The following is a 72,089-nucleotide window of genomic DNA, read 5'->3' as shown; positions in this document are numbered from 1 at the left end:
TGACTAGAGCGGCATTTAAAATGTCATTGAATCAGCAACGAGACGTGCAACAGCCTTCAGCTGTTTGCGCAGGAGCAGAGGCCACGGATAACAATTCTGAGACTGTTGTGGCTAGCGGTAGCAATATAAATAATCCCGCTGGTTCAGAAAACATTCATAGAACAGCTGATCAGACTGTTGTTGACACATTAGTTGTTATTATGCAACAGTTGTCTCTATTAGCCGAAGGCCAAGCAGAGGTAAAACGAGACTTAACCGTTATACAAAATGAATTCAAAAATCAACTAGCCGAAAATCAAACAGAATTACAAAATCAGTTAAGAGCAACCTTTACCGAATTAGATCAGAGATTAAATACCCAGACACAGGAAATAAAAGAACAGGCAGAAAGGACCGAACAGAATCTTATTGCTCGAATTGAGCAGGTCCGCCGACAATGCCAAGAAAACAATAGCAAATTAAAAGCGGAACTAACCGAATATGTATCAGTCAAAATTGACACGATACAAAAACAAGTAGTACTGTTTCCTCAAGTAATACAAGCTCAAAAGGACATACAGTGTTCCGTATCTATGATACCAGAATTAACAGAATCCCAAGATAATCTAAAGAAGCAATTTGACGAAGTGAAGGAAAAACAGGAGACAGTGGAACATAGAATGAATGTACTTGCGGGAAAGTTTTCAGAAATGACATTAGAGCGGCAAAATTCTCCTTCGGAAACGATAGAAGAAACTGTGAAAGTAGCATTACAGTCAATTTCAGAGAGTTCCGATGATAATTTTTTTAACAAAGGGTTAAAGGAAGTTCGAGAACAACTTGGCAAAGAATTCTCGCGTTGGAAAGAAAATATCGAAAGATCACTAAATCTCTCGCAGCAGGATTTAGAAACAGCGAGAAGTAGGAAACAAAACTCTCAATCTGCGCGTGACATTCCGTCCACGTCAAGATCCGATGTAGATAGAACTGGAACATCACAAGTTAGATTGGATATAACGGAGAGCCACAGGGAAAAGTACGAACAGGATGATTTTTGGAATCGTAGTACCGTTGAGGAGAAGATGATTAAACAGAGACAATTTCAAATCTTTAACCCTGACAAAAAGAATGTTCATCCTGTAGTCTTTATTCGAAGTTTCAGAGGTCTATTTCCACGATCTTGGACAGAATGGCAAAAGATTAGTTTTGTATCTGGACATATACAAGGAACAGGAGCATTGTGGGCATCCGAACAAACATGTTCTTGTAAATGTTACAAAGAATTTGAGCAGGCTTTTCTAGCAAAATATTGGTCTGCTGGAATACAAGAAAGACTTAGGCAGGAAGTATTATATCCTGAGCCTTTCTCATTTTCTAGAGGATCTCTAAAGAGATATTTTGAGAAATACATTAATAAATATTTGTATTGGGATGTACCGATTCCTTTGCCGGATATACTTAGACTACTCAAGTCCAGACTACCCACCAGTATAAGGAATCAGCTGTTATATATAAATGAGAAGGGTATAGACTCATTTATGACTACGCTTGATCATATTGATATAATTGAGGAGGACAATAAAAGGGCAAGAGAAATGTCATATCAAAGAAGAGCAATAGAAGCGAATCCGAGCTGCAACTCGAGTGGGAATGGTAGTAATGGTAGCAGTAACAATAATCATAACAAACTACACTCTCCGAGGAGACTTAGAAATGGACAAAATGCAAACAATAATTATTACCATAATGGAAACTTTAGTAATGGTGCAGCGAGGGGCTATTTTAGGAACAGTAGGAATTTTAATCGATATGATCCGATGTATGGCAACACAGGACAGTTCTACCAACACCAGCAGAACAACAACAATAATTACACAAATCAAGCAAGACAATATAGACCGAATTCACAACAACAACCGATAATCACTGAAGTAGCTGAAGAGATAAATACCAATCGGACCAATAATCAGTCAAACTAAACACGACCGCATCGTGCCCCAGAGGAGCGGTCAGGGGATCTGTTAGGGGCGAAACAGTAAAATTACAATTGTTAAGATATAATGATGGTGAGCTGTTGACTGAAGAGTTAACAAAGGATTTAATAACGTGTCATAATGACAGATCGAGTGTTCCGGTATCGGAAGTATGTGTTGAAATAGAGGAAGTTCCAACGAATGTGATATTGGACACCGCCGCTTCCGCCAATGTCATCTCAGGCGCTCTTTTTCGGAGAATTATTAGGAAGAAGAAGGTTCCAATTTTGCCAGTACAGAACTGCAAAATCATCGGAGCTGTTGGAGCACGCTCTCCCAAGTCAAAATACAAACACAATTAGAGATGAAAATGGGAAATGTAGCAATAAAATGCACGTTCCTTGTAGTGGAGAAGTTATTAGTGGACTGTATTCTTGATATTGGGAGTATGCAGGAGTACGATTGTCAGATAGATTTTTTGGAAGGAATAGTTAAATTTAGATTAAATGGAGAAGAGATAGCACTGGATTTAAATAGAAAGGAAACGGTGCATGAGAAATATTGTCGCGGTGCCATAATTCAATTAATTGACACTACAAACGGTCGTTGGAAGGAGCTTTCAAAGGATTTGATACAACAGGAGGACTTTAACCAAACAACAATGATAAAATCTAGTGAATAAAATCAGCTTACCGGAGAACAAAGGCAGCAGCTTCATTATTTGTTAGAGGCATATGAAGAGATTTTTGATGAGAAACCAGGAATTATTAAAGCGTATATTTGTCACCTACAAGTGAAGCCACATCAGACTTACTGTTACACGCACTACCCGATCCCCTGGCGTTTAAAACAATCTGTTCAAAGGGAGATAAATAGAATGTTAGAATGGAACTTGATTGAGCCATCAACTCGTCCATATTGTTCTCCGCTCTTGGTCGTTCCAAAATCTGGAGGCAACGGACGAAAAGTATGAAGACCAGAATTTAAAATGGGAAGAAAAGATTCGACTCGCACTTGTCAATTTAACTAAAAAGGCAATACAACGGAAATTGACATATGAAAAACGGATTCACCGGATTCAGACGTTTCATCTTGGAGAGGCGACACATCCATTCCTCGAAACTGATGAAGAACATAAAGAAATGGAATTTTATTTATACCGGACCATATGTTATTGTAAATATACCAAATCCTGGATCATACTTGTTGGCATATCCCGAATCGAAAAGGATAAAGGGATTATTCCCGCATAATGATATTAAGAAATTTAGTGAAGGATCGTAGATCTGTGATACCAAATATGGAGAAGAATTTAGTGTGGAACTTGACTATGAGTCGAATGTGTATATAAATATCAAGAAGTTTATGTTGTCTAGAGGTTAAGAGACAGTGAGACTACTCCTGTGCTAGGTTAAGAGACAGTGAGATTACTCTTGTGATAGGTTAAGAGACAGTGAGATTACTCCTGTGATAGGTTAAGAGACAGTAAGATTGCTCCTGTGCTAGGTTAAGAGACAGTGAGACTACTCCTGTGCTAGGTTAAGAGACAGTGAGATTACTCCTGTGATAGGTTAAGAGACAGTGAGATTACTCCTGTGATAGGTTAAGAGACAGTGAGATTACTCCTGTGATAGTTTAGCACAAAATTTTTAAGATAGGTAGAAGAATTTGTTAATTACTAGTGTTTGTAAGTGTGGACTATGAGCAGAAGCCACAGTGATATACAATGAAAGTGCATCTACATTTCCTCAAGACACGGCACTTATGTGAGAATTGCGTGTGAAACTTGAACAGTGTGGGATATGTAGGTAAATACGCTGTGTGTATGATGTGCGCTGTTCGCGCAAGAAAACAAATGAACTGTGAAATGAAGCAACAGTCGATAATGTCACTGTTGCAAACAATTGAAGAAACTCTCTGGTTGCGCGAGAGAAAATTATTATAATTTTTAGATTTTTCATTATGCCTTCTTTACCAGGAGAATTAATTTAAGAATTTTAATTAACATTTTAAGAATAGCAGTTTGTGTGTTTCATATTATGGACATAATTGTTGAAATATATTTCCATAAATGTTCATGAGAGGATGAAGAAGATTCTACGAGTGGATGATTTGTTAAATGAACATACGTCATCATTAATGATATTTATTTGCAAGTGGATCTATAAATCAATTAATTATAAGAATAATGAAAATTTTTCAAATGATTCCTTTTGTGGAGTCAGTGTCATATGCCTGTTTTTAAAATTTTTCATCAGGTGTAAACTTAAATTTTATCCATAATTTCGTGATTGAAAGCAAACCTCGGGCAGATTCAATGCTCTACTTCCACCTGCACTATAACAAAACGAAGATTAGATTAAAAATTTTTTTTGAGAGGAATACATTCGATATGAGCTATAACAAAATTTAAATGCCCACGGTCTATATGGCAATGTTTTGGACAATCAGCAGTTGTAATGCAAAACAACTTTGGTATTGAGGACTATAAAAAAAAAATCGCGATTGTCAGGACTGATGGATGTTCCAGTCTAGTACAGATGGAAGAATGTAGGGATCCACTCCGATTTTGAGTTCAACGATGAAATATGGACTTCGTTGCCTTAATCCACTCTCCTCCAGGGATTTATTCAGTCAGAACCTTTTCTTATTCCACTTTAAACCTGTTTCATGTTCACGTACCTGACCATCTGTTCCTGAGATCATCTTCCTGTTTCTACGGCACGTTACCAGCTTCTATCCTGTACCATAAGCCATCGCCTGTCCTCCGTGCCGCGTCCACCAAACGCTGTACGTCGCCTACCCGGTGTCCGTACCCAGTGTTCCTGTTCGATCGACTTCACAACGAGATCGCCGGCTACATCGTCGAAAGAAGAATTTTGAAAATTTTTTTTGAGAAATATTGTAAAAATTTTTTTGGCTATGAGGCACTTTTCCTTCGATCTAATCTATAGAGCTTCTATATATTTCAAAATTACTGGATTTAGGCTTTCCTATCTTCTTTAATACCTGAGCTGGGGTCTATTCTTCCGAGTTTTCCAGGGTTTCCCTGTGAAGGCCAGTTCCCAAATGGGTAGACCTTTTTCGTAATTACACCAATCTACATCTTCCCTGGTTATGTGCTCGGGATGCGGGTATACCCCGGTACATGTAAAAGCTACAGCTTAGGTATTCTCGTAACTTATTGTCTTAACATGTTACCCATACTCTCTATAGTAAAATTCTGCTAATTCAAAATATTCCTCTTTTGAATAAACAACCCAACAAATTTTTTCTGTTAGCTCGCAAAGTGTATTATCATTAACTTTGCTCGCTGCGAGGGGCAATTGTAATATCTCCTTATATTCGATGAATTATTCAGATACAATTCTACCCTTGAATGACGTTTACTAATTTTCTATCTTCATACTCGCAGAATCCATGCGAAAAGTAGTTCATACAATAGCTATGCCATGAGCGCATAAGTATTCTTTGTAGTACTCTCTCTGGTGGTTGTTAGAAAAAAAAGAAAGGGTTTCCGAGTTTGTCTGCGTGCCGATTAGCCTGAGCTTGGTTTGGAAGAACTGTAATCTGATTATTGAGATTTATTACAGAAGATAACTGATATGAACTGTACGATTAAATGGAAATATATATAGATGGCTCCTTCAAGTAAATGGTGTGTATTTTAAATTTGAGAATTAATGATATTTATCGATATATTGCGTAGTTGTTAATCAGAAGGGACTTCCGAAAGACTGGATATGAACCTGCACTTAATAATCCAAGAGCTCCATTGCTTCTTCGGAAGGTTAAACTTCATCAAAGCCAAATATCCGCTTGATCTGAGGTTTCCCGACTGACTATACAACGCTCCCAAAATTACGAGGCATTTTATTTGTGCAGATTAGCAGACTGCCGCAAAGCACGAGCCTGCAGAGAAGAAGAATCATCGCCTGATTTCATTCTAACAAGTAAAATTTCAGAATCATTTTGAGTGACTGAGCTATGACTGTATTTCCTATCATGAATGATTGATTGCTCGAACGAATTGAGAGCTACATAATCACGTAGAGAGGAGGAAAAAAATTACAGTGTGATTCAACGTACACATCTGGCACGGTTCTTCCTCAATACGACAAGATATTTTAAACACAATTTACAATGAAGTAATTAAAAAAACCAGAAATACTATAATTGCACATAGAAACCAGAATTACAGTCTAATACGTGAACACAAGCCAGATGCTTTGTTGACTCAACCTGTAACCAAGAAGCATTGTTATTTAGGAAATTTGAAATAAAATATTTTTTTGTTACCTTCATATATATTGACGAAAAATACACTGTGATCATTGCAACATCCCCAATCGAACAACATCTGCTGTCTCACCCAACAGAACAACTGCACACGACATACCCTCAACTAGTACTGCTATCAACATCCTCTCAATAACCACTGCCCACGGCAACCTCAGAACTACTACTTCCCCAGTGGAGGCGGCTCAGTAATACTCTTTGGCGCAATCTCTGGCGCTGGGACTCAGTGTAGCCACCTTTCATATGCCCCTTCCACACGGGCTAGAATTTGATGGTACTTTTGCCAGCATTGGTGGTGAAATACCAACAAATTCGTCCAAAAAATACAGACAAAAATTGAGGATAATATTAATAAGTAAATATCACATCACTAAACAAATTTTGGCTTTGCACTGAACCTTCAATAACCTAATGTAAAATACAGTAGGGATTACCAATGCTTGCATACATGTGATTTACATAATAGTTTACACATAATTCAATCAATGGCACCAGAAATGACGAATAGGTGTAGGCAAGAGTCTCATAACATTTCATAAACAGTAAATACACAAAAAATCAGTTAAACAAACATTCACATAAAATCCTTTCAACAGTTCAATAAGCAAGTAGGACTCCTCAGAGTAGTTGACAGTTCCAACAGTAGCACCCAGCAATGGTCAACAGGTGCAAATAGCAGTCTCATAACATTTCATCAGCAGTAATCAAACAGCTTCAACAGTGGCACCCAGCAATGTTGAACAGGTGCAGACACCAACAAGCGACATTATCTCAGTAGAAGCAGTTCCATCAGTGGCACCCAGCTATGTTAAACAGGTGCGGACACCAACAAGTCACATTATTTAAGTAGAAGCAGTTCCATCAGTGGCACCCAGCAACGTTGAACAGGTGCAGAGAGCAACAGTCCATAATATTCACTATCACTAATCAGACAGTTCATCAAAGTTTATCAGCAGAAATTAAACATTTACAAGTGGCACCCAACAATGCTGTACAAGTGCAGGTAAAAGTCTATAATATTCACTATCACTAATCAGACAGTTCATCAGAGTTTATCAGCAGAAATTAAACATCTCCAAGTGGCACCCATCGTGTTGAACAAGTGCAGGTAACAGTCCATAATACTCGCTATCACTAATCAGACAGTTCATCAGAGTTTATCAGCAGAAATTAAACATTTCCAAGTGGCACCCAACAATGTTGTACAAGTGCAGGTAAAAGTCTATAATATTCACTATCACTAATCAGACAGTTCATCAGAGTTCATTAGCAGAAATTAAACATTTCCAAGTGGCACCCATCATGTTGAACAAGTGCATGTAACAGTCCATAATCAGACACTTAATCAGAGTTTATCAGCAGAAATTGAACATTTCCAGTGGCACCCATCAATGAGGATTGGTGCAAGCACAAACAACAGTTTGAATGCACACACAATTGCTTTTACAAAATTATTATCAATGCTCTTACACTAAACATACAAATTATAATAAACACACAAATGATATCAGATAATTGTCATATTAACTATTACAAATACACAAATATCAGTAAACCTATAATATTTATGGGTGTCAGTGCAAGCCACAGCAAACAAGTAAAATAATATTTAGAATGTAGGTCGGTACCAATAATTTGGGATTAGGAAAGGAAACACACAAAACACACTCACTCATCTTCCTAATTGAATAGTGTTAACTGTGTAAACGCAATTCCGTAAAAAATTTGATGTTCAATATGTGTATCAAGTAGTAGTGGGAGCAGTGTATAACAGTCAATAATAGTTAGTCAACGTCATAGTCATCATGTCAAGACCAATGTTTGCCAAGCCAAATCAAATGTACGGTTGCTGAACAACTATCAGTGTGTCAAGATATGCAAATACTTCCTCTCTCCAAAAAAAAGTATATAATACTTATTGATTTAAAAAAGTGTGTGTGTAGACAATCTTCCTTCCAGTTGAGTGTTATGGTCTGCCATCTTCATCCTCCTTGTTCCATATAAACCAACAAAAAAAAAAAAATTCTCCTCACTTACTTTACCTCTTATCCACCAAAACTCCAATAATCATCACCATCACATAATCTTAACACTTCAATAATACCTCTTACGTCGATACATATAAACCACTTCAATAATACCTCTTATGTCGATACATATAAACCTTATCATCAGTATCATTTACCTTACCTCTTGTCCACCAAAACTCCAATAATCATCAACTTCACACAATCTCAATACCCCAATAATACCTCTTCAATACGTCGATACATATGAACCTTAGCACCAATATCATTTCACTTCCACAACAACTCTTTCCTCTGTCAGTCTCGTCAAACAAGTACAGATAAAATCCTAGTGCAAACTTCAATACATCATCCCATACAATCCGAAGACACAATGTCCACACACAACTTCAGTGTAATCCATGTGACCCAAGTCTTTTACTCATTATGAATTATAAAATACATTTTGGTTACCTTGTCCATCATTAAATAAAAGAAATGCATACATGACCGCTAACAGCCTTTAGTTTGAATAACTCTCAGTAAGTAAGTACGAGTATGGAGTGTGAATGATCGTAATATTTCACAGTGTGTACACCACTTTAAGAATCATGGCAAAACAGAAGCAAACATGTGGAGTATTTCTTGTGTCAAGTGTTACTTGCTATTTCAATTGCTCATGAAGAATGCAGTGTAATAACTGTCAATGGTCTAATCCTAGTGTTGGTATGTCATGTCGTTAGCTTCCTTCCTATTAGCATAAATTTATACAGCTTCCATAAAACCTCCAGCTCACGTGACTTCAATGAAGTTTCATGTACCAATGTAGTTCGTAGAATTACAGTAGTTCATTTTCATATCTTAAAATATAAGGCACTGAGCGTAAGCAAAACATGCAATAGCGAGTAAATATACCAGTAGAGAACAGAATGTCAACAAGTGGATGCAGGGCAATCCCTACAACGAGGCTCTGCCAAGCAAACAATCTATGGTTAATACCATAGTGTAACCTAAACTCTATGTTCGTACACAGTATATCAGCATTTCTATATACCAAATTAAAGAGTAGTTATGACAACAAAACAGAAATGTGTAAATATGCAATCCATACGCAAAGCAGCAAATATATATCTTACATTATAAACAGGTCATTAGTATCATATCAGCATAAGCAAATAAATGTTCATATGTAATCTTAAGAAGTAAACATGAAGGCGCAAGCAGATAAATCACAAAGTATAACTTACACACATAACCATATCAGCATGACTAATCAGGTGACAATTATAATTTAAATAAATAAGCACAGCAGGCACATAATAAGAAAAAACGTGACATCAGTGAAAAAGCAGTGTAGCCAAGCGATGCATAATACACATAAGTAACAACCCTGTTCATTAATCAATCATTGTCAAAATCAGTAAACACAAAGTATAAATCACGCAATCGCGAGCAGCAAATCACGTCTGAAGTACGTACCTAAGTGGAAATATATTACCTGAAAAATAAACTCAATTAATAGTTACCATTTTAGTTTACTAATTTCTTCTTCGAAATTACATTCTTCCTGAAATTTTCTCGATAGCAAATCCTCTTAACGTCGGACACACACAGAATTTACCTGAAGTTCTTAAATATGTTAAACAACTGTATCCTGAAAAGTACTGAACGTTAATAACATAATTTATCAAGTCACTATAGCTCTATACTGAATTTCATCAGAGAAATTAGACTGTGTATTTGTTTACGGCTGTCAGTGCATTCGCACTGAGTGCTCGATCAGCTGTAGGTACGCGTGACGTAGGAAGTAATTGTTTGCGGTCAACGACTGCCTTGTGCGGCGCGCAGACTTGACTGTTGCTTTGAGTATGTGCCGCCGCCGGAACACGGCGCGGTATCCTTGTACTCTCCGTGTGTTTACGTATAACTCAAAAGTATGTCATTCCACAAAAATTTTAACGTTCGATATATGATGTATTCCCTTAGAGCGCCGAGATTTAAGAGTTTCTACTTCGACAGTGTTATCATGAATAATTTTGCGAATACTATATGGACCGTTATAAAGCAGAAAAAAATTTGCGATACAAGCCTTTTCCTTTGTGAGACAAACGATGGGACTTAATTAACACCTTTTGACCAACTGACAAGGTTTTTAAACGACCAGGACGTTTAGCTGATTTCTCTCTTCTAGCAGCCGCAGACGCAATATTTTGCAGAGCCAGGTTCACAACTTCAGAATGCCGCAGTTTCCGTGTAGGCGGAAAAGGAACTATTTCAGAAATGCGATTTGTCGGTGCTTTATTTTTTAATATCAATATAGGCGGTAAAGAAGTTGAATCATTAGGGAGTTCATTCAGAATGTTTTGAAAAATATGAAGATACTGATCCCATGTTCTGTGATTCTGATGACAATAAAGTCGCACAATTTATTGATTCCCTTCATCCATCTCTCTCAAGCGTTAGATTGAGGGTGAAAAAGTGAAATGAAAATTAGTTTAATCTTACGACGCTGTAGAGTACAAAGCCAAATTTTAGAGCGAAACTGTTATCCATTATCTGGTATAACCTTATCAACATGAGCCACTTCTTTAAGAAAATGTTTGATGAAATCGTTAGATACTGAACGAGCTGTTGCTTTGCGTAAAGGTGTAAAACACACATATTTTGATGTCAATTCCACTGCTACTAAAATATACGCAAAACCATTAGTAGAACGAACCACTGGACCGAACAAATCGACTGCAGCCATGTCCTTTAATTTCGCTGGAATGATAGGAAACAACGGTGCTCTGTGAGAAATAGTTGGCGGCTTAGCCTTTTGACATAATTTGCATTTGCATTTTCTGGGACCAAAGTGTGCATAACTGAAATGTGTATACCAAATCAATTTATTAACCCACTCATCAGGAATGCAAACTAACCAAACAGAGTTGTCGACCGATTTTCGTTTAAAAAGAATATCATTGCGAACTAAATAATATTGCCTTATCGCTATGCTTTCCTTTCTCCTCCACTTCTCCTTAATGTCCTTCCAGACGGGATCCTTATTTTGCTCCTTAGCGATGTCCTGGAGCGAAGACGAAGTAAAATTTTCAAACGCAACCCCTTGAATATACATCAAACAACAATTGTTTTCCTTGCAGTCCTCCTCAGCACTTTGTTTCAAACCCATAGGTGCACGTGATAAAGCATCAGCAATAATATTTGAAGAACCCTGTATGTAAACAATACTAAAATCAAATTCCTGTAGATACAGCGCCCATCGTGACAATCTTCCATGTGTTAATTTTGTTGACATAAGAAATTCCAGAGCTCGATGATCGGTGTAATCTTTAGTATGTCTGCCATACAAAAATATGCGAAATTTTGTAAAAGCCCATACAACAGCCAAAGCTTCAAGTTCTGTAATCGAATAATTCTTTTCTGATTTAGAGAGTACACGACTTACAAATGCAATAGTTTTCTGTACTACAACGCCGTTTTCTTCTATCTCTTGAAATAAGTGTGCACCTAGGCCTTTGTATGATGAGTCCGTCGCCAAACAAAAATTTTTAGATAAATCCGGATGTGAAAGAAGTGGAGCAGCAACTAAAGCATCACGAAGTTGTTCAAATTCTGATTGAGCTTCCTCATCCCAACACCAATTAGAATTCTTTCCAGATCGTTCACATAAACGAGGTGTGGCCAAATCGTCCAATCTAACAAAGCGTCTAAGAAAATTACAGACACCAAGGAAACTACAAACATCACGTTTTGTAGTAGGAACAGCATAATTACGAATAGCGTCTAATTTCTCTGGATCACGAAGAATACCTTCTGTAGAAATAATATGACCAAGAAATTTCACCTGAGAACGACCAAATTCAGATTTATCCAAGTTCACTGTAATGCCAACTCTTGCAGAAATACGTAATAATGAATCGAAAATTTTGTTGTGCTCACTCCAAGAACGTTTAGCAATAAGAATATCGTCAGCATATGAAGTAATATTGTCAAGAAGATAAACAGGTAAAATTTCGTTTAAACTACGAATGAATGCTGCTGAAGATACAGTAAGTCCAAACGGTAATTTCCGAAATTGATAACAGTTACCAAAGGCTAAAAAGGCAGTGTATTTTCTACAATCAGGGTTAAGTTCTATTTGCCAAATCTTGCGCGCATATCAATCGTGGATAAAACTAAATTCCATGGAAATGTTGAAGAAGTTCATTCTAGATTTTGTGGACGGTCAGTTTCAGGAATGATGATATTATTTATCTGTCTGGATTGCAGAACCAAATGAATTGACCATTCCTTTTTAAGAACGACTTGTAATGGGCTGGTATAATGACTGACTGCTGGCTCAATAATGCCTTGATCTAACATGTATTGAAGTTCACTCTTAACCTTGTCTCTGTAAGCCAAAGGAATAGCGTACGTTATCCACCGAAGTGGTGTGTGTTCTTTTACTTTAAATAAATATTGTAAGCCTTGTATAGTTCGTGTGAGATGACTAAACACTGTAGCATGTGAAGTCAAAATTTGGTGCAGTTCTTCTCTTGCAACGTGATCTGGCACTTCAGCTTTCTTAACCTTTTCATTAATTAATTCTTCGCTATTAATTATATCATCCATCGCGTCTCTGTATCTATTGTCGTTGTCATGAATGAACACATTGTCGTCATAATGCTCAGCGAAAACATCAGAAGTAAGAAACTTTAAACATTTTGTGTCTGATTCAGATTTTGTTAAACACTCGAAAAATTTCAAACATTTCGGCATTCCGGCAACAGTCAAATTCACATTTCTTTCTTTAAAGTTTAAAATTGCCTTATGTGTGTTAAGAAACTCCATACCTAATATAATTTGTGTACTGAGTAATGGAACAATAATAAAATTAGCAGAAAATTCGTATCCTTGACAAATGAAATTTAAGTTGGTCTGTTGTTTGACTTCCATACTTTTTCCAGAAATAGCTCCTCGAATTGTAGTTTTAGAAACAGGTAACACAGGACAAGTAATAGTTCTTCCACATATACGAAAAACTGATTCACTAATAACATTCAATGGGCTCCCAGAATCTAAAACCGCAGTGAACTTATTCTTACCCACACATACTTCAATAACAGGATGTAAAAATGCGTCTACATTATTTTCCTTTTCGTCTAGCAAAATGTCTCTCACGTCTTCCAGGCGTATGTAGTGTAAAGTCGTAGTGTCATTACTTTCTGAACCGTCTATATTGCTGCCAGAAGCCGAAGCCACAAGTCATTGTCTATTGTTTGCGTCACGTCTTTGATTATTCGCGTTATTTCGCGGATCAATTTCCACGATTTGCACTTGTCTCTCGGAATTTCTGTCACGCTAAGGATGCCAATTAGGTCCCTCCTGTCTGTTAGATGTAAATTCTTGGTTGTGTCTGTTATTAAAATTTCTATTTTCCTGTCTGTCTGCATGACTGCTTATTGTGTAATTTCGACTGTCACTTCTGAAATTATTGTTAGATCTACTACCCTGGTTATTCCTGTAGTAAGAATTTCTATTATTTTATGAATAATTTCTGTCTTGATACCGATTACAGTTTCCGTATGATTGATCATTCTGGTAGGAATTTCCGTTATTATAATTGTCTGTGTAATTTCTGTTAGAACGTCTGTTATTGTCATAAGGCTGGTATCTATTGTCCTGTCTGTTTCGTCTGTCATTCTCAAAATTACCCATATAACGCCCGTTCCGATCATTATCCCTTCTCTCTGAAAATCTATTGTGATTACCGTACTGAAAAAATTACAAGAAGTCCCGTCGTCGTTGTCACACTCAAGTTCTTGTAGCAAAGTCTTAAAAGTCTCAATGTCGTCTTTAGATCTTCCGGCTACAGCGATCTGTCTTATCGATTGAGGCAGCTTAGTTAAACAAATGCGAATTAATTCGGTCGGCCTATAAGGGTTGGAAAGGAACTGATTCTTTCGAATCATGTCTTCAAAGTACTCTGCTGGCGTGCGGAACTCAGACTGTTTAAAATTACGATGCATAATAAGACAATGTTTGACTCTGTCTTGCGTGTTTTCGGACCAATATGCCGATAGAAATGCATGATAAAAATCATTTAAATTATTACAAACTCTAATAAGTGCGCGCATGCGCGTCGCCGGTTCGTTTTCTAAATATCCACACATAAATTCCAGTTTGTGACTTAGTGGCCAATTAGGTGGAAGTGCGTACATAAATTGATCTAACCATGAACATGGATGTATGTCATTCTTCTCCCCTCTCTCCTCACTCATTGATGAGTGCATAGACAGCTCATGCTTACATTCTTAAATGGTGTGATTGTTGCTGGAAATTCTGAGTCCAATGAGTCCTGCTCTACCTTAGTACCCTGTAGTAAGTCAAAGACATACCTCTTCATGGCTGCCTGACGTGATGTGCGTTCTCGATGGCCCTCCTAAAGCAAGTGTAACCCTCAGTATCCCTGCAGCATGTGTGTTCTGTTCAACCTCTCTACTGCAAGTATTTTCTGACTTTACTCCCTGTATCTTAGCTGGTAGCGCCAGTATAGGGATCTTGCCAGCCAATTGCAGCATATATTACAAGTTCTGTCCAATACTAATTTTATATACATGTTTAACAAACTCCTATCCTTACTGATTTTTTCACAGTTAACCAGTAATAGTGTGGTGGACGAAGAAAGGAAGGGATCTCTCCTACCACATTCCAGATTTCCCACTCCAACCAATAGAAATCCTTGCATGTAGATATGCATGTGAAACGACGCGTTCTAGCCAAAAAATTACTGTGAACAAAAAGCAGGCTCTTAGATTGAAACCAATATTCCTGCATTGCACAGCCATGACCAACGCCAGACCCATGAATTGGAGTTCTGAGTTCATTACCTGTCATCCAGATCATATCTCACCAAACGACTTACTTCTAGCGTCTCACACAATGAAGTTTTTATGGAATGCAGGTTACCCTCCTACACATCCGTATTGTGGACATCGGAAGCTGTGACTCCCGTGTTCTACACTTTATTTGGGGCTTCTTTCAGCGTAGAACAAGTTTATGACGGTACAGCCCTTCTAAGCTAATTTCCCTGTCACGAGACAGCAAATGAATGCTGCCAAGACAGCACCATAAGGAAAGGAAAGAAGAAGAAGGAATAATTGTCAGTGCAATCATTGGCAGTATTGAGTGTCATCTACAGATTTCATGCAGCGTTAAAGAAACGACAATACTAATTACTGGGATGTGCATATAACATTATAAGATAGGTTGCATAACAGTTTGTGCACGAAATGCGGTGTAACAACTGCATAATAATAATCAATTAGAACAAAAGATTTTGTCTGTTACTCAACGAGTTGAAATCACGTCAGACATCAGATGAAGCAGTGAGCCTGCAGCTCTGCACAAATTGACTGCAGAAGGACAGGTATGACCACGGAAGTTGTGAATTTGAGAAATTTCTGAGGGAATGCTGGAATATAATGTAGAATCCAGAACCCGGGAGGACCTCAAAAGCTGCAGCTTTGGAGAGATTCTTACGTGATTGCAGTATCTCTTCCCTTTGATTCTGGCAGTTAAGGGTGTGTTTTCGACCACCAGCTTTCTGTATGCTCAGCCTTTCAACTTCAGGATCCTGTAGACATAGCTAATTTCTTTCCACGATGTTACTTTGATTGTACCGATTATTACCATCTCTCTGAGAGGCTGCCAGCAAATCTTGGTAAATCCAGAAGGTAGTCACATTCGTAGAGTAACTCTGAATAAACGAGACCAACTTCCATATAATATATGAAATGTTTGGCAAATTGTATGTAATATGTGAACCGTATCCGCAAATGGCGAATACGACTGTAAACGGCTATATGATTTACTAGTAACTTGCGAAAATTAGTTGCGGACCGTGACTCGAGCCCGGATTTCAGGCATCACGCGACGGGTGAGCACACCTCCAGAAAAAGACACAAACTTCCATATTCCGAACCGTCTACGTTCCATGGTGCTCGCTTATAGATCGTATGGTTCCTGCAGTGGGAGAGACATTGTTCTGCTCGTCAGATTGTCTTGCACTGGAGTAAAATACGGCAGGGCATTTCATATACAGCATAGTTCCGCTAATCCGAACCCCAGTAATCCGAACGTTCGGTTAATCCAAACACGAAAAATGTTAGTCTAAGTATGGAAAAGTGTGCGGTAAAATTCTGCACATACACACTATTTTAATTCACACAGTACAGTAAACATGAATTAGAAAAACTGGGAAGAAAACATTAGGTTTAAACAATACACGGCAATGAAAGGAAAGCTGTCAAACTTACTAAAATACAGCGGACGTTTTATGTCTACTTTTTAGATGACAAAAACTCAGTCATTGTTTTTTGGCGTGATGAAGACAGTCTGTTATATGACGCATAGTTGCTCCTTCGTCTCATAACCATCTAATCAGCAAGAGTAGCAGTGGGCTGTTGCTCCAAATAACGTAGCGCGAGGTCAAGGGCTTCTGCTGCGTCACGGAGTGGCACCAGCTCTCCTTTGTTGGTTTCAGGCTCATTGCCACTTCTGTCACAGCAGTCCACTTCTTCCTGGTCTTGGGTCACAGCAACAACTAAATCAGCGTCAGTAAGGTTCTCCACACATGCCACATCGGCTGCCATCCACTCAGCTACATCTCCTTAGAGCTTCTTCACACCCAGGTATTGTCTGAATCAGTTGTAGTAGATTTACCTCTTCATTTTCAACTAGGTTGTCCTGAAATTCAAGAGATGTCCACAGTTTTCTCGACGATTTTCTTAGAGTAATTTCTGAAATATTCTGCCATGCCTCAGCGGCCCAAAAAACAACATCCTTCACATTAGTTTTTTTATTTTTTCCACTAAAGGATGCTATTATCTTTTTGCAGTCCGCGCTGGTCCATCGACTAGAGATGTGGTGTAACATTCAGCAGCAAAAACTTCGCCACAATTTCTCCATCACCTAATTTGTCAGTGCTGGGGTGAGATGTGTTATCAGTCATAAGGATTGCACGGGGAGACAATTGATTTTCCTCGAAAACCGTCGAACACAGGGAATAAACTGGCCGCGACACCATTCTGTGAACAGCTTGCCATCCGTCCACACATTTTTCTGGTTGCGGTAATATATGGGCATGGACTTGATGTTGCCGTTTTTAAAAGCTCTGGGCGTAGCAGATTTGCCGATCAGCATTAAAGACAGCTTGTGATTACCAGCAGCGTTGCTGCATACTAAAAAAGTCACGCGATCTTCACACATTTTAAAACCAGGAGCATGGTCTTCTGCTTTTGATGCCAGGCTTTTTGTTGGGAATGCCCTAAAATTAAGGCCAGTCTCGTGAGCGCTATAAATTTGTCAGGGAGAACACTTTCCCCCACTTATCAGTTTTTTAAACTCACCCAAGTATTCCTTCGCTGCATCACGGTCAGAAGAAAGCTTCTCCCCAATAATTGTTAGCTGACGGACTCCATGACACTTCTTGAATCTGTCCAATCATCCCGTACTGGGACTAAAAGACTGATCACCATTCATTAACTAGTTCAGGTGAACAGCCTTCTCCTGAATCAGTGCTCCACTCTTTCTCCTTCCTGCGTATACCAAAGGGAAAGAACTTCATCTACTGGGACTGTTTCAGAGTCTGCCAAATTTCGAGTGTTTTACCCGAAGATGTTGCACAGGACTGTTCAAGTTTCACTCGATTCTTCTTCCAATCACAAATGGTTGCTTTATCAACACCCAGTTCCGTTGCCAGTTTAGATACATTTTCACCATTGCTTATCCGCTTCTAAGCATTCAGTTTTTCTTTGAGAGTTGACGTTGTATGTTTCCGTTTACTCATGACGAAAATACGTACACCACTACACCTGAACGAATACACTACAACTCTTACGCTTGCCAGCGATCGATAACTAACATAAACAAGCGCTTTGCCAACCAACTGGCAGTGCACTGTAGAGATGTGGCGATTCGTGAATGAGTCGTTCATTTGAACGACTCTAAATAAAGAATCGTAAGAATCGAATCCTGATACGGACGAATCGTCGTTCAAAAGAATCGTAAGAACGATTGCGTGTTTCCGAGTCGTGACGATTCCAAGTTCCAACGATTCATCGATTCTTATTACGCTATGCTTCGAAGACAACTTCCGAATCATGCCGCATGATTACGACCGCCAGACGGCAGTTAAGTGGAGGATGCGTGTGAACAAAGGAAGCTCAAAACAATTTGAAGAATGGACAAAATCTTCAATATAAAAACTTGAAGTTGCGATCTGGTCAGAGAGGTTAATAGCAACAGTAAACCATAAACAAATAAGCAGAAAGCTGAATGTAGTACCCCCTTGTGCGCATGCGCGAGTTATCCCAATATAGTGCACATGCTCGGATTCGTATCATCCTACGTTTTTCTGTGCTCTTTCCAATTCCACGGCACCTTATATTTCATAATAAAGCAGTTGTCAGCCCTCACACACTGCAAACTTAGCTTAACTTTTGTTTCGTCGAAATATAAAGCACAGGTATTTTGCTTTTATTTTGTCTGAGAACTTGCTTCTGCCACTACTATTTATGTGAGAAGACAACATACATCTGAAGTGTAGGATACAATCGTATACAGCGACAGTACTTCACTGCTAATTTGCTAATTCTGTTAGTTCCCCCAGTGCTGTCACTAAATGGCTGTCGCACTAGATCAATATTACAGAGCCTATATAGAGAGAATGTAGGCTCTCTAACCAATGCCTTTCTTGGCGGATCGCCGTGTAATACCGTCTTTAAACAAAAGCTTTTTAATTAATAATTTCAAGTTCGAGTTTTCGAATGTTATCGTGTTCATATAAAATTTTAGTGAAGTAATGTCGTTGTATACGATTGAATCCTACTCTTTAGAAGTATGTCGTCTTCTCACGTAAATAGTAGTGACAGAGGCAAGTTCTCAGACAAATTAAAAGCAAGATACCTATCCTTTGTATTTAGAAGAAATGAAAGTCAAGCTAAATTTGATGTGTGGGAGGGCTGTCAGCTGCGTTATGAATTACAAGGGTGATGTGGACTTGGAAAGACATCTTAGCATAGAAAAACATAGGAAGATATGAGCCAAACCACGTCTGCCTTACTGCTAGATTTTGTTACTGTAAAACAGACATCTGTAGCTGGATACGTATTTAGAAGAAATGAAAGTCAAGCTAAATTTGCTGTGTGGGAGGGCTGTCAGCTGCGTTATGAATTACAAGGGTGATGTGGACTTAGAAAGACATCTTAGCATAGAAAAACATAGGAAGATATGAGCCAAACCACGTCTGCCTTACTGCTAGATTTTGTTACTATAAAACAGACATCTGTAGTTAGATACGTTCAAGCCTCACAACCAGACTGGCATACCACGTAATTTTGCACCACCTTTCGCACAAATCGATTCTTCTTTCCTGGCATACTGAAATAAAACAATAGATGCAATCAAATCAAATGTGACCTTTCATCAAGAAAGGCATTACACGTATAAATCGAGAATCACACTTGTAACGTCATATGCATGTTTACTCACAAATAAATTATTTTTGGCATATCTTATCATGACACAGTTCGATTCTTTTTGCATTCGTGCCATCGCAGACTAGAAAGAATCGTGAACGAATCGTAGGAATCGATTCGCAATGTGAGATTGAATCGTAGAAGTCGAAACGGATAAAGGAATCGAGTTGCCCAACTCTAGTGCACTGAGCTCAGACACTACAAAGGTCTCAACAATGCACAACAACAAGGGCAAGCAGTAAGAATGAGCCACTGTCCCATGGTATACTATTTATCTACTTAGTGTACTTCGTTCCACAAGCCCGTCGCTATAATTCCGGCTAATCCGAACAAATCGGCGTCCACTGTCAGAACAGCGGATTGTTCTACGACGTTTCCGTTGTTGTCTTTTACAGTGAATATATATCGCGAGGGGGCGCGCTTCGCCTACGCGAGCGAAATGTTTATTCCTGGACTCCGCTTTGCTCCATGACGAGCGAAGAAAAGTAAGAAAATCGGAATGTGATTGGACTTTGTTACGAGACAGGATAACGAGAGGACGTGTAGGAAGTGTGTGCAATGAAACAGTCATTCTTAGCCGCCACATTGGATAATTGGTGTTTTTGAGTTTCACAAGCGTTATGTAATGTTAACGTGGAGTTTAGTGAAGTTCATAATACAGTCAGTTGCATTTCAAAGGTAAATGCGCGTATTTAATTTTGATCAAAGGATTCTGTGATGAACTGTTATGTACTACAAACTTGAATAGGACTTCGAATATTGGTGGTCGATGTTGGCTGTAGAATCTGCTTCAATAACTCGGTCAAAAGAATAGAGGAAGTTTTCTCTGCTAAAAAGAACTCTTTTCACTCACAGACAATCATCGAATAACCAAATGCGGAGGCAGTGTTCCAATTTGAGAACATCCTATAGAAGTTTTCTTTAGAAGTTTTTCTCTTTTTTCTTTTTTTAGAAGTTTTTCTTTAGAAGTTTTCTTCTTTAGAAGTTTTAGAAGATTTCTTATATTTTAAGAATTTTACAGGCAACCATCGGAGTCGGCAGCACGACATTGTCTCCATGTACGAAATTACGTATGCTGAGGGAGTAGTCGATGCTGATCAGGATAGTTTCCTTCACAGACATACAAACAGATACACTACACACACTAGTTCAATAACAACGAGTTTAGTATTACAAGCTATAAAACATTAATTTCTTATTTTCAACAGAAATATGGTAGTGTCAAAAAGATTTGAAATGACACAATGTGGAATTCTGAAAGCAAGCGAAGCTACTATCGTTGTCACAACTGCTTCAGAACCATTTAATAGAGGTATCTATTGGTAAACTATAGGAAGAGTCGCACCTTAATCTTTATTGAAAGGATGAATTTTATGGGATAAGAAACTGCTTTCCGATTCTTTCTATCAAGCATCTACTCGAAACAATTAATACAGCCACCTTAATCTAGATTGTACTCGTGCGAACGACTGAAGGCGCCACTTTCACAGCTGCTACTGCAGACTCATCTCTTCGCACATTGTGTAACACCCCTGACTTTTCTCCCCTCCTGTTGGAGAAGGCCTTGCTCCTCTTCCGGGTTTCTTGGTTCTCGTCAGGAACAGAAGCCTCCCCTCCACAGACCTAATTAATTGCCTCGGCACTCGGCGTGCGTCGCAAAAGTTTACAGTCCACACAATAACACGATGTGCAGTCGGAGGGGGCGGCTGGCAGCGCTGCCCCCGGCCGCCCTTGGGACTATTCCGCCGGCTGAGACGCTTCCAGCCCGCAATAACGCGACGCACTTATGTTGCCGACCCCTCCCCTTCCCGGCTTCCCTCATTATCGAACTGACACAATCTTCCTGCACCAGCGCAACTTGCGATTACCCAAGCGCCCAAAATTAAACGAAAGTTTTATGAGAACACATTCTTCCTGAAATTTGTACTACCGTGCCTTGCATTATAACGCATGTGAGTTTGGTCTGGTAATCATGTCGGCTAGGACTCAGTGTTTTATCATCAGTCATTACAATACAAGAAATCTCACATAAATTCAACAGCGAAAAAATTTCCAGGACGTGACACAGAAACGATGTGACATCTGCACATACATCTACGAGTAGATGATTACTCTGCAATTCATAATTAAGAGGAAATAATTCAATAGCCAAGACCGCTTAAAAAGCATTTGAATTATTTCTACAACAGAGTGATTGCCCCACAACACACTGTGTGTTCACTGCATCATAATTAAGTGCCTGGAAGAGGGGTATTCCTTCCGAGAAATTAAAAAAAAACTGTTAAACCTTTTTTTCCTTAAAATGCTCTCTGGGATGTATACTTTACTGTAGTCTTCATCTCAGTTTTGTCAGAAAATCTGTTATCGAGCTACTGGGCGATTTGTGAAAAGTGTCTCCGAAAACCACTCACAGCGAGAACAAAATAGTGGACATCGTGGCCAGCGTGGCAGCATGTAACTTAAACGACAGTCTAATCGGCATTATGAATATTATAAATGTGCTGGAACTTGAGACTGGACTAGCCTGTTGCAACTTCTGTACAAATACAGACGAAAAACACATCGAGCGGGCAGAGCAGCGGACGACAGAAGTTGTCAAAGAGGCCCCCAAGACGAGCACGGCTACAAAGAAGACGGAGGAGGACATTTTTTGGATGTGGAGGGACTGCTTTATGGTTGTAACCAAGTATTTAAAACGCGTTTTCCTCGAAACTGTATTTTTCAAATTAGGTGGGAATATGCCGTGAGAATGGCACATACGACTTTAATCGGAGTTCGATGTCAGGGTTCTAATTGAACTCTCTATCAGCGGATGTTACCTTTTCGCTATACCTTCAAAAGTATGTTTTCAGGGCACGCCTTTTGTCTCCATTCCTTCTGGGCGAAGAAAATTACATTTGTTTCAACTCTTCACCACTTTGTAAGAACTTAATATTGTTTAATTATCTTACTTATGCCGACGGGAATTGTGTTGAAAATTACTTACACAAAATTATTTCGTTATGGGTCCGGTAGGAGAACTTCGGGAATTTTCGCCGATGACCAATATTCCGGCTTTGGGTCCTTCCATCCGGTGCAGCGGTTACAGGGTACGTCAGATGTGGACACATGAAGGGTTTCTTCAGGACAAAAGTGGAAGGAATAAAAGTATATCAGCAGATTCAGTATGAATTTTTATTTAACTAAAAAAAATCACGAAAATCGCTTTTTGCATGCGTTCAAACAGGGCTACCATCTCAACGAAACAACTCGCTGACAGCAGCTTTAAACTTTTTTTGTTTGGGTGTGAGGTAACGTTAACCCACATTAGAAATCATGTAGCATTCGTGTAAAATAGGACACATTCACGGTTTTGGCGAGCTTATCAATAACAGATGGGCCGTTAGTCTGCCAGTAAAGAGAGTTTCCCGGAACTTACTCTACTGGCCATTAAAACTGCTACAACACGAAGGTGACGTGCTACAGACGCGAAATTTAAACAGGAAGAAGATGCTGTGGTACGCAAATGATTAGCTTCTCAGAGCATTCACACATGGCGACACCTACAACGTGCTGACGTGAGGAAAGTTTCCAACCGATATCTCATACACAAACAGCAGTTGACCAGCGTTGCCTGGTGAAATGTTGTTGTGATTCCTCGTGTAAGGAGGAGAAATGTGTACCATCACGTTTCCAACTTTGATGAAGATCGGATTGTAGCCTATCGCGATTGCGGTTTATCGTATCGCGACATTGCTGCTCGCGTTGGTCGAGATCCAATGACTCTCAGCAGAATATGTAATCGGTGATTTCAGGAGGCTAATACGGAACGCCGTGCTGGATCCCAACGGCCTCGTATCACTAGTAGTTGAGATGACAAGCATCTTATCCGCATGGCTGTAACGGATCGTGCAGACGCGTCTCGATCCCTCCTTGAGTCAACAGATGGGGACGTTTGCAAGACAACAACCATCTGCACGAACAGTTCGATGACGTTTGCAGCAGCATGGACTATCAGCTCGGAGACCATGGTTGCAGTTACCCTTGACGCTGCAACACAGACAGGAGCGCCTGCGATGGTATAATCAACGACGAACCTGGGTGCACGAATGGCAAAACCTCATATTCTCAGATGCATCCAGGTTCTGTTTACAGCATCATGATGGTCGTATCCGTGTTTGGCGACATCGCGGTGAACGCACATTGGAAGCGCGTATTCGTCATCGCCATACTGGCGTATCACCCGGCGTGATGGTATGGCCTGCCATTGGTTAGACGTCTCGGTCACCTCTTGTTCGCATTGACGCCACTTTCAACAGTGGACGTTACATTTCAGATGTGATACGACCCGTGGCTCTACCCTTCATTCAATCCCAGCGAAACCGTACATTTTAGCAGGATAATGCACGACCGCATGTTGCAGGTCCTGTACGGGCCTTTCTGGATACAGAAAATGTTCGATTGCTGCCCTGGCCAGCACATTCTCCACGTCTCTCACCAATTGAAAACGTCAGGTCAATGGTGGCGGAGCAACTGACTCGTCACAATACGCAAGTCACTACTCTTGAAGAACTGTGGTATCGTGTTGAAGTTGCATGTGCAGCTGTACCTGTACACGCCATCCAAGCTCTATGCCCAGGCTTATCAAGGCCGTTATTACGACCAGAGGTGGTTGTTCTGGGTACTGATTTCTCAGGATCTATGCACCCAAGTTGCGTGAAAATGTAATCACATGTCAGTTCTAGTATAATATATTTGTCCAATGAATACCCGTTTATCATCTGCATTTCATCCTGGCGTAGCAATTTTAATGGCCAGTAGTGTATTTAGTTGCTCATACCCGTCATCACTTTGAACGACATGAAAGATCGCTGATGACACATTTTTACGTAAACACTGGAGCAGAGTTCGGTGTCTTGAAATCGGCAGTAATCGCAGACAGTGAATCACATGACATGTTTTCTCAATTTGCTTTCCTTCAATAAATAAGGACCGTTGCAGAAAAAGTCTTCCACACTCCATAGAACACTCGTACATGTCTGTGTGTATCGAACTGCAATTAATAACAGAATATTAGTCCGTTAAACCTAACATCTTACACTTGTTACGTTCTTTTCTCAATCGTGCTTTTGCGACATTCTCAGATGACGTATCCATTGTATTGAGAACGTATTTTCAGTCTTCCGTCAAGGCTAATAGACCGACATAAACCGCGGCGCTCGTTGCTGCACTCAGCCGCTCCGCCGTGCATTATTAACTCTGTACACAGACGGCGCAAGTTGGTTGCGTCTTGAATATTTCATTCCTCAGCAGAAGCTAGCAACCTGAAGATAAAAAGATTCCGCAGCACGACGTTAACCCTAACAATTTAACTCATTTTAAAGTTAAAGTCTCACTTTAATTATTTTAATACGAAGGTTTAATATTTAAGTAACAAATTAGAAGGTCGTCTCTGGATAAATTCCAGCAGCAAAAAGTGGCGGGAAAGTTGTGACAAATTCAGTTAGGGTGGATTTCGCAAGAGAGTCCGCCGACGTTTCTTGAATTAGGATACGGAGGTGCGTCCTCCATCCTGTACTTGCTCCCTGGACCCGAAAAGCACGTGTGTTTCTCCGAAAGTACAATTTCAGCACATGCAAATGTAGTAGGACCTGAGACAGGCGACGTTTTCGCGAAAAAGATGTGCATTCTAATACAGAGTGGCGGTTCTCTACAAAAACCAGTTTTCGTTCTAGATGTTCTTTTGAGTACATACTTTCATCGCGTTTTGAACATTCTACCGACAGAGCGTCTTTGATAAGTCATGCTTTGATCAAACTACGACGCTACTGTATGTATTGAAAAGAAATCTAAATTTTCCAGCCAGCTGACAAACCCTGTAATTTACTGTTAAGTCGCACATTCACTGTCAAATGTAATTTAACAGAGCTGCTGCAGAAATAAAGTAAAAATCCACGTTTTAAAACTTATTCCAATGAAGATAATATAGCTGAATGTATGACAGTCACTTGATTTCGGTCGATAGAAAATTTACTGTGAAGTAGGATTTTTAATGTCATGTTACGCCTATACAGGGTGGTCCCGAATTCATGGTACAAACTTTAATGGTAGGTGCAGGACATTGTAACAAGGATATATTGTATAGGAATGTATAGTCCCAGGTGACGCGGTGAGGCGTAAACAGGGGAAATAACGGCCGAAAGGAAAACGAAAGATTTTAGTGAAATCGTTGTTGACAAGTGTCATGTTTACAGTAAGTGTTCAAAATTGCGTCCACCATGAGTGATACATGCTTGACAGCGTCGGTGCAGCGATTGGCGTACACGTTCAAAGATGCCTGGTATTTCACGCACACCTGCAGCAGCTACAGATATGCGAGCAACGAGATCCTCATCTGAGTCAACTGGAGTCTCATAAACAAGACTCTTAAGATGTCCCCATAAAAAGTAATCGAGGCAAGAGAAATCAGGAGATCGGGGTGGCCAAGGGACTGGTCCACCACGCCCAATCCATCTAGCACCAAACGTGGCATTCAGGTAATTCCGTACAGCAGTGCTGAAGTGTGCTGGCGCTCCATCGTGCTGAAACCACATGCGGTTACGAATGGCGAGCGGAACATCTTGCAGCAGTTCTGGTAACACTTCTTGCAGAAAAATAAGATAGCTTTCGCCACAGAGTCGCGTGGGTAGTAAGTATGGCCCAATCAAAAAGTCGTTCACAATACCAGCCCACACATTAATACCGAAACGTTGTTGATACGCATGTGGACGCGTTGCATGTGGATTATCTGTTGCCCACACATGGGAAGTGTGCGCATTAAAGACACCCTCGCGTGAAAATGTCGCTTCATCTGTAAATAGCACATGACCTACGAAATCGGGCTGCAACGCACATTGCTGCAACAACCACTGGCAGAAGTTCACGCGAAGAGGATAATCTGCCGGATTCAATGCTTGTACTTTTTGAAAATGGAAGGGGTGTAAGCGATTTTCATTTAACACTCTGCATACAGTCTGATGACTCACATGTACGTCACGCGCAACAGTTCTTGTGCTTGACTCGGGTCTATCAGCCACTATGTTCAAGATGCGTTCTTCCAGTCTTGGAGTGCGTACAGCTCTTAATCGACCAGCGTCATGTCTGTTGACGTCGAACGTACCTGTTTCACAAAGTTGACGATGTAACCGTTGAAAAATTCTATGATCCGGCATTCGTCGATTAGGATACTCCGCGCGATACATTCGTAACGCAGCTCTGGCGTTACCATTTGCACGGCCGTACATGTAATGCATTTCTGCTTTTTCTGCATACGTAAAGTCACCCATCGTCTACGGCAGCACAATTGTGAATGGCGCTTGTCCCTACTGCGATACATCATGTTCATCTACTGCCCTCTACCGGCAGTGACACCAACCGATCACTCCATTTCTCTTTCCCCTGTTTACGCCTCACCGCGTCACCTGCGACTATACATTCCTATACAATAAATCCTTGTTACAATGTCCTGTACCTACCATTAAAGTTTGTACCATGAATTCGGGACCACCCTGTATTTCTGTACCTTGTCATCATTGGTATAGTCTTTAAAGTACATCTGAAGTTAAATACATGAATGCGTTTAGTCTTTTTTTTCTGGAAAGCTGCAGCTTTGTAAAGACATTACCCTGTTTTCGTTAGAATCTATGACGCCTCTCCTCTTAGGATGTGATTAGAAGTACTCCTAAAGCTTCACAACTCTGCATTCTGTAAACAAAACTGCTCATTTAATCTACTAATACATAACAGCTTGAGCGTAGGAAAACAAATCACTTTAGATAATTGTATTTTAAGCTCATCCGATACAACCAGAAGAACTGGCTTTGTTAATAAATATAAATTTAGAAGTAAATATTTGCGCAGTGTCCCACAGAAATTTATTAAATACGTTTAAATAAATTTTTTTAACTTGAAACAATTACGATATCGCCTGTATTTCAAATAAAGTGCTCCACACTAATATTTATAAAACGATGGTGAATTCAGGATCCGAAAAACTTTTGGGGGTGTCAACAGCGAATTCCCCTTAATACTAATGAAAATTACAGTTATTATAAAGGGGAATTTGATTTAGATCGTTATATCTCTAAGATAAAAATACAATTTCTTCCATCTAAAATTAAAACTACAACCAAGAAAGTAATCAGATACAACTCCACTGCAGCTAATACTACAGCAGAACATATAGAATAATTTACAGAAGAAACTAAAAACCAAAAGGAGGTAAGTGCCATGAACTCCAGGGACGAATTACTACAGCAGGAGGGAAAACATTAGGACTGGCCAAGAATAAAAAGAACACATGGTAGAACGAAGAGCGTGAAGAAGCACTAAAAGAAAGAGCTCAAAAATGGAGACAATGGAGATTTTCAGAAATGGAAGACACTTAAAAGAATTCAGACAACAAAATAAAGAAATAAGCTAGAAAATAAAAACAATCTTTGAAAAATTTCAGCTTATGTAAGTAGAAGAAAATTTTACCAAAAATAACGCTAGAAATTCACGCCAAACTTTTAAACATGTACTAAGGGTATCAAGAACCAAGTATTTGTTTCAAGATGAAAAGGGAAAAATAGGATAAATGACAAAGAAAATTTTGAAATACTAGCAACATTTTTTGACAGGCTTTTAAGTTGTCCAGTTCGAAAAGTTAAATTGGAATTTCCAGCAATACCACAAAATCTTGGGCAAGATTTCCCACCAAGACAGCAAGATATTCAAGAATCCATCAAATCGCTCAAAAACAACAAAACAAGAGGTGAAGACTCCATTGTAACAGAATTATGGAAATTGTGAGGTTCTAAGACTATAAATGATTTTAACTGCTTTCTGAAAAAAATTGGGAAACTTAAAAGATTCCAGATGAGTACAAAATAGCATTACTTCAGCTGCTGCATAAATATGGATAGAAATATAATATCACCAGTTCAAAGGAGCGTGACTTCTGCCAGAGGCATACCAAATATTATCACAGGTTCTCCTAAATAGAGTTGAAGAAGATTTAGACAAACGATTAAGAGAATAGCAGCGTGGTTTTCGGAAGGAAAGATCCTGCACAAATTTTTAACTTAAAATCACAATCGCCAGCGAACCTGTAAGAGTACCGTTCATTGATTTCAAGAAAGTATTTGGTTCGGCAGACAGAGAAACGATATACAAAATCATTAGAAAATTTGGTGTTAAAGCAAAATTAGCGTACATAAAACGTGGAATGTTAACAAATACGATATATAAAGTTAAATTTATGGGAGAAGCCTCTCAACCATTTGAAATAAAAACTGGTGTTAGACAAGGGGATGGTTTATCACCGATAGTGTTTAACTGTGCTCTAAAAAATGTAGCAGTTATCTGGAATCTGGAGCTAAAAATTACAGAACTGAATGAGTAATTCTAGGAAAGAAAACAAATGGAATTAAGGTAACCTAACAGGATTTTGCAGACTATTTTGCAATACTTTCAGAAAGTCTTACAGACACAGTTATTCAGATAAATCTTCTGGAAGAAACAGCAAATAGAACTCGACTCAGAAATTCAGATGAAAAATCAAAATTCATGACAATTACGAAAAATGCGTGAAAATGTATAGAAACAAAGTACGTAAAATAGAGCGAGTAAGCAAATTTAAATATCTTGGAGAAACTACACAACAGTAAAAATTGGCAGTAGATGTAGGAGTTAACATAATGGAGAGAGTATATGGTCTGACAAAGAAGATTTAAAACAAAAAATGCATATCTAAACAAATAAAACTGAAACGCTATACCACAGTGGTATGACGGGAATGTTTATATGGATGTGAATGCATATGGTGAACTATAAGCTCGACGGGACAGAGCTTCTTGAAAGATGGATTATTAGAAAAATAATGGTGGCAACGCAAACTAAAGATGATTGGAAAATGAAAAATTATTTGGAGCTCTACCGAAATACAGAGGATATACATATGTAAGGGTTAAGAAAGATTAACTTTTTTTATAATCTCTATCAAATGAATGAGAATAGGCTAATGAAACAAATATTCCTGTATTCCCGGAAGAAGAAATCGGCGAGAGCAATGAATACAGAAATAGGGAAATAACCACACAGATAAACAACATCAAAGAATCGGAAATAAAAGACAAAAACATTTTTAAGAATAAAATACTAAAGTCAGAAGTCTGTCAGGGCAGAATAAGCAAAACTCTGGTACAACATACACAGAAGAAAGGAGAAGACAAATAGGGGAGAACATGGAGTATTGGAGAAATGGAAAATAACAACAAGAAAAGAAGAGGAATTGAAGTTGTTACGCCATAAGCATGAAGATAAAAAGATGGCGATTAATTTATGAAATGTCGTTTACCGTAACAATCTTTTAAATGACAAAATTAACCTGTAATCTATTAACTCTGTACGTATGTGTAACAATTTGAAAGAGTGCAAGCAGTGGAAAGTAAGAATCGTACAAATTGGAAGATTAACAAACCGTTTTTAATTGCCTTCAAGAAAATCAGATATTTTTAGAACCTACAGAGATCCATACCTTCAGATACCCTGGTCAGTGAAAAGTTTTAAGTTCGTAGACATTTTTCTTAACGCTGTTCCGTTCTAATCTCTGTTTTTCCTCTGTACATAGCGCTGAAAAATTCGTTTTGTAGAAATTATCAAGCCATTTCCATTGACATTCTGTCGTGATATGAGCTGGAAGTAGTGATTCGAACAACCAGTTGGGTTCTGTTCAAAGTACAGTTACGGCATTAATAGAATGCGTAACCATTAAAGCAATACGGTAGCAACTTATTACCTAAAAATTATAAACGTCAATGTGACTTTTGCCATATTCGTCTTCAGCATCACCGACGTCTTTATCCAATATAGTTGTGTTTTCGCCTTTTATCATTATTTTCACTTTGGAAGCAACCACAAGCTTTGTTGTAATTACAGCCTGTGTTGATAGTCTCAATCGATAAACGCGTTTTTGCCGTTCATTGTTAAACTCTCTTATTCTTCACTGTACAAAGCGCTAATCAAGTAGTTCTTATGGTTCCATGTTGCTCACACCAATCAAGTAAGCGTTGAATGTTCGATTTTTACCTCCCTACATTTGTTTATGAATCTGGTACTGAACATCTGCTGTGAACGACCAAAACCGATATCGACTTGGATTACTTGTCCTACGATTAACTACGTAAATATATTCCGTAAAAGTAAACTCCGCTGGTTGATTTACTCTATTGTTTATCAGCAACTTTTATTTCATCATAAGGAATGGAGCTGTTTCTGCTTCATATCCGATAACTTTAATATGCAAGTCGTTGATGTTCTCGATTAAACTAAATTTTTGCATAGTACCTCTGGTAACTACTTAAATTGTGTTCAATAAGAGACAAATACGTGTTTGACGGAAAATCATGTGAAGTTGAATCAGAAGTAGATCCTGCATATTCCGGTCGCATTGTTACAGGGCTACGACAAGAGTTTATGATTTTGAACTCGAGACACATGAACCTCACACACAAAATGAAAGCTAGATTTCCTACAAGCTCCTTTTAAAATTCTAGAGTGGTTCAACACGTTGTTTCCTACTTATTCAACATAACATTTTCCCCTATCGGATACAAAATCTGTAGATTCCGCGTAAGATAACAGACGGTTTCATGTTTAAAACATATAAATATCAACCTTTGGGTATTATAATTAGTTTGATAATGGCTACTCGTAATTATGGGTGGAATGTCGTTGAATTTCCTTCTCTTAGAACTACGACACGAGCAGTGGAATTTGATGTAAGTTGTAACGCTTCACTGCTGGGCGCTGCGAGATGAGAGGTACGTTTAAGCTGCAAGCAGCATTGAGAATTTCCCAAACGCCCGACAGGGACAGCTTAACTGAAGTGTCTGCCTCACTTTAGAAGGGTCTGATGAACGGCAAGAGGGATACAGCCAAGTCACAAGCATCTAGAGAAACTTGAACAAAGTACAGGGTTTCCCATTACAAACAAGAGGATTTGAAGTTTGATAGCTACTTCACTGACAACTCAGGAATACCGACAAGCACTTGATACAACTCACTGGGCAGATTAAAGCCAACACTGGGAAAACGACAACATGGGGAACCTGAGAGTGAGACACAAGTTCTCAGGTTACACGTCAGCATCCGCGGATCGCCAATTTTAAACCTGTACGAAGAATGGGAAGCATAGTTATGTAACACTCGTCAGTCACTCGGTTAGGTTGCTGGGATATGGTTTGCGGCTTTAAAGGCAGCATAATTAGCTGTTGGGTCGGAGGGCTAGGCCGCAACAAGGAGATGAAAATAATGTTTCAAATACCATTCACAGTTAAATGACAAACTTCAGTTAACAGTTGTTTTAGAGATTAGTTTACACATCACTTATAATGAAACTATTTAAATCTTGAATCCAAAACTTTTCCAAGAAATACAAAATCTGGACAAGAATCTTTAGATATGCGCCATCGGCTACAGTCACAACCCGTCAGGGACAGTCGCTATGTAGATCAGTCAACAGAACCCACAGAAGAGCAGTTACAGTCAAATCACTACAACAGACCATAACTAAAATTACACTTCCAATACAAACAAAACTCTAATTCTTTTTCTGAATCAAAGCTAAAACACCATAAAATCTTAAACAAAGACACGGTAGGAAGATGATACAATTTTAAAAAATTGGATACGGAGCTTGGCTGAGCATAAACAGCCTCAAATGATTTAAACCTGCACGTATTCAGTCTCTTTAAGAAAATTCCAATATGGTTCCAGAAGGCCTCTAACTTACACTGAAACGCCAAAGTATAGGCATGCGTATTCAAATACGGAGATTTGTAAACAGGAAGAATACGGCGCAGCGATCGGCAAAGCCTACGTAAGACAATTAGTTTCCGGCGCAGTTGCTACATTAGCTACTGCGTCTACAATGGCAGGTTATCAAGATTTAAGTGAGTTTCAACATGGTGTTATAATCGGCGCACGAGCGATGGGGCACAGCATCTCCGAGATAGCTATGAAATGGGGATTTTCCCGTACCACCATTTCACCAGTGTACCATGAATATCTGGAATCCAGTAAAACATCAAATTTCCGATATCGCTGCGGACGGAAAAAGATCCTTCAGGAACGAGACCAACGGTAACTGCACGACACAAAGCTTTACTCCTCGTCTGGGCCCGTCAACACTGTCATTGGACTGTTGCCTGGTTGGACGAGTCTCTTTTCAAATTGTACCTTGCGGATGGACGTGTACGAGTATGGAGACAACCTCATGAATCCATGGACCCTGCATATCAGCAGGCGACTGTTCAAGCTGGAGTAATAAACGACCTCTGATACTGTAAGTCTAGATACGTCTCTGACGTACGTAAGCATCCTATCCGATCACCTGCATCCACTCATTGCCTAATGTGCATTCTGACGGATTTGGGCAATTCCAGCGGGCCAATGCGACGCCCCACACGTCCAGAATTGCTACAGAGAGACTCCAGGAACACTCTTATGACGAGAATTCTTCCGGGTTGTGTGGCCGTGGTCCATGGAACTCTTCTATCCCTGACGTTTACTCCAATGCTACGTTGGACTACTTCGGAGGTGCTCCTGGTTGTGCTAAGACTTGTTGACTGACGAGTTGGATGTCGAAAAACGGCCTAAATACCGTGGAAAGTGGGCGTGGTCTGGATTTCACGTGATAGCAGAGATAGGTTTATCTCTGGGGCTCACGTGTGGCTTCACGATGTCCGCGCGCCGATGCACCACGCAAAGAGAGGCTGAAGGGAGCCATTCACATAACATGACGTAAGACTTCCCGCTGTGCGTAATTAAAACGCAGCGCACCTAAAGCATTATTAGTTGCTGTATGTAATTTTGGTTTCTTATGCTTAATTTTAATATGAACTGCCCATGTCTTCATGTACTGTTACTTTATGTTCACAGTTGGATGACGTAAGTATGGATGGTGACGGACAACCCTTCATCACGATGTAATCAGCTTAATGCTACAGTGTTAGGGGTTGTCCCATGAGATCCATGTGGTCGATGCAGAAGTATTTTTGTTTTATTTCATAAAATAGTGCCTGGAAGGTAAATTTTGGAATGTCAAAATTAATTTGCGGGTTAAAAGTTAAGGGTAGCATACACATTTTAAGTACGTTATAAAACGTGTAAGTGGCTCACACAGCTGACACAGTAACATGAAGTGACGAAAAGGAAGCTTCTAAGGATATGTAATACATACAAGGTCTGCTGATAGCAAGCAGGTGATCTGTCGGATTTGGAGAACCAATTATTTCCTTGCGTTTATTGGTGTTGTGGGAATCAAACCCACCGTGAAGAAATATGATGCATTATTATTATTACGTTAAGTGGCTACCCATCCCATCCTATCCTCCGAAAGAGCTCATATAAAGGCTGACAGAAAGCAAAAGGGATGACGCCTGCCGGCCGCGGTGGTCTAGCGGTTCTAGGAGCTCAGTCCAGAACCGCGCGACTGCTACGGTCGCAGGTTCGAATCCTGCCTCGGGCATGGATGTGTGTGATGTCCTTATGTTAGTTAGGTTTAAGTAGTTCTAAGTTCTAGGGGACTGATGACCACAGATGTTAAGTCCCATAGTGCTCAGAGCCATTTTTTTGGATGACGCCTAATCACAAACACCTACAGATACCTGAACAATCACGGGTTTTCCTGTAACAAGCAAGCAGGCTTGGTGTAGGTAGAATGCCTCCTTGATCGTTCCGGAATGCAGACAAACACAAGCAATAATCGAAAATAGCACAACATGGAACATCTGAAATGAGACAGATGTTCCTAGGTTACATATCAGCAACAACAAAATTAGAAATTTTCGTTCCGCACGTAAAGTGTAAGACATGGGTTTGCTGTGCCAGTCGGTCATTCGGTGGGATGTAAAATTATGCCAATCTGTGACAAAGCTGATACAGTGGAAAATTCTGTGCCTTGGAGGACAGAGCGAGGGAGACGATTAATCAATGTTAATCGAGCGGGCAGAGGGAGAAAGTGAAGAAATCATGATGACGTTGAGATGTCAGGTGGAGAAGAGACACTGCTGAGACCGAGAAAAGGCAGTCAGAGGAATGACAAGAGACAATGAGTTTTCCATCTGGAGGCTCAGTTTTCAAACTCTGAGGCAGATCTCTTGATTAATTCCATTGGGCATCGTCATTTTGTAATATATTCATTTTCGCTACTTGTTGAATAGAAAAACACTTGTGATCCATTACTTGGTACCCACCTACGCTTACTTACATTATGCTAACACCGCTACTGCGAGATAATTACCACCTGGTATAGCTGCCGGGAATGCAAACATTGAAATGTTATGATGGCTCCTACGCTCTACGTGAAAGATTGAGGACAGTGGGCAGCCAGTACGGAAAAAAATAAACCACGCAAGGCATTGCCTCAAAGCCGCAGAACGTGGAAGAATAATAGTGCTGTCTGTCAACCTCCTCTGAGACCAACAACGAAGTGTTTCATATGTTGTACAAGCCTCGCAGGTGGTGCACACGCCTTTATTCAAACCCAACAGTCTCGAATCATCCTCCCTTCGCCCCCCCCCCCTTTTTCGTCAAATAGTGAATCATGTACCCATTACAAAAGCCCCTCAGGTTTATAAAGGCTGTGTACCATAATCAATGGCGTAAACGCATGCATTTGAAAGTACACGTTAGCACACGGTCCAGTCACATTAAGTGACCACAACCTTTGTTCGATATCAACGAGCAATAATCAATCATAGACGGTAAGTGGCAGCACTAGCAGTGGAGAGTATATATAGCATATCGAGAACAGCTGCCAACATGAGTAACGTAGAAGTAAATATCCTCGGGTAGTGAAGTAACTTAAACCACTTAATAAAAGCAAGTCTTCTGGCCCCGACTGTATACCAATTAGGTTCCTTTCGGAGTATGCTGATGCATTAGCTCCATACATAACAATCATATACAACCGTTTGTTCGACTAATGATCCGTACCCAAAGCCTGGAAAGTTGCACAGATCATGCCAATATTCAAGAAAGGTAGTAGGAGTAACCCACTAAATTACAGGCCCATACCATTATCGTCGATATGCAGCAGGATTTTGAATCATATACAGGGTGATTCAAAAAGAATACCACAACTTTAGGAATTTAAAACTCTGCAACGACAAAAGGCAGAGCTAAGCACTATCTGTCGGCGAATTAAGGGAGCTATAAAGTTTAATTTAGTTGTACATTTGTTCGCTTGAGGCGCTGTTGTCTAGGCGTCAGCGTCAGTTGATGCTAAGATGGCGACCGCTCAACAGAAAGAGTACGGCAGAAGAGAATCGACGACAGTTGTTCAGCGTGCATTTCGAACGAAGTATGGTGTTAAACCTCCTGATAGGTGGTATATTAAACGTTGGTATAAACAGTTTACAGAGAATGGGTGTTTGTGCAAAGGGAAAAGTTCTGGATGGCCGAGAACGAGTGATGAAAATGTAGCACGCATCCAGCAAGCATTTGTTCGCAGCCCATGGGGCACTGAGAATCCGCGGGAAACAACTCAGTATGAACGTGACTCGCCTAAGGTGAACGTTTTCTGTACCATTTCAGCCAATAAAGTTTTTGGTCCCTTTTTCTTCGAAGGTGCTACTGTAACTGGACTACAGTATCTGGAGATGTTAGAGAATTGGCTGTTCCCTCAGCTCGAACAAGAAGCACAACAATTCATATTTCAGCAGGATGGAGCGCCACCACATTGGCACTTATCTGTCCGTAACTACCTGAACGTCAACTACCCGAGGCGATGGATCGGCCGCCAGGCAGCCCGTGACAGAGCGCTTCATTACTGGCCTCCAAGAAGCCCTGACCTTACCCCCTGCGATTTTTTCTTATGGGGGTATGTTAAGGATATGGTGTTTCGGCCACCTCTCCCAGCCACCATTGATGATTTGAAACGAGAAATAACAGCCGCTATTCAAACTGTTACGCCTGATATGCTACAGAGAGTGTGGAACGAGTTGGAGTATCGGGTTGATATTGCTCGAGTGTCTGGAGGGGGCCATATTGAACATCTCTGAACTTGTTTTTGAGTGAAAAAAAACCTTTTTAAATACTCTTTGTAATGATAAATAACAGAAGGTTATATTATGTTTCTTTCATTAAATACACATATTTAAAGTTGTGGTACTCTTTTTGAATCACCCTGTAATGTGTTCAAACATTATCAATTACCTCGAAGAAAACTGTCTATTGATACGCGGTCAACATGGGTTTAGAAAACATCGTTCGTGTGAAACACAACTAGCTCTTTATTCACGTGAAGTGTTGAGTGTTAATGACAAGGGATTTCAGATCAATTCCGTATTTCTGGATTTCCGGAAGGCTTTTGACACTATACCTCACAAGCGGCTTGTAGTGAAATTGCGTGCTTATGGAATATCGTGTTAGTTATGTGACTGGATTTGTGATTTCCTGTCAGAGAGGTCACAGTTCGTAGTAACTGATGGAAAGTCATCGAGTAAAACGGAAGTGATTTCTGGCGTTCCCCATGGTAGTGTTATAGGCCCTTTGTTGTTCCTTATCTATATAAACGATTTGGGAGACAATCTGAGCAGATGACGCTGATGACGCTGTCATTTATCGACGAATAAAGTCATCAGAAGATCAAAACAAATTGCAAAACTATTTTAAAAAGATATCTGAATGGTGCGAAAATTGGTAGTTCAACCTAAATAACGAAAAGTGTGAGGACATCCACATGAGTGCTAAATGGAATCCGTTAAACTTTGGTTACGCGATAAATCAGTCAAATCTAAAAGCCGTAAATTCAACTAACTACGTAAGTATTACAATTACGAACAACTTAAATTGGAAGGAACACATAGAAAATGTTGTGGGGAAGGCTAACCAAAGTCTTCGTATTATTGGCAGAACCCTTAGAAAATGTGTAACAGATCTACTAAGGAGACGGCCTTCACTACGCTTGTCCGTCCTCTTTTACAATACTGCTGCACGGTGTGGGATCCTTACCAGATAGGACTGACGGAGTACATCGAAAAAGATCAAAGAAGGGCAGTACGTTTTGTATTATCGCGAAATATGGGAAAGAGTGTCACAGAAATGATACAAGATTTGGGATGGACATCATTAAAAGAAAGGTGGTTTTGGTTCAAAATGGTTCAAATGGCTCTGAGCACTATGGGACTTAAAATCTGTGGTCATCAGCCCCCTAGAACTTTGGGATTCGAACCTGCGACTGTAGCGGTCACGCGGTTCCAAACTGAAGCGCCTAGAACCGCACGGCCACACCGGCCGGCCGGTTTTGGTTGCGACGGAATCTTCTCACGAAATTCCAATCACCAACATTCTCCACAGAATGCGTAAATATTTTTTTGACACCATCTGCATAGGGACAAACGATCACAGCGATAAAATAATGCAAATGAGAGCTCGTACATAAAGATATAAGTGTTCGTTCTTTGCGCGAGCTATACGGCACTGGAATAACAGAGGATTGTTAACGTCGTTCGATGAACCCTCTGCCAGGCACTTAAATGTGATTTGCATAGTATCCATGTAAATGTAGATGTAGATCAGGGAACGGAGGAAAACAGTGGAGTAGCTGTAACGCGGAAACGGGGCGATTTATCTGACTTCCAAAAGTGGCAAAATCATTGGTTTTCGGGCCAAGATTGGAAGTTTTTGAGAAACAATTGTTTGAAAACTGTTCACGAGCCGCCGTCGTTAGCGTATACCGTGCACGGTAAAATGGCGCTATCCAAAACCAACGCAGTGGCAACTGCAGTGTACCATGGGGCTTAGATGACAGCGGTGAACAACAGCTGCGGAGATGCGTACGGACGAATGGACGGGCAATTGACCGCCCATAGGAGCAAGAGTATCTCCTCAACGACCATTCAGCAATGGTAGTAGAGTATGAGCCTCAACAGCAGCCGCCTGGTCCACGCACCCATGCTGACTGCTGTCCAGTAGCGATGAAGCCTGAAAGTCGCACGCCAACATCGCAGCTGTATGTCCAATGATTGGCGACAGGTGGCCTTCCGAGGTGAATACGTTTCATGCTCCATCGACCTGAAACAAACAGCCCGTAACAACAGCCATAAGTGCTGAGGCCAGAGGAAGAAGCGTTAGGGTCTAGGGAATGTTTGCGTGCCATTACCTGGTTGACGTCGTCATTCTGGAACGCACAGTGAATCAATATACGTATGCATCTAGCTTTGAGATCCATGTCCACACGTACATGCAGTCTCCTTTTCTCGTTACTATGGCATCTTCCAGCAGTACAATGCAACGTGTCAGACAGATCGCAGTACGTGCGTTGTTCAGAGAGCACCAGGATGACTGTACCATACACCCTCCCCTACCTTGGCCAACAGAATCCAGGGATTTAAACGCTGTCGACAAACTGTAGGACCACCTGGATCGGGCTATTAGCGCCATGGATCCTCAACCGAAACACCTGTCGCAGCTGGCCACGGTGCCGGAGTCACCATGGCTCCAAATCCGTGTCGGTACTTTGCTGAACGTAACCAACTTTCTTCCTGCACTTCTTGCAACAGTGCGTGCAGCAGATGTGGTTAGTCAGGATTTTGATAGATGGTAACTTTAACGTCACTGGGCAGTGTATAAGCAAAAAGTCTCAGCAAACGTAGGCTCAAAAACGCATACCTTGAGCACTTCATCTTCGATACTATGATGTACGTCTAAGCTCCTTGCTTCAGAAACAGATAGTATGAGGAAAAAAAGTTCATAAAGCGTGGGTTCAAAGTGCGTACCTCTAGACCTAAGAGCTCTTGTTCTGTAGAGGAGATTTGTTTCACGGTTACGATGATGAATCGGTTTTTTTATGCACAATATCATCTGCGAGAGGGGTTAGTTTTTCTCCCTTATCCCATAACGTGCTACCGGCGCTCCTCTTCGGAGCAATCTAACTCGAAATTTTGTTCACGCAATGTGGCTTCATATTTTAATTCCTTACAAAATCCTAGTCGTTTGAGAAATTAATTTGCCCATTTTTTATACTTTATTGGTTTACTTACTTAATAAACCTCCCATTCTTACCAATTTCGATGATAAAGAATACAAATAAAACAAAAATGCAACTGCTAATCGAACACATGTTCATCGCCCGCCAACAGATGGCTTGGTCGCTACACGGGCGACCTTGTCGTGTCTTATGGGTACAAAGGTGTCAGTCGAATTAATTTCTTTCCTAGGGTTCTAGGAAAAATTTGCGCTTGTGGGCTCCATATACGTTGATGATAAATGCTCAGTTTCCAGTCACCTATCGAGCCCGTCGATTGTGAGTAAACTGCGTGTCACGAAGTATAAAGTTGGTTTCCTCTAAAACGGTGGTAATGGAGGTTAGCCAACAATGTCCCGGAGTCTTTCATTTTAAGTAACGCTTAAATCCACTACAGCTGCATTTGATTCTTTGTTTGGACAAAATTGTACACACGACCCTGCTTTCAGGATGTACGTCCTATCTCCAGGCGCTAAACAAGCAGAGCTATGAGGGAATCTTCAATAAAATCAATTAAAATTAAAAGGTCTCATGAAAATGTGAACAACGGGCTACACCTTCATTGTATACGGGAAAGTCATAGCACTCATGGGGAAAAAAACAAACATTAAACTGATGAAGCAGCATGCGAGATCCCGCGAGGGTAAGGCATGAAATGGATCTCTCACTCAACCAGTAACACACAGGGTGAACAGAGCCTAACCAAAAAACATGAATGTAAAAACAAATGAGCGCACACTGCTAACCCGAGTTGTAATCTAGGGACCAGCTGCGAACGACTAGACGTATGTGCAATTCGCACGGCAGTCTGCTCACCGGCTTTATTGGGGTTCCATGGTATGCGGCCGGATGGGCACTTATATGGTAATCTACTTTTGAGGCCCACAAATTGACATTATGTGGCTTACATTCCTTCATTTTAATCTCTTAAGCCCGTGCCACATGTATAGTCTTTCGCAATTGGTTCATAGCTTACGTTAGTCTGGCAATGTGTGCTTATTTGTTGTTCCATTCATGTTTTTCCTGTTTCGCCCCGTTTGCCCGATGTGGTACCCATTGACTCAGAGATCGTTTCATGCCTTATCCGCACGGGATCTCGCATGATAACTGATAAATTTGCTGATATTTTACATGGTTGGAAAGACTGTCTCGTACGCAATAAAGGTATAACGTGATGTTCACCTTTTTATGGGTCCTATTAATGTTAATTAGATCTATGTAGAATCCCTCTAATTTCTCTTTTATTTTGTAGCAGCTGAAGATGGGATTTACACTACTGGTCATTACAATTGCGACACCACGAAGATGACGTGATACAGAACGCGAAATTTAACCGACAGGAAGAAGATGCTGCGATATGCAAATGATTAGCTTTTCAGAGCATTCACACAAGGTTGGCGCCGGTGGCAACACCTACAACGGGCTGACATGAGGAAAGTTTCCAAACGATTTCTCATACACACACAGCAGTTGACCTGCGTTGCCTGGTGAAACGTTGTTGTGATTCCTCATGTAAGGAGGAGAAATGCGTACCATCACGTTTCCAACTTTGATAAAGGTCGGATTGTAGCATATCACGATTGCGGTTTATCATATCACGACATTGCTGCTCGCGTTGGTCGAGATCCAATGACTGTTAGCAGAATATGTAATCGGTGATTTCAGGAGGCTAATACGGAACGCCGTGCTGGATCCCAACGGCCTCGTGTCACTAGCACTCGAGATGACAGGCATCTTATCCGCGTGGCTGTAACGGATCGTGCAGCCACGTCTCGATCCCTGAGTCAACAGATGGAGACGTTTGCAAGACAACAACCATATGCACGAACAGTTCGACGACGTTTGCAGCAGCGTGGACAATCAGCTCAGAGACCATGGCTGCGGTTACCATTGACTCTGCATCACAGACTGGAGCGCCTGCGGTGGTGTACTCAACGACGAACCCTGGGTGCACGAATGGCAAAACGTCTTTTTTCGGATGAATCCAGGTTCTGTTTACAGCATCATGATGGTCGCATCCGTGTTTGACGACATCGCGGTGAACGCACATTGGAAGCGTGTATTCGTAATCGCCATACTGGCGTATCACTCGGCATGATGATATGGGGTGCCAGTGGTTACACGTCTCGGTCACCTCTTGTTCGCATTGAACAGTGGACGATACTTTTCAGATGTGTTAAAACTCGTGGCTCTACGCTTCATTCGATCCCTGCGAACCCTACATTTGAGCAGCATAATGCACGACCGCGTGTTGCAGGTCCCGTACGGGCGTTTCTGGATACAGAAAATGTTCGACTGCTGCCCTGGCCAGCACATTCTCCAGATCTTTCACCAATTGAAAACGTCTGGTAAATGGTGGCCGAGCAACTGGCTCGTCACAATACGCCAGTCACTACTCTTGATGAACTGTGGTATCGTGTTGAAGTTGCATGGGCAGCTGTACTTGTACACGCCATCCAAGCTCTGTTTGACTCAATGCCCACTCGTATCAAGGCCGTTATTACGGCCAGAGGTGGTTGCTCTGGGTACTGATTCCTCAGGATCTATGCACCCAAAGTGCGTGAAAATGTAATCACATGTCAGTTCTAGTACAATATATTTGTCCAATGAATACCCTTTATCATCTGCATTTCTTCTTGGTGTGCCGGCCGCGGTGGCCGTGCGGTTCTAGTCGCTTCAGTCCGGAACCGCGTGACTGCTACGGTCCCAGGCTCGAATCTTGCCTCGGGCATGGATGTGTGTGATGTCCTTAGGTTAGTTAGGTTTAATTAGTTCTAAGTTCCAGGCGACTGATGAGCTCTGAAGTTAAGTCGCATAGTGCTCAGAGCCTTTTGAACCATCTTCTTGGTGTAGTAATTATAATGGCCAGAAGTGTACATCCTCAAATCCGGGTCGTGTGTAGGAATTTATCCAAATAAAGTATTTGTCTTTACAACTGGAGCTGATCTGTTCATACTGTCAAATTTAGAAATAATTGTGGATGTCCGTCAAAAAGAGTATTATGTCTTTCATTTTAGATTGTATTCAAGCGAGTTGGGAGAAATGAGCCGAATCGGTTGATCGTATCTGAGGGCATTCCTCGTTAGTACCATATCTGACACGTGAGCTAGACACAGAGTGGAAATGGAGACCAGTCTGACGGCTTTCTCCGAGCAGTGTGTCGCACAGGACGTAGAGTGGGTACTTATCACACTTCCCCAGCCGTAAAATTGCGACTATAGAAGTCTACCCTGTACCAAAGATAGGACGGGTCGTAACTAAGGCACGGTTTGCTCTGCTTCTTCCCATTTGGTGTGTCGCGGTGCGGAACTCGGGGGTTTACTGCAAGGGAGTGGCCGGAGCCTTACCTGGTCTTAGCACAGCCAGGCGGCGCCGGGGCCAAGTTGGACCGGTGCGACGTTAAGAAGAACAAAACACCGGGGCGCCGGCGTCGGCGTCGGCGTCGGCGCGGGCTGCGCGCTCTGTGATCTGGCAAATTGAAACAGGATCCCCGCTAATGCGGCGGCGCGAGGGATCCGCGCCGGATGAGGCTCCAGCCAGCTCCCAATCGCCTCCTCGGCGAGGCCTTCCGCTCCGCCCCTGGGACTCAAGTACTTTGCCGCCGGAGCCCGCTCACTTGGCGCCCTTTCGTTGTTGCCGCCGGCTTTGCGTTCGACGACGAGGAAAGGCTTCTAATTCGTGGTCGCTCCTATTTCGAATGTGTCTGCAGCGACGCTTTTTCCCTTTTTTCCCAGACGGAGCAGTTTACTGGTAGTGAGCTCCTTCGCAGTACGTCTGCACCTACGGCTTGACCCACAAATTCTGACTTTGTTTTAATTTTTTTATAAACTTAGTATTTCACAAAAATAAACAACAAATAAACAAAAATCTATCAATAATCTATTTTCCATTATTTCTTACAACTACTTCCCAAATTCAACAGGCTGTTCGATGCGTTGACGATAAAAAATCAGCTGGTTTCCACTCGGAGAAGTTATCGAGTTACGACTTCATTTTCATGTGATTACTGAATTACTCTGTACTGTAGAGGACTCGGAAGATAAGGGATTCCGAAGGTGCGAGGTCGGGATAATGCGGAGGGTGTGGCAGCAGTTCCCAGCCAAGCATTTGCATGCCTTCCTTGGTGATGTGAGGGCGTTGTAGCATTGCAAAAGAACTCCATGCCGGCGATCAGGCCGGATTTGATGCCTAGCGTTGTTAAGTCTTTGCATTCATAGGGCGGGAAGTTCTGCATTCACTGTTCGGTTTCGACCAAGCATCTCGTGGTGGATCACCCCTTCCCAGTCTTATGGTATGCACAACATCCATTTGCGCTGCTAGAGCTCTTGTTTAGCTAGCGGTGTCACCAGTATGTCGGGGCTGAGCGAATCTTTAAACAACTTCTACATCTAAGTTATTACTCTGTTATTCACAATAAAGTGCCTGGCAGAGGATTCAATGAACCACCTTCAAGCTGTCTCTCTACCGTTCCACTCTCGAACGGCACCCGGGAAAAACGAGCACTTAAATTTTTCTCTGCGAGCCCTGATTTCTCTTATTTTATTGTGATGATCATTTCTGCCTATGTAGGTGGGTGCCACCAGAATGTTTTCGCAATCGGAGGAGAAAACTGGTGATTGAAATTTCATGAGGAGATCCTGTCGCAACGAAAAACGTCTTTCTTTTAATGATTGCCACTCCTATTCACGTATCGTGTCTGTGTCATATTGACTTTACGTCGGCGGTAACGACTGTGTAGAAAAATCCCCTGCTTGTGTCCATGAGTTGACCGATGACAAGCAAGCAAACCGGCGGAGACTGTAGCTCGTTGATTTTGTTGTTGTCGGTCATAGCATGCGGGGGCCATGGGCCCAAATTCTGAACGTTTCCCATCAAGTGAAGATGGGCACTAAGGTAATGTGGGAGCATTCCACTATCTATGCCAGTACTCATGACGTCTGGTATGCATCTTTGTGAATAAGAAGATTCAGTCAATCCTCGTTGAAATGAATGGGGCGTTCTGTGTGATGCATGTCTTCAAGATCGGAAATGCCGTATGTGAATCGCGTAAACCAATTTTCAACCGTCCTAAGAGGTATGGCTTCATAAATCTCTCGAGAAGCTTCTCTGCCTTTGCCCACTCGATTAAACGCAAAAAGCAGATGCTGTTGAAAATGCTGTTTCTTGTCGACTTGCCACTCGATTTCAACGACGTGAAAATAACAGAAGGTATATCAGTATATTAAAATTTGAAACTTCTCCTTTGAATGTAAAGAATGACAGTGCTGGAAAAATTCTTACGTTATTCGATTTTCAAACAGCTGAGCAAAACTCAACGTACTCAGACAGTTTTCTCTTTACTTATTCTGATCCTCTATAAATTGACACACAATACGTTAGCGCAACGCAATCTGACTTTCAATAATCCCTACAAATGAATGGCTCTGCCTAAAATAACTTATGCCTTTCATGAATCACTTACCTCACAAAAATATTCGAGACTCGAACTACTGCAATACAACGAGCGCCAATACTGCCAGCTAAATAAAAGTTTCTAACTACTGAAGGCACTAACTACTGATAGGCATAGTTAGCAAATGAAAGATTCTGATACAGAACAAACAATGTATTTACCTTAACAGCGTTCAAAAGTCTTAATATATATATATATATATATATATATATATATATATATATATATATATATATATATATAATTTTGTGACATCCAATTAAACAAATTTCCTTTTTTCTGACGGACACACGTCCTGATCGTCCGCTCACAGTAAACTCTCAAAACTCCGCCATCTCTCTTCCCACATCCACCACTGCTGGTGGCTCACCTCCAACTGCGCAACACAACGCGCTGTTCACATCCAACTGCCCAACGCTACACAAGCGAATATTCCAACAATGAGTCCAACCAGCCACATAGTGCACACAGCGCAGTCAGCGATTTCCATACAGAGCACTACGTGGCATTACCAACATAAAATCCTGAACAGCCTACTTACACTTTCTGTAAAGGACTTAAGTCTCTATGGAATAACATAAAATGTACAACCAAAAATAATTTTTTTCACCCAAATTTTTCACTTCAAAAAGTCGCCAACTTCAATACATCAGTATTACACAAACCACCAGACGACGTGTCGCGGGGGGTAATTCTGGCATCACTAATTGATCTCCTCCTGTTCCATTCGTGAATGGCACGTGGGTAGAATGTCGGTAAGTCTCTGTACTAGCACTAATTCGTAGAATTTTCTCTTTTTGGTCATTTCATGAGACGTATGTCGGAGGAAGTAATACGTCATCCACCTCTTCCCGGGAATATTCTCTGGAAATTTCCGTGGTAAAACTCTCCATGATTCACAACGCCTGCTTTGTAGCTTCTGCCACTGTAGTTTGTTGAGCACCTCAGCAACGGTCTCGCGTGGACTAAACGGCCGCGTGACAAAACGTGGCGCTGTTCGTTGGATCCCATCTCTTTTATCAGACCTACCTGACAAGCGCCGCAAGCTGATGGACAACACTCAAGTACCGGTAGAAAGAGCGCCTTGTAAGCCACTTGTTTGGTGAATGTGTTACATTTTCTTAAAGTTTCTTCCTGTGAATCTCAAGCTGGTATATGCTTTTCTTAATATTTATTTTATGTGATCATTCCACTTAACGTCGCTCCGGATAGATACTTGTGGAAATCTTGAGGTAGGTACTGCTTCCAGCAATTTCTCATCAATAGCGTGAGAGCCCTGAAAAGCACAGCAGCAAGAAAGTAGGAACGTCGGCAATTTAGCTGTTTCATTAGTTACAATGATGTGGCCTGTACCCAAAATTATTTTATCCAAAGTAATACCTGTTATGGGAGACTACGAACTTATATCAATAGTGTATTTGAGCACAAGTGGACATCTTTTCCTATATACCAACAATACGTTACTTTCTTTCATTCATTGTCAGCTACCAGTTTCTGCACCGTTCCTCAATCCTGTGTATGTCCTTCTGCAAACTGTGACTGTCTTCTGGCGTTGTTACCTTCTTACAGACAAGCACATCATCAGACAACGCCTTAAAGAGGTTCCGGCACATTCTACTAGACCATTTTCACACATTGTAAACACTGACGGTCCTATCACACTACCTTCTGGTACTTCCGAAATTACCTCTGCGTGTGTCGATTCTGTCCCGTTAAGGGCAGAGTGCTGAGTTCTGTCTATAAGAAAGACTTTGATCCAATAGCACATACACTACCCTCCATAAGTTTGGAAACACCTAGTAATTATAGACAATGAAAAGAAAATTCAGTATAAAAATGCATTTTCTTGTTTTCCAAATGTTTATTAAGCTCAAATAATACACAGAAAGATGCAACAATTAAATTTTCGATTCCTCAAAATAGCCGCCCATTGCTTTCATCACTGCCTTGCACACTATGGCATGCGCTGCGTCAGTTTTGCCAAGGTTTCAGTTGGAATTAATCTCCATTCTTGCTTCAGGACCTCCCACAATTGTGACCCACTAATGATTTCCAGTTTTCGAATCCCCCTGTCCAGTTCATCCCATAGCAGCTCGATTGGGTTACAATCAGGGAATAGGGGCGGCCATTCCATGTTTTTCAATATTTTACGAACGTCTAGAGACTTCACATGGTTCTGACACAAGTGAGACGTATGTTTCGGGTCTTTATCTTGCTGCAAGACAAACCCTTTCCCAATCAGACGCAAACCAAAAATCTTAGCATGTCGCTGGAGAATGGCGTGATAATTCTTTTGGTCAATCTTTTCATCTGTTTTCACCAAATCTCCGACTTTATTCCCTCCAAAGGATCCCCATACCATCACAGAACTCCCTCCATGCTTTATAGTTGGAATTACGCACTGAGTATTCAAGCGTTCATGGGGTAAACGGCGTACAAATATTTCGAACTTGAAGTCATCAGTGAATAAGACTCTTCCCCAAACCACCGCTGTCAATTGTTGGTATGTCTTAGCCCACTGAAGACTTTTCTTCTTGTTAACAGGGCGCAACAGTGGTTTCGTTGTTACTGCATAACCTCGGAGGTTGTTGTCTGCCAGGCGTCGTCTCACTGTTGACTCACTCGCCGGTGTATCATTCGTTGCGTTTAGATCAGTAGTCAATTCACGCACAGTTTTTAACCTATTACGTTTACTGGTCACTACCAAATACTTTTCCTGGCTTTCTGATATTTTCCTGGGTGCTCCTGAGGAGGACGATCTCCATAGGAGCCTGTTTCTCGATGCCGGTGTATGGATTATGACACCTCCGCTTACGGAAATCGCCCGTTTCTTTGCTATTTTTGTCGGACACTATTGTCTTCTTGGTGCTAAGTGATTATCAATCCCCGTGATTCATGAGGAATCTGGCACTTTGGGGGCATTTTCAATTACATTCGCGGCGTGTTATAACTACATGCAAACGCAACTACAAGTGAGCAGAAATATAAACAACGTACCTATACATAGCCATGCGGTCTACTCACGCCACCTGGCGTGTCTTGTAGAACTGCTTGGACTGGTAACGTCGGTTTACATAAAACGGAGCAATACTAGTATGTTCAAATGTGTACGTATATGTACAATAATTAAGTGTACAATACTGTACGTGTCATTATTAACCGTTATTTGAGCTTACTCTTCCGTATCCTAACCAATAACTCACATAGATCACTTCCATCTTGCTCCGTTGTAATACGCAGCATGGTTCAAAAAATGGCTCTGAGCACTATGCGACTTAACTTCTGAGGTCATCAGTCGCCTAAAACTTAGAACTAATTAAACCTAACTAACCTAAGGACATCACACACATCCATGCCCGAGGCAGGATTCGAACCTGTGACCGTAGCGGTCGCTCGGCTCCAGGCTGTAGCGTCTAGAGCCGCAGCATGATGTTTCCAAACTTATGGAGGGCAGTGTACGTTCCGACACTTGGTAAGTTCGTATTTTTCATTTCTCTAATTGGCAATATGGGGTGGTGACGAATGTCTTTCTGAAGTCGAGGAACACGTCATCGACCTGAGCGCTGACGTCTAAAGCGCTGTACGTTACGGCCGAACAGAGCGAGCTGAGTTTCACAAGATCTCTGCTTGCATAAACTATGTTGTTTTTTATAGAGGAGGTCGCTAGGCACCCTTCGTTGCTCCAGCGAACTACGACTAACCGCTCCTAGAAGCGGAGCAACTTTTTTCGAATAATTTCTGTAAAATCTTAAAGGTATCTCATTTGGTCCTGAAGCCTCCTCACAACAAAGCGACTGTAGTTGTTTCCTGTTCTGCGATCAGTAATCTCAGTATCTGTCATTTCGAAGTTCGTACGGTGACTGAAAGGAGGGATCGACTTGCGAGGGATCTGGTTGTGATCCACCGCGCTGAAACACTTTCGGAAGACTGAATTCCGTTTTTCGGCCTTGTCTCTGACATTTTCCGTATCGGTGCGATTATGGTCACTGAGTGGCTGAATAGATGATTTCGAACAGCTTACTGATTTTATGTTTGTCCAAAACGTCTCACAGTTTTTAGTCAGCTCGCTTGTCGAGCTGCGTGTAACGACCGATCGCCAAGAAGATATCAGAAGCGCAGAGTATAGGGAAATGTTATGTGACCCAGTGTTTATTGTACAGGAGCAACTATTCTCACATGTTTAGAAACCCTGAGATGCCTGAAATTTGATGAATAATTTGCCCCTACCATATCCCACAAGGGGTAAACTAAGAGATATGCAGGGTATCTGAGGAGTAACAGGAAATATTACGGTATATCGTAGTATAGACGAATTTGGATAAAATGTCCCATAAAATATGTGTACGTGTTGAATACGTTTTACGTCCCGTCGTTTATGAAACTGATATGGCTTAAAAATTTGTGGTTAATTAGAATAAAAGCGGACATACGAATTACCTTACGAATAAATTTTTCCATCAACGTACGTACATCGGTTTACACCAAGAGAAAGAGCCAATTAAAAACTGACTTCTGCAGCGTAATATCAAACAACCAGCCTGAGGCGGTAAGCAGTCGTCTGTCTGGTGGGTCACCGGTCTACCGCATAATGTCGCATACTTGAAGTCCAGACACACGTCACTGACCTGTTAACATACCTGCCCTCACGTGCGATGTAGTTATTTTAATGCTGCACTCCCATGTGTCAACCTGACAGAACATTTCGTGAATGCACCACGCTGGAAAGAATTGCTATACGATTAAGGAAAGAACAAATAACTCTGGTAAAATCAGATTCTTTATTGAGGCCCTTTCTCTTCCAATTAAGTTGGTATTCGTACGCTACAATATTTGTGCAAAACTTACAAAAGCACTCATCGGAATCTATGGAGGTTGTGAGGCTGAAACTAATTCCCATTGGCAAGACAACGCTGCACACATAATTACAAACAATATGAGGCTCTGCTACGTTGGACTTACACAAGAACAGCCAGGATAGTTTTGGATCTAGGTCACTCAGTTTTTTCAAAATACAAAATACGCTAACCCCAAAGTCGAGAACAATCAACGGCTGTTGCAACAATGAGGCATTACACGGATGGATAATTAGTATCGCCCAACGTAGGGTTGAGTGACGACGTATGATGCACCATAATCTTTGTTCAATTAACTTATCTCTGTATAAAACTGTAGATACTGTCACCAACAAAAATATACTTTGCAGCACCAATTAAAAGCACTGCCTTTGCACTTGTAAACATTTATCAACAGCAACTGAAAACAAAAATATTGTGATGCAACCACGATCGACTACCATCAGGCATACGTCTGACCTCAACCAAACCTTGACGTGCTCTTCTTACACAACAGTCTGTTACCCCTACAAACAACTTTTGGGGCATTTTTGACCTCACACAAGCCACATTAACAATTATTTCCCTATTACAATTGTAGTGTCCACCACCTCTTCCACCAGTGGGAACTCTTTTGGAAATTACGTGTAACAATTCTCACATAATTCGTACTATTATAAAATAAGTCTTTCGAGTGGACTGTTTTCTTCTTATTCGGTCACTTGCCTTGAATTTGTGCACCAGCTGTTGCCAAGGGGTACAGGCCCACATAAATTTTATCGAACTTTTGTTTCTACCCTTCTTATTTAGATTCTGGCTTAACGAAAACTTTCTAATGACGTGCGCTATACCCTGTCGTCATAAGTTGGCGTCCTTGGGTGCTCTTTCGCACCAATTCGTGACTATGGCTGCCTTCGGTTTCCGTGCGCTCCACGAATTCTGACTGTAGTACTTAATTAAAACTGAAATACGTCATGATCCATAATTTTGATCACCACTCAGTTTTTACAGAACGCTCACAAATAAATGATCATACCCATGCACCTTCTCTTCCAGCCCCTTTCTCCTGTTACTTATTTGTTAAGCTTACAGAAGCTAGTACGTCGGCAATGAGTGAGATTAGTAATTGAATCAGTGACTGCCACGTCTAACATGGCCGTGGTGGTCTAATGAGTGAGCACTTGACTGCGGACCTGATGGTACTGGTTTCGATCCCGGGGATTTTTCCTCGTTCCAGCCGCTCCACATCGGTTCCTGATCAACTCATTTGAGTACCGGAGGTCCTTCCCGGGAGCAGAAGATGGCCAGACTGATAGCCCGATCTCGCTCTTGGCTAGAAATTTGAGAAACATGATATAGTATTATTATAAAAATATCACTAGATCTACGTAGTTGTGGTAATGAACAGATGTAGGAATCGATTTGTGTATACGAGGCTGCGGGTTCTATTCCACTCCAAATTAAATTTTTTTTTTAATGATCATCGAAGTGACAGTCTCTGTTGCACACTTGAGAATAAATGGAGCGTGTGGAAGAAAATCTGTTCCATTTTGAGTTCTGAAGAAAATGGCGGGGAGTCTCCCTCTGCCCCCCCTCCCCCTTTCCGCTTATCAACAAACACGTGGACAATAATTGTGGTGTTTCTCACTCGTTCGTGTTTTTCCGTGTGTGTTGTGTTCCTTTGCAAAACATGTAAAAGGAACATTGTTAAAAATGGCGAAATGTTTTTTGAGAAATTATCGAAAAAGCATCCGTCGCAACCGAAAAGGAACTGCTGTAATGACGTCCAAATTTATTGGTGTTTCGTGTGCACGTACAGGGAAATCTTGCGAGGGTAAATCGTCAAGCCCAGGAAAAACAAGAAAACGTCAATAGCGTGTTTTAGGAAAATGTGAAAATTGTGTCAACAATGCCGTGCGGTCAAAGGTGCACGCATTTTTCTTTAGTAACGAAGCACCTACACTAAACAAGACACTTCAAGCGGTAAACAATGACGACCATTTACCTACTTTTAAAAGAACAACACTTTATCAACTCATGAAAGATATTGCTCTGCAGTTCGAAAGCCGGAGACGAAATACCATAACTGCAGGTAGAGGAGATGTTCCTTTGTGGAGGAGGCGTATCTCCGGCAGTTTCAACAGTTCAGACTGGGGAAACGGAAGCTTCATTATCTTGATGACACATGGACTAACGCAGGTCAGATGACCCAAAAAATTTGGACTGACAGAATAGCGGCTGATAAAAAACAAGTTTTTGTTGCAGGTCTATCACATGGTTTAAAGAAGTCTACGAGAAAAGTTAAAAGGCTAACATAGCACATATAGGAAGCAACTGCGATTTTGTGGAAGGTGATAAAACGATATTTGAATTAAAAAAAAAAAACTTCAGATTATCATGAATACCTGGTGATTTGTCCCTAAAATGGGTCTACCCAAATTGGAGCCCAACAATGTTTCGTTTCTGGACAATGGTTCATTCATAAAGTTGAGAGTAGGCCACAAAAATATGGGAACAAGGAAGATGTAAACTGGATGATAGGGTAGGGACCACAGTCGATCCTACTGTGATTAAGACTGAATTACTGAAAGTGGTTTGAAGCTTACGTCATAGATCAGTACATTGTTGGTGAAGCAGCGCAGTCTGCTGGTCACACTGTCGTTAGGTTACCGCCGTACCAGTGCAATTTGAACCTCACAGAACTTATTTGAACTCAAGTTAAAGGATATTTCGCAAGAAATAATATCACATTTAAGCTACCAGATGTACTTAAATCAATTCACGAAGTTCTGTCGAATGTGACGAACTCTGGTGGAATGCAGAACAACACGTAATAAAAGAAGAAGATAAGAGGTGGCACTTGCATGGTTTCATAGATTGTGTTGTTGACCGGCTACACGTCAGTGTTGAAGACGGCAGTTCAACTGATGAAATGTCTTCTTCAGATTCAAATTCAGAGATGGAAGGAGCTCAGAGGTTATCACATGTCTAAAGTGAGTAGTACCATAAGCGGCTTCAGGATCTCATTACATACCAAAATATCTGGAATATGCTCTCTCAGGTAAATTATACTGTCTTGACGCAAGTACTTTTACATGCTCTTTTTCTAAGCTAAATTATGCTTTTCATCTGGTCCCTTATGAAGCGTGTTACCGGGGTATTAGTGTATATTAATTTATCCCTTTTAAAATTTAAATGTCATTTCAAGCTTTATTATTTAACTGCTTTACGTCGATTTTTTAATTATCTGCAAGAATGTGTTTACTCTAATTTGCTTTCGAATGTTTTATTTTAACACTTTTCACGTGAATGATTTCAGTGTTCCAACATTCAGTGTTCCTACCTGTGAGAAATGTTAAAATAAACTGGCTGTAAACAGATGTAACGAAACACTATCAACATTCACATATGGAATGTCAAAAAGAAAGAAATAAGCTTTCGCACGATTATGTGCAATTGCTCACAGCACTGTGGGCTTGATAGACCGGCTTCCTTGTTTAAATGCACCGGTACATCGTCGTGCATCGGGTTATCTTCACCGATTAGTGCGGTGGAGCTAAGCTCCTGCATAGTTTGTAATGTTATTGTTGTAGCAGGTTGTACACAGCTGAAACTCCGTAGGAAATAAAATACAGCGAGCTAACAGCAAGCGCGGAAGAATAAACAGCGTAATGTTTACATCAGGATTATCCCTACGATGAAGAGATTATAGTTATCAATAATGTCTAGGTAAAGAGATCTTGTACGATTTAACAGATTATTGCCTATCATACCACATCACAAATCTAAAGAGGAGCTTTATTGAAACGGTACCTCCACAAACGGATTTCTTCGAGCCTCTGATTGACTTAGGGGTGTGGCTGATACCGTTACGAGTGGAAGTGGCTTCCTCAGTAAAGAAAACAATGAGATTACTTGAGATTTGCTGTTTTACTGTTATCTAACGACAACTTTTCGATCGTCTACCTTCACCTCCTTCTCGTAGGTGTTGAATCCGCTGTAAATGATAGGGATACAGGCCATGTATACGTAATGTCCACCATATTCCTGTACGTTGAACACCAACTATCTAGAAGTTCTGGATGTGTTCGTTGAAGAACTGCATTCTACCCCCGGCCGGAGTGGACGAGCGGTTCTAGGCGCTACAGTTTGGAACCGCGCGACCGCTACGGTCGCAGGTTCGAATCCTGACTCGGGCATGGATGTGTGTGATGTCCTTAGGTTAGTTAGGTTGAAGTAGTTCTAAGTTCTAGGGGACTGATGACCTCAGACGTTAAGTCCCATAGTGCTCAGAGCCATTTGAACCATTTTGCATTCTACCAGCTGAATAAGGGCTTCTACTTCATTCACACCGTGTTCAGTGGTACGTTCACATCAAATATGGCTGCTAAGTACTACACCAGCTACAAACTGTTTAGTGGAAATGTGACTAAACACTTTTGTATCAAGTACTCAGCGGTAACGAAATTGTCTAACTTATTTTCTACAAATAGCAGCGGCGTCTGCAATACAAAATGCACACTCATGTACTACATATGAATACTGAGCATTTGTAAACTCGTGCTATGTGCTTAAACGATACGGTACAAACGCCCAACAAAGCACCATCACATTGAAAAATTCAATTACACTATTGAAGCACAACTTCGGTACTTGAACACTAAAGTGAAAATGACGTGGAGTAACTTAGAGCAAGGGAGCAACGTCATTTCACTGAATGGAAACTTACGTCTGTAACCATCTGTATCTATGTAACCAGTAACAATTAGGCAGATGTAATTTGGAATGCTTTATTTGAACTAGTCCACCTACTGAGCTGAGAGGTCAGCATGGCAGAATGCTATGCGAGGGGCCTGGTTTCGATTCCCGGCCAGGACTAGGTATCTTGCTATTTTCATCAGCATTTCATCTTCATCGACAAGAAAATCGCCGAAGTAGCGACAGCTAAAAATAATAGCACCAGGCGACCAGTCTACTAGGCGGGAGGCACTAGTCTCATTCAAATATCATTTCATTCGATTCAGTCCATGTTACCAGCTTCTACAACATTTAATAATGGTCCTGAAACACCGTGACACCCTGTATTATGAATATACGGGGAGCGCTGAAAACATGTAAATAATGGCTATGTACACTTTTATATACTGAATGTGCACGTTTATTGTTACTTGGGGGCTACTGAATCAAAGAAAAAGCTATATCTCTTCTATTCCAACACTCTCCTTCTTCGTAACGCACCAGAAGTATTTTGCAATGAAAGTGATAAACTTAAATTTATCTATATAGTTCTACATTGTTGGTTTAGCGAGTGCAAAGCGCCTGAGATAAACTCCTGATGATAGAGAAAAGCGTCCGAAACGTGTTTAAAATGCACTACTGTTAGTGAAAGTTGCAACAGCCAGAAGGAGAAGTGTGAATGATACCTAAATTGGAGAATGTCTCGAACAATGGAACCATAGTCTGTGATTAAGACTGCAGAAAGATGAGGTGAACGTCGGACAGCAGCGCCTTCTTTTGTAAGCACGGAACAAATCAGTGATACACTACGCTTTGTCAGCTAAGAACAGCCAAACCAAGTGCACAAGTGGGAGCAAGTGCCGTCTTTCCTGATTTGTGACAAATGTCCCAATCTGAGTATTTGAATGAGCTCGAAAGGGGCAGAATGACTGTTCTCCAGCAGACAGCTTTGTTGTACCGTGACACTGCCCCTCGTACAGGGCATGCGACTTCTACGTGAAGCGTGTGTGTAACCAGCGGGCAGAAGTGAGCCATATGCAGCAACGAGCGGGTACTGGTCTACAGAACATGAACACAGAGCGGGTGTCCGTGACCTTCTCTCCATACTTGTAACCGACACAGCAGCTTCGTTTACAGAATTGGCTCGATGTTGGAACACTGCGAAGGCCGTGGACATATCTATTTTTATGGTTCGACTAAGTCTGTTGAGGGCTGAACTGGTGGCTCGCATGACATCGTGTAAGCTTCCACTGATCAACAGCCACCAACGCTTCAGACTGCGAAGTGTACGTGAGCACTATCACTGCAATTTTCAGAGTAGTACCACTTTAATTTGTCCTACGGTGGTGACCACGAAAGTTGTAGACACTACCGTTGGAAATGCAATCAGGCACACTGCATCCTTGATTAGCATAGCGAACAAACACCATGAGTGGTGGTTTGGGATACCTTTGTCTTTGACATGCGATCTCATCTCCCACGTATTGAAAGCAACCCGGACAGCAACCGCTGCTTCAGGGAAATTACAAAAACTGCACATGACATATTTCAGCCGGACCATTCCCATCCACCTGTTCCGTGGATTGAGGAAGCCTTCTTCGATGAAGGACAGGTATCAATGCTTGGCAGGTCCTGCAACCTCGCCGGATGTTGCCCATCTAACATGTCTGGGATATGGATGGCTTGCAACTTGTTCGTTCTGGTCCTTCTGTAACCACTACCGATGCTTCGTGGAAGCGCGTAAAAACTGCATGGATGCATATTCAGGCCCTGTTTTATTCAACGCCTCGATGCCTAGAGGCTGTGGTTGAAGGACGTGGCGGCTTCAAACCATACTATATTCTGTACGGTTGTGAAATTCTGATCATTTGTGTACTGTCATGTCCGAATTCTGTGAAATAAATTTCATTGTAGTCAAATGTCTCTATCATGGTGTACAACTCAAATTACCGGTTTCGGCTTATTGCCATTATCAGACCATAGGAATCCAGACGTAAAAAACACCGTGGAATAATCTGTATACATGTTTGCATAAAATGTGCTAACTAGTTTTTTACCAGTAACTTTGGGCCGTATCCGCTCTAACGAACCAGTTATTACCCATACTTTTTTAGATACCATAAATTTGCAGTTTCTCTTTATTGTTAATCATGTTTATTCCAATACTCGGCTACGGGTTGAGATATTCATGTTTCTCCATAGTTACGAAACGCATTGGTACACTGCCAAACTTCTGTGTCTTTCAGTTTTGTATATTACGTAACAATAAATTTACTAGTTTCAATGTAATAATTTTGTGCTACGAAAATTAGCTATCCTACAGTTTTCATGATAGAATACAAAACGCAATCTGGCTTTTATATTTGTTTCCCGATATTGGTGTATTATATGTTATAACAATGGCCCCTATAGCTTACAAATTTATGCGTAGCGTATGACGTGGCATGTTTGGAAATTATTATTTTTTTCTTAACTCTATATGTATCTCCCCTTTCTGTTACATTTCTAAGAACTTTTCATTCATTAAAACAATTTCTTTTAACACTGTTTTTGTTATCAAAAATGGAAACCTTTTATTAATTTTACTAATAGGACCTTCTAGAAATTTATGGAAGGAATACGATTTTCGGTATGCTATAGAATTTGCACAAAAGGCGTCACTTCAGTACCTGACTTCAAAGCAGTGCCTTCTTGTAAGCTCTTAAACTGCTGATGTACTGTGCCTTTGCTCATTGTTTAAATATCAAGAGAAAGTGTGTACGAAAATGTTTCTTACTTGTGTTAAAACTGTTACGCTGCAGTGTCATATGCTCATTCTGTTACCAGCGAACATAAAAATAAGAAGTTTTAAAATTAAAACACTCCATTATGCTTCAGTCTCATCATACCAAAAAACATGGATCACTTTTGTTTTTGGCAAGAGTTGAAATGGACGCAACCCTAGACGATGACGCCATGTACAAGATAAGTGGTGGTATATATTTTTTCCTCAGAGTATTAAAACGAATTTTGCAAAAATAGTGATAATCACTAAAACTACATGAATAAATTAATATCATGTCTAAGACAGAGTTTGTTTGTGGGATCCGCAGCTGGGATTTAAAGACTTTTGTGTAAAGTACTAATGATAGTTATATTTTTCAGAAGCGTATCATTACATAGAAATTTTTGATGAGAACCAAGAAAGGAAACAAGATCCTGGTCATAATTTTGAAGGACACAATTTTTGTGGATTAAAGGTCTTTCTTATTTGCAGACAATAAGTGCTGTGTATACCAGTTTTGGTTGTAGTTGATTGAGTAGTTTAGGAGGACATTTGGAACATAGTTGCATACTATCATTATTTAACTAACATTATTTATTCGGCCCTGAGTGCCAAGCCATCTGAAGCTCGATGAAATTTTAAGTTAATACTACGCTATTGTCTATCCTGAAGAGAATACAGCGCAACGGAACTTTAATTATTGAACTCCAGAACAACCGATCAGTGACCATAATTTGCTAAGATATCAAGTAATTTTATTTCACAAGGTACCGGACGCTAAATATTACAGGTCAATGGGACATCCGCCGTCGTGCACTTTAAGAAGGATTATAACGAACTAATCAGGTGCATTATAAACATTTATTTCACAAATTAAATGTTCTCCTGAGACGACATTTACTAAACTGAAGGTTGCACACCAACAAAAATTACTAAGGTATCGATCATTTGTCAGCAAAAGGACGAGTGGAATAAGGCAGATCAACATGGACGCGCAAGTACTTACACCCAAACATTCTAAAGCAAAATTCATTACTCGCTGAACAATCAAATCCAGTTCGTGACTGACAGCCGATAGAACCACGATAATCAACTGGACATATGTTGCATAAAGTGCTTCGTATACGATCAGATACCAAATTCTGTTTCATTCGAATCTGCGTGAAAACGATTCTGAAATCGTGAGTCACAAGAATCCAGCACTGCTCTTAACGCAGAGTTTCTTCGTTATAGAGAAACCCAACACGAAACTGATGCAAATTCAATGTGATAAACACAACTTCCTTGCTCAGGGAGCAACTGCTTGCTGCGACTGCTCTCCTCCACGTCCCAGTAACTTATCTCTAAAGCTTAGACGCCTCTGTATACAGAGAACGACAAACTTGATCTAGGCGTAATAATCAACCCCCAGACTGCTTCTCTTAGAAAGGGAAGTCGCTTCCTGCAATCAGAAGACAGAAGAGGAAACGTCCGCTTCACTTGGTCGAAGATTATCCATTTTGTTTGATGGATGAAATTCTGGAGAGGGGGTGTGAGCGCTCGGATACGTAATGGCCAACCACGCGGCAGCACGCCTGGGGACGCGCGGCCAGCCGGCCCCATGGTTGAGCGGTTCTAGGCACTTCAGTCCGTAACCACGCGGCTGCTACAGTCGCAGGATCGAATCCTGTCTCGGGCATGGATGTGTGTGATGTCCTTAAGTTAGTTAGGTTTAAGTAGCTCTAAGTTCTAGGGGACTGATGACCTCAGATGTAAAGTCCCATAGTGCTCAGAGCCATCTGAACGATTTTTGAACTTGCGGCCGCATCTGGCGACACAGAGTCGCTCCGACTTGACGCCACCGGAAGTGGCTTCGAAAATATAGTTCAACTGCCTCCCAAGCACTTGAGGTGAACATAAAGACACACAATTTCAGGTTCTCAGCGTAATGTTCCTCCATGGCACGGAAAATATGAGCATGAGAAATACTAGCAAATGCAGGAAGAGAAACGATCATGATACGGCAAAACTACCAAAATGATACACTGAAGCGCTAAAGAAACTGGAATAGGCAAGTGTATTCAATAAAAGATATATGTAAACAGTCAGAACACGTCACTGCAGTCGGCAACGCCTATATAAGATAGTTTGCTGCTGCTACAACGGCAGGTTATCGAGATCTAACTGAGTTTGAACGTAGTGTCACAGCCAGAGAACGAGCGACGGGACACAGCATCTCTGAGGTAGCCATCAGGTGGGATTTTCGCTTTACGACCATTTCACGAGTGTACTGTGAATATCAGGAATCCGGTAAAACTCCAAAACCTCGACATAGCCGCGGCCGGAAGAAGATCCTACAAAAGCGGGACCAACGGCGACTGAAGAGAATCGTTCAAAGTGACAGAAGTTCAACTCTATAGTAGATTATTGCAGATTTCAGTGCTGGGCCATCAACAAGTGTCACTATGCGAAACATTCAACGAAAGATCATCGATACGGGCTTTCGGAGCTGAGGGCCCACTCGTGTACCCTTGATGACTGTACAACACAAAGCTTTATGCCTCTTTTGGGCCCGTCAGCATCGACATTGGACTATTGGTGACTGGAAACATGTTGCCTGGTCGGACGAGTCTCGTTTCAAATTGTATCGAGCGGACGGACGTGTACTGGTATGGAGACCACTTGATGAGTCAATGGACCCTGTATGTCAGCAGAGGTCTCTTCAAGCCTGTGGAGGCTCAGTAATGGTGTGGGACGTGTCCCGTTGAAGTGATATGGGACCCGTGATGGATCTAGATACGACTCTGACAGGTGACGTGTACGTAGGTATCCTGCCTGATCACATGCGTCCATGCATGTCCATTGTTGTCCATTGAGCATTCCGACGGACTTTGGCAATTCCAGCAGGACACTGCGACACCCCACAGGTCCAGAATTGCTATGGGGTGGCTCCAGGAATATTGCTCTGCAAGACCATTGGACGTTTTAACAGTTAATAAATATTGAAGTTAAAAATTTGGGCATGCATGCAGCAGCTCAGCAATTAGAGAGTGGGATCGCTGCTTCGGCGGCATGTGCAAAACGACACGTCTTTCGTTCCTTGGCTTTATACACTATTCAGTACCATCTAAAGTACGAACGACGCTTTGCTAATAAAGTTACGATAACTGCAAGAACCATACATCTTACAGCTTTTACGTATCTTCATCACAATCAGTACTTTGTTAAGTAAAGAGAAATCACAAAGAGTTATCAAATTCCGAGCTTGTTCACTTAAAATAATAGTATGTGCAGTTAATTGTACATGTATACATCTGCCTAGCTGGATGAGACGTACGTATTGTATCACTGACTATCATTTTGCCAATTGTCGATGTTTGTATGATGGTAAAATGAAGTCACGTAGTAATTTGACAGCTAGTGGGCAGTTTTCAACAACGTTGCGTTTTTACAGAGCGGTTATATCTTAGTCAGCGATATTCTGTCTGTTATAGAGAAGTTGTTTGCTTATGCAGTATCTGGTTGTTTATTTTTTATCGCAGAACGTCAACAAATTTTTCTAGGTTATATGTATTTTTGAAGTCGATCTGTTCGTTTAGTTTGTCATGCGGATAATTTGTTCTTGTTTGTAAAAATTGACAATTCTTCCAGTATGTTCATGGCGAGTTCTTCCAGCGTTAGGTGTAAGATTTGATGTTCAATTTCGTTTTTTTTTCTTTGTCGTTTTGGCTCTGGTTTGGTTTTTTCAATGCATGAAGAATTTCGATTGATTGCTGTCACTGTCGGTTGATTTCAATTGATTGCTTTATCTAGCATGTTCTCTAAATCTGATGTTAAAATTTCGTCCCGTCGGTACAATGTAAAATTTGTTACAATAGTCACATCTAATTTTGTGTATGGCCAGATCAGCCTAATCTAGTATGAAAAATTATCCGTATGACATATTAAAAGAGCAGACGGACTTCAAGAACAAATACCACCTGGGAAATTTTATTGGCTTTGTGGAACATGTCAGCGGATAAAACAATAAACCACCAAAGAAGACACAAACAGCAAAATTATCTGTAATTCAAACAATACCGCTGACCAAACTGTAACCACTTTGTAAACATATAGCATCATTGAGAACTGTTAACTATCTGTCGAATCACTACGTGACTTTATTTTGTTATAATTATGGTTCAAATGGCTCTGAGCACTATGCGACTTAACTTCTGAGGTCATCAGTCGCCTAGAACTTAGAACTAATTAAACCTAACTAACCTAAGGACATCACACACATCCGTGCCCGAGGCAGGATTCGAACCTGCGACCGTAGCGGTAGTTCGGTTCCAGACTGTAGCGCCTAGAACCGCACGGCCACTCCGGCCGGCAGTTATAATTAAAACAGCGACAGTTCACAAAATGATTCATCAGTGATGCAGTATGTCTATACGTCTATACATGTACAATTGACTTCCCGTACAAATACCGTAAACGTAAATGAAATTTACAAACTGCGGTATTCGCAGGAGTACTTGACAATGGCAATACCGCTTCAATAGGCCTATTGTACGAAACATAGTAAAAGTATTAGCAGCTAACTCGGAAGGTTCCCACATTTTATGGAAAGGTATTTACTGACGACTTAACGTGAAACCTAATGTGGTAGCTGTCCAAGTGTTGGCTGTGCTTTTACTGGAAGCACGATCAGCGCTGTACCGGCTGCTCGAAATAAGGAGCCGTATCTGCGATCTGTGGAGCTCCTCTGGCGTGACAGCAACAGTGAAACGCCATTACAAGGTGCAGCGGGGCGGACCGAGTAAACCTAAGCTGGCGAGGAGGGTTCGCGAGGCGTCTTGCTTGCTCGCTGGCGCCAGCGGCGGAGCCGGCGCCCCGGGCGACCCACGCGCGATCTGGGGGCGGCGGGGATGGTGGTGGCGGCGGCGGAGGCAGAGGCCAGCCGGGCTGCGGGAGGCGAGGCGGTTTAATCATTCCATTACTCCTTACCAGCGCGGCGTGCTCATTTGCAGAGCACTTGAAACAGCGTGGCGGCCCTAATTGCATTCCTCGACGGCGCGTCCGCCGGCCGCGTCTCGCCAGCAGGAGTTGCCGAGTGTGACGTACGGGGTGGGCGTCGCGGCTTGTGTTGGCCTACGTGGGGAGCGGAGCACAGCACACCACTTCGTGCTACTCCACTGCCGCTCGGCTGCCTGTAGTGATACATTTGGATAGCTGCGGATCTGCCATATTGCGACTGTTTCTACTGTCGTATGAGGAAGTAATGAAACGAAATTTTTTATTTCATTCTGACATGGAGAAAGAAATATATGCTATAGGGTCAAAAGTATCCGAACACCCTAAGTAATCTGCAACTAATAAGCTGATGACTCCCTAAGTAATCTGCAACTAATAAGCTGATGACTCGAGAAGTAGACCTGGCAGTATGAAAGGATATGGAAAGTATTGCATTGCCAGTTGTCAAAGCATCAAGCATTAAGAGCAGTTTGGACCAGTCAAGAGAGCTTAGTGACCTCTGTCATGGACTATTAATTTAGATGGAAAGTGAGGAGAGCTGCTCTCTACCAGTACTAAGTTATCGTATGGTAGTATTGTAGCATTGGTAGGGAAAGAAACATAAATGATAGTGTACAAGACAAACTGGGAGCCGCTTGTTTGTTTTGCACATAATTACAACCGCGCGTTAGACAGTGCCCGTTCTATATTTTGTTGCGTTCCAGGAGGTAAATGTCGTTTTATAAGATTAGCTGATCGTGAAACTTCAGTGTTTTTATGTAACCAAAGCAGTCACTTTTGATGTAAGTAAGGCATGCAGGATTAGCCGAACGGTCTAAGGCGCTGCAGTCATGGACTCTGCGGTTGGTCCCGACGGAGGTTCGAGTCCTCCCTCGGGCATGGTTGTGTGTGTTTGTCCTTAGGATAATTTAGGTTAAGTAGTGTGTAAGCTTAGGGACTGATGACCTTAGCAGTTAGGTCCCATAAGATTTCACACACATTTGAACTTTTTTTTTTGTAAGTAAGGCTTACATGAACAAACACGGAAAACCATAATATTATCGTTGTTGTTTTGTTCTCAATATAATTGTCTTCATCATGTTCAAATGCAATAATTTCCTGTTATTATTGATATTTGTGGAAGTTATTCATGAATAAGTGAAACATGTTTTATCTAAGTTAGACGACGTATTGAAGAAGTATTTGATTTTTTTTTTCCTTGAGGAAACTGCATTTCCTAGCGCCAAGTGAGATACAAACATCGACAATTAAAATATTTGTAATACTGTTTATTTGTAAGTAACAGACATGCAGATAACGATGCAGAGCAAAATGCTCTGTAGGTTACCTGGCCCTTTATATATAGCCAGTTCTTCAACGGTTTACCAATATCCGGTATCCAAGGGAATCTAGTAAGACACTGATACGTGAACAAAGTGATCGGTATGAGATAACGCCTGATAGGTTGCATGGGGGCTTAATTATATTTTAATATGCAAATAATTTTAATTTTTCGTCGCTGTCTGTCCGGTTACGCTGTCTCGTAACCGGTTGGCCCTGACTGGTATCAGTACGCAATCTGACTGCATTAAATATAATGCAAATATATTTTAATTTTATAGCTGACTGTCCGGTTACGCAGTCTCGTAACCGGTAGGCCCTGATTGGTATTAGTACGCAATCTGACTGCATAGAATAACAGCAAAGAATGAAAGAAAATTTCCGTTAACACAATTAATTAATTAAGTCCCCAGCAACTATAAAACCTACGAAACAACAAAACACAAGTGTAGCTGTTCTGTGTGTGGAAGTGTGATTCAACGTACACATCTGGCACGGTTCTTCCTCAATAAGACCAGATATTCTAAACACCATTTATACTGAAGTAATTAAAAACAAACCAGAAATACTATAATTGCACATACAAACCAGAAATACAGTCTAATACAAGAACACGAGCCAGATGCTTTGTTGACTGAACCTGTGACCAAGAGGCATTATTGTTTAAGACATTGAAATAATAAAAAAAAGGAATTTTTTACCTTCATATACATTGGCGAAAAGCACACTCTGATCATTACAGCATCCCCAATCCAACAATATCTGGTGTCTAGCCCATCAAAACAATATGACAACATCTGAAAAAGCACTCTCCATGGGAACTTCTCAACAACGACTCACCACTGCTACATCTCCACCATGACTTCTCGATAAGCACTCTTCACTACCACATCTCAACAAACACTGCCTACTGCTACTTCTCAATAAGCACTCTCCACCACGACTTCTCGATAAGCACTGCCAGTGGAGGCGGCGGAATAAAACTCTTTGGCGCAATCTCTGGCGCTGTGGCTCAGTGTAGCCACCTTTCATATGCCCCTCCTCCACGGGCCAGAATTTGATGATATTTTTGCCAGCATTGGTGGTGAAAATACCACCAAATTCGTCCAACGAAGAAAAAAAATATAGACAAAAACAAAAGATAATATTAATAATTAAATATCACATAACTAGATAAATTTTGGCTTTGCACTGACCCTTCAATAACCTAATATATAAAATGCAATAAGGAATAGAAATGCTTGCATACATGTGATTCTACATTATAGTTTACACAAGTATCATTCAATCAATGGCACCAGCAATGTCAACTATGTGTAAGTAAGAGTCTCATAACATTTCATAGACAGTAAATACACAAAAAAAATCAGTTTATACAAATATTCACATAAAATCTTGTCAATACATCAATAAACAAGAAGTTCACAGGTCCAGCAGTAGCACCCAGCAATGGTCAACAGGTGCGAATAGCAGTCTCATAACATTTCATCAGCATTAATTAAACAGCTCCAACAGTGGCACCCAGCAATGGCGAGCAGGCGCAGACACCAAGTGACATTATGTCAGTAGAAGCAGTTCCATCAGTGGCACCCAGCAATGTTGAGCAGGTGCAGATACCAACAAGTGACATCATTTCAGTAGAAGCAGTTCCATCAGTGGCACCCAGCAATGTCGAGCAGGTGCAGACACCAACAAGTGACGTCATTTTAGTAGAAGCAGTTCCATTAGTGACATCCAGCAATGTTGAGCAGGTGCAGACAGCAACAAGTGACATCGTTTCGGTAGAAGCAGTTCCATAGTGGCACCAAGTAATGTTGAACAGGTGCAGACAGCAACAAGTGACATTATCTCAGTAGAAGCAGTTCCAACAGTGGCACCCAGCAATGTTGAGCAGGTGCAGACACCAACAAGTGACATTATTTCAGTAGAAGCAGTTCCACCAGTGGCACCCAGTAATGTTTGAACAGGTGCAGACACCAACAAGTGACATCATTTCAGTAGAAACAGTGCATCAGTGACACCCAGCGATGTTGAACAGGTGCAGACACCAACAAGTGACATCATTTCTGCAGAAGCAGTCCATCAGCAATGTTGAGCAGGTGCAGAGACCAACAAGTGACATTTCAGTAGAAGTAGTTCCATCAGTGGCACCCAGCATTGTTGAACAGGTGCAGGTAACAGTCCATAATATTCACTATCACTAATCAGACAGTTCATCAGAGTTTATCAGCAGAAGTTAAACATTTCCAAGTGGCACCCAGCAATGTTGAATAGGTGCAAGCACGAACAACAGTTTGAATGCACACACAATTGCTTTTACAAAATTATTCTCAATGCTCTTACACTAAACGTACAATTTATAATAAACACACAAAAGATATCAGATAATTGCCATATTAACTATTACAATACACAAATGACAGTAAACCTATAATATTTATGGGTGTCAGTGCAAGCCACAACAAACAAGTAAAATAATATTTAGGAGATAGGTTGGTACCAATTATTTGGGATTAGGAAAGGAAAACACACAAAACACACTCACTCACCTTTCATCCACATTAAGTGCTACTGTGTAATTGAATAGTGTTAACTGTGTAAATGCAATTCTGTCAAAGATTTGATGATCGACATGTGTATCAAGTAGTAGTGGCAGCAATGTATAACAGTCGATAATAGTTAGTCAACGTCATAGTCATCATGTCAAGACCAATGATGGCCAAACCAAATCAAATGTACGGTTGCTGAAAAACTGTCAGTGTGCCAAGATATGCAAATATTTCCTCTCTCCAAAAAAAAAGTATATACTGCTTAGTGGTTTAACAAAGTGTGTGTGTAGACAATCTTCTTTCCACTTGAGTGTTCTAGTCTGCCATCCTCATCCTCCTTGTTCCATATAAACCAACAAAAAAAATATGCTCCTCAATTACTTTACCTCGTATTCACCACAACTCCAATAACCATCAGCATCATATAATCTCAATACTTCAATAATACCTCTTACGTCGATACATATAAACCTTATCATCAATATCATTTACCTTACCTCTTGTCCACTAAAACTCCAATAATCATCAACTTCACATAATCTCAATACCTCAATAATGCCTCTTCAATATGTCGACACATATAAACCTTATTACCAATATCATTTCAATTCCATAACAACTCTTTCCTCTAGTCAGTCTCCTCGAACAAGTACAGATAAAATCCTAGTGAAAACTTCAATTGATCATCCCATACAATCTGAAGACCCAATGTCGACACACAACCTCTGTGTAATCCATCTGACCCAAATCTTCTACTCATTATGAACCATAAAATACATTTTGGTTACCTTGTCCATCATTAAATAAAAGAAATGCATACATGACCTCTAACAGCCTTTAGTTTGAATAACTTTCAGTAAATAAGTACGAGTACGGAGTGTGAGTGATAGTAATATTTCACAGTGTGTACACCACTTCAAGAATCATGGCAAAACAGAAGCAAACATGTGGAGTAGTTCTTGTGTCAAGTGTCATTTGCTATTTCAATTGCTCACGACGAATGCAGTGTAATAACTGTCAATGGTCTAAACCTAGTGTTGGTATGTCATGTCGTTAGCTTCCTTCCTGTTAGCATAAATTTATACAGCTTCCATAAAACCTCCAGCTCATGGCAGTTCATTTTCTTATCTTAAAATATAAAGCACTGAGCGTAAGCAAAACATGCAATAGCGAGTAAATATAACAGTAGAGAACACAATGTCAACAAGTGGATGCAGCACAATCCCTACAACGAGGCTCTGCCAAGCGAACAATAATTAATACCATAGTGTAACCTAAAGTCTATGTTCGTACACCGCATATCAGCATTTATATATACCAAATTAAAGAGTAGTTATGACAACAAAACAGAAATGTGTAAATATGCAATCCATACGCAAAGCAGCAATTATGTATCTTACATAATAAACAGGTCATTAGCATCATATCAGCATAAGCAAATAAATGTTCATATGTACTCTTAATAAGTAAACATGAAGGCGCAAGCAGATAAATCACAAAGTATAACTTACATACATAACCACAGTCAGCACAATTAATCAGGTGACAATTATAATTTAAATAAATAAGCACAGCAGGCACATAATTAAAAAAAATGTGACATCAGTGAAAAAGCAGTGCAGCCAAGCGACGCATAATGTACATAAGTAACAGCCCAGCTCATTAATAAAACATCAAAATCAGCAAATGTACGCAAGCACGTCGCTTCACAAGTAAATTCATAGAACAAAAAATTTAGCGCAAAGTATAAATCACGTAATCGCGAGCAGCAAATTACGTCTAAAGTACGTACCTAAGCGGAAATATGTTACCTGAAAAATAAACTCAATTAATAGTTACCTTTTTAGTTTATTAGTTTCTTCTTCGAAATGACATTGTTCCTCAAAATTTCTCGATACCAAGTCCTCTCAACGTCGGACACACACAGAATTAACCTGAAGGTCTTAAGTATTTTATACAACTGTATCCTGAAAAATACTGAACGTTAATAACATAATTTACCAAGTCATTATTGCTTTTTACTGACTGGCAATGGCAAAGAAAGCGTTTCTGAAGAAGAGAAATTTGTTAACTTCGAGTATAGATTTAAGTGTCAGGAAGTCATTTCTGAAAGTATTTGTATGGAGTGTAGCCATGTATGGAAGTGAAACATGGACGGTAAATAGCTTGGACAAGAAGACAATAGAAGCTTTCGAAATGTGGTGCTACAGAAGAATGCTGAAGATTAGATGGGTAGATCACATAACTAATGAGGAAGTATTGAATAGGATTGGGGAGAAGAGAAGCTTGTGGCACAACTTGACCAGTAGAAGGGATCGGTTGGTAGGACATGTTCTGAGGCATCAAGGGATCACCAATTTAGTATTGGAGGGCAGTGTGGAGGGTAAAAATCGTAGGGGGAGACCAAGAGATGAATACACTAAGCAGATTCAGAAGGATGTAGGTTGCAGTAGGTACTGGGAGATGAAGAAGCTTGCACAGGATAGAGTAGCATGGAGAGCTGCATCAAACCAGTCTCAGGACTGGAGACCACAACAACAACAACAACTGAATTTAATCAGAGAAATTAGACTATGTGTTTGTTTACGGCTGTCAGTGCATTCGCACTGAGCGCTCGATCAGCTGTAGGTACGCGTGACGTAGGAAGTAATTGTTTGCGGTCAACGACTGCCTTGTGCGGCGCGCAGACCTGACTGTTGCTTTGATTATGTGCCGCCGCCGCAACACGGCGCCGTATCTTTGCATTCTCCGTGTGTTTACGTATAACTGTTACTTTCTCAAAAGTATGTCATTCCACAAAAATTTTTACGTTCAATATATGATGTTTCCCTTAGAGCGCCGAGATTTAAGAGTTTCTACTTCGACAGTGTTATCATGAATAATTTTGCGAACTCTATATGGACCGTTATAAAGCAGAAAAAATTTGCGACACAAGCCTTTTCCTTTGTGAGACAAACGGTGAGACTTAATTAACACCTTTTGACCAACTGACACGGTTTTTAAACGACCAGGACGTTTAGCTGATTTCTCTCTTCTAGCAGCCGCAGATGCAATATTTTGTAGAGCCAGGTTGACAACTTCAGAATGCCGCAGTTGCCGTGAAGGTGGAAAAGGAACGATTTCAGAAATGCGATTTGTCGGTGCTTTATTTTTTAATATCAATATAGGCGGTAAAGAAGTTGAATCATTAGGGAGTTCATTCAGAATGTTTTGAAAAATATGAAGATACTGATCCCACGTTCTATGATTCTGATGACAATAAAGTCGACACAATTTACTGATTTCCTTCATCCATCTCTCTGAAGCGTTAGATTGAGGGTGAAAAAGTTTATTGAAAATTGGTTTAATCTTACGACGCTGTAGAGTACGAAGCCAAATTTTAGAGCGAAACTGTGATCCATTATCTGATATAACCTTATCAACATGACCCACTTCATTAAGAAAATGTTTGATGAAAGCGTTAGATACTGAACGAGCTGTTGCTTTGCGTAAAGGTGTAAAACACACATATTTTTATGTCAATTCCACTGCTACTAAAATATACGCAAAACCATTACTAGAACGAACCACTGGACCGAACAAATCGACTGCAGCCATGTCCTTTAATTTCGCTGGAATGATAGGAAACAACGGTGCTCTGTGAGAAATAGTTGGCGGGTTAGCCTTTTGACATAATTTGCATTTGTAGCAATTTTCTCGTAATTTATGAAAGCATTTTCTGGGACCAAAGTGTGCATATCTGAAATGTGTGTACCAAATCAATTTATTGACCCACTCATCAGGAATACAAACTAACCAAACAGAGTTGTCGATCTATTTTCGTTTAAAAAGAATATCATTGCGAACTAAATAATACTGCCTAATCGCTACGCATTCCTTTCTCCTCCACTTCTCCTTAATGTCCTTCCAGATTGGATCCTTGTTTTGCTCCTTAGCGATGTCCTGGAGCGAAGACGAAATAAAATTCTCAAACGCAACACCTTGAATATACATCAAACAACAATTGTTTTCCATGCAGTCCTCCTCAGCACTTTGTTTCAAACCCATAGGTGCAAGTGATAAAGCATCAGCAATAATATTTGAAGAACCCTGTATGTAAACAATACTAAAATCAAATTCCTGTAGATACAGCGCCCATCGTGACAATCTGCCATGAGATAATTTTGTTGACATAAGAAATTCCAGAGCTCGATGATCGGTGTAAACCTTAGTATGTCTGCCAAACAAAAATATGCGAAATTTTGTGAAAGCCCATACAACAGCCAAGGCTTCAAATTCCCTAATCGAATAATTCTTTTCTGATTTAGAGAGAACACGACTTCCAAATGCAATAGTTTTCTGTGCTACAACGCCGTTTTCTTCTATCTCTTGAAATAAGTGTGCACCTAGGCCTTTGTATGATGAGTCCGTCGCCAAACAAAAATCTTTAGATAAATCCGGACGTGAAAGAAGTGGAGCAGCAACTAAAGCATCACGAAGTTGTTCAAATTCTGATTGAGCTTCCTCATCCCAACACCAATTAGAATTCTTTCCAGATAGTTCACATAAACGAGGTGTGGCCAAATCGTCCAATCTAACAAAGCGTCTAAGAAAATTACAGACTCCAAGGAAACTACGAACATCACGTTTTGCAGTAGGAACTGCATAATTACGAATAGCATCTAGTTTCTCTGGATCAGGAAGAATACCTTCTGTAGAAATAATATGACCACAAATTTCACCTGAGAACGACCAAATTCAGATTTTTCCAAGGTCACTGTAATGCCAACTCTTGAAAAAATATGTAATAATGAATCCAAAATTTTGTTATGCTCACTCCAAGAACGTTTAGCAATAAGAATATCGTCAACATATGAAGTAATATTGTCACGAAGATAAACAGGTAAAATTTCGTTTAAACTACGAATGAATGCTGCTGAAGGTACAGTAAGTCCAAATGGTAATTTCCGAAATCACTTTTGGGTAAAATAGTCATATCCGGTTATTATTTATCGACTCTCTAGATAGATTGATAGTCGAAGAGTTGTTTCGATAGATACAAAGAATAGTAAAAGAGTAGGCAGCAGTGCAGAAAACGAAAACGGAAATAGCACTACTACAGCTCGGGGCCCTGTGCACGCTACGGCACATATTCACTTAGTGTAGTGAATCCCCTGAGGACCTTAATAACCGCACATAAATTCCAGTTTGTGACTTAGTGGCCAATTTGGTCGAAATGCGTACATAAATTGATCTTACCATGAACATGGATGTATGTCGTTCTTAGAATTTCGAAAGATCTTAAAATTCCGAACAGTTAAGAAGTGTTTATAGTCAAAGTTTTCTCCTCGTGACGACAAAGACCTACCGTGTCTGTCCCAGTCCGAACGTCGATTATTGTCAAGTTCGCGCGCCTGGCGCTCTCTTGTTGCATCTCGTAAATGAAACAAATTATTTTCTTCAAACCCCTCTGCTATCTGTGATTCTAAATTTCTTCTGCTGTCGTTCCCTAAGATTTCACCTTCAATTTGTTTGACTTGCTTTCGTAATGCCTCAAATTCCCTTTTAACGCGTTCATTAAATTTTCCCTGATTTTCAACATGCTTATTTATGTTCTGGTACTCTTCGGTTTCTGCAAATGGCAATGGAG

The 72,089-nt window shown here is 40.8% G+C and overlaps 1 protein-coding gene across 1 annotated transcript; it reads right to left on the bottom strand.

Annotated features, from left to right (window-relative positions):
* Window positions 1–43,164: 43,164 nt before the first annotated feature.
* LOC124622895 (protein VASP homolog) lies at window positions 43,165–62,621 on the bottom strand. Its single transcript, XM_047148685.1, has 2 exons — window positions 62,355–62,621; window positions 43,165–43,479 (listed from the first exon to the last, which is right to left on the bottom strand). The coding sequence occupies exons 1-2, from the start codon at window positions 62,619–62,621 to the stop codon at window positions 43,165–43,167; spliced, it is 582 nt and encodes a 193-aa protein (XP_047004641.1).
* Window positions 62,622–72,089: the final 9,468 nt, after the last annotated feature.

The sequence above is a fragment of the Schistocerca americana genome, chromosome 7 (assembly GCF_021461395.2).
Source record: "Schistocerca americana isolate TAMUIC-IGC-003095 chromosome 7, iqSchAmer2.1, whole genome shotgun sequence".
NCBI classification, from domain to species: domain Eukaryota; kingdom Metazoa; phylum Arthropoda; class Insecta; order Orthoptera; family Acrididae; genus Schistocerca; species Schistocerca americana.
The sequence above is the reverse complement of the archived record's forward strand: the minus strand, read 5'-3'. Positions and strand labels throughout refer to the sequence as shown.

Coding starts and splice junctions, on each gene's coding strand:
- LOC124622895 (XM_047148685.1), bottom strand. CDS start 62,621: ATGCAATTAGGGCCGCCACGCTGTTTCAAGTGCTCTGCAAATGAGCAC. Junction 43,480..62,354: donor GGTCCGCCCCGCTGCACCTT/GTAATGGCGTTT, acceptor ACGAATTAGAAG/CCTTTCCTCGTCGTCGAACG.